Source organism: Salvelinus fontinalis, unplaced genomic scaffold (genome assembly GCF_029448725.1).
Source record: "Salvelinus fontinalis isolate EN_2023a unplaced genomic scaffold, ASM2944872v1 scaffold_0595, whole genome shotgun sequence".
Taxonomy (NCBI): Eukaryota; Metazoa; Chordata; class Actinopteri; order Salmoniformes; family Salmonidae; genus Salvelinus; species Salvelinus fontinalis.
In genome coordinates, this window is record NW_026600804.1 from 7,389 (window position 1) to 79,477 (window position 72,089).

The 72,089-nt window shown below is 44.9% G+C and overlaps 3 protein-coding genes across 4 annotated transcripts; all 3 read right to left on the bottom strand.

Annotated features, from left to right (window-relative positions):
- Positions 1-5,541: 5,541 nt before the first annotated feature.
- On the bottom strand, positions 5,542-11,709 carry LOC129846597 (beta-1,3-galactosyltransferase 1-like). 2 transcript variants are annotated; one of them, XM_055914543.1, is made up of 3 exons: positions 11,388-11,709; positions 11,103-11,198; positions 5,542-7,089 (listed from the first exon to the last, which is right to left on the bottom strand). In XM_055914543.1, exons 2-3 carry the CDS (start codon positions 11,135-11,137, stop codon positions 5,859-5,861), a joined length of 1,266 nt encoding a protein of 421 aa, XP_055770518.1. In that variant the 5' UTR covers positions 11,138-11,198; positions 11,388-11,709; the 3' UTR covers positions 5,542-5,858. The 2 variants fall into 2 exon arrangements, with proteins under 2 accessions (XP_055770518.1, XP_055770517.1); XM_055914542.1 differs by having other exon boundaries at positions 11,103-11,709.
- A 6,026-nt stretch (positions 11,710-17,735) lies between these two features.
- Positions 17,736-23,528, bottom strand: LOC129846600 (beta-1,3-galactosyltransferase 1-like). Its single transcript, XM_055914545.1, has 2 exons — positions 23,093-23,528; positions 17,736-21,814 (listed from the first exon to the last, which is right to left on the bottom strand). The coding sequence occupies exons 1-2, from the start codon at positions 23,125-23,127 to the stop codon at positions 20,551-20,553; spliced, it is 1,299 nt and encodes a 432-aa protein (XP_055770520.1). The 5' UTR covers positions 23,128-23,528; the 3' UTR covers positions 17,736-20,550.
- Positions 23,529-37,831: 14,303 nt separating this feature from the next.
- On the bottom strand, positions 37,832-58,310 carry LOC129846599 (potassium voltage-gated channel subfamily G member 4-like). Its single transcript, XM_055914544.1, has 6 exons — positions 58,047-58,310; positions 54,266-54,598; positions 53,610-53,719; positions 48,971-49,109; positions 47,826-48,048; positions 37,832-43,316 (listed from the first exon to the last, which is right to left on the bottom strand). The coding sequence occupies exons 1-6, from the start codon at positions 58,233-58,235 to the stop codon at positions 42,580-42,582; spliced, it is 1,731 nt and encodes a 576-aa protein (XP_055770519.1). The 5' UTR covers positions 58,236-58,310; the 3' UTR covers positions 37,832-42,579.
- Between the last annotated feature and the right edge of the window lie 13,779 nt (positions 58,311-72,089).

Sequence of the window (72,089 nt, forward strand, 5' to 3'; positions counted from 1 at the left end):
CTCTAGGTAAGACTATAACGTGACACTAGGTAAGACTATAACGTGACTCTAGGTAAGACTATAACGTGACTCTAGGTAAGACTATAACGTGACTCTAGGTAAGACTATAACGTGACACTAGGTAAGACTATAACGTGACTCTAGGTAAGACTATAACGTGACTCTAGGTAAGACTATAACGTGACTCTAGGTAAGACTAACGTGACTCTAGGTAAGACTATAACGTGACTCTAGGTAAGACTATAACGTGACATGATGTTCACTTTCACTGGTTGATATAATCCATTTCTGTGAACTTCAGTGGTTCAATCTGCAGTCCTCTCCCAGTGTTGTCCATCTTATAAAATCCTGTCAAGGTAAACAGTATACTGTGAGCCCTCAAACGATTCTGCTAACCATTGTTTGTACTCGTGTTTGTATATAAAAAATTATAATTCTATATACAGCTTTTATACAACGGGTGGGTCTAATCCTGAATGCTGATTGGTTAAAACCACATTCCAGCCGGGGTCTATTCCACAAGTCACCACCGGATAAATATATGATGTTAAAATGCCTTTTTACCCTGTTCCATCTTACTTCGCAATACAACGTTTCGTCAGCCCAGCCAGGCATTTTATGAAATTGATCTCTACTATGAAAAGCATCTAGACATTATCTCACGTTGCTTTTAGACTAACATTTAGTTTTCAACAGTGGAGATTTGTATAAACCTTGCTTTCTCTCTGACATTTGCAACATTGCTTCAATATTCAAAATCTCTCCAGCTGTCCCAGAGTAATGAACAGTCGGGACAAGACAGACAGGCAGCGTTTCTCAGCCACTCTAAATCATGAATCAGCTGGCATCATTTTTAAGGATATAAGAAATGTAAATTGAAAAAGTCAGAGGAAACGTTGTCCCAGAGTTTGCATTCTTTCCAGCTTCAGTTTAAGTGATTGTGTTGTTGGTTGTGTTGTTGGCTCCTCTGAACAGTGTCCTGACGAGTGAGAAATGTTTTCTATGCGAGGCGAAATTGCGCTTTTTTATCTCATTGTTATGGATGTATCAAAATAAATGTAACTCGAAAATTGCTTAAAGAAATGCAGCTACTGTTGTTATTCTGGCTGCACTGTTTGACGTGACTGTAAGTTAGCCGTAGTTGGCTAGCTAGCAAGCAAGGGATAAGGACGTTGCCAGTCAGTATGAAAATGGAACATTTAGAACGAACGACTGGGTCGCGTCCATAGATACAGAACAAAAAGACTGAACAACTGGGTCACGTCTCTGGCAACCAAACGAACGACCAGCCGGCTTGGGTAGCAACCCTAGATTTGTGTCGGGACTATATCTTGTGGAAGGATGAAATAGAATGAATAAATTCATCAGAATAATGTTTTTAATGAAAATGTCAATCGTTATTTGAATATGTTCGTAATCCATTGTATAAAAGTGATAATATATCCTCCAAACACCGGACATTAACAAATTTGCCCACCCTTGACTTTGTCTCAGGCCTAACAACACCCGTGCCAATATATCCTTGGGCATTATCATTTAAATAATCTCTGAACCCAGAGCCAAAGCAGCGCTGGTCCCCAGCTAGCTTCTCCAGAGACTAGTCTATACACTTTATAACCTCTGAACCCCAGAGCCAAAGCAGCGCTGGTCCCCCAGCTAGCTTCTCCAGAGACTAGTCTATACACTTTATAACCTCTGAACCCAGCGCTGGTCCCCAGCTAGCTTCGCCAGAGACTAGTCTATACACTTTATAACCTCTGAACCCAGCGCTGGTCCCCCAGCTAGCTTCTCCAGAGACTAGTCTATACACTTTATAACCTCTGAACCCAGCGCTGGTCCCCCAGCTAGCTTCTCAAGAAACTAGTCTATACACTTTATAACCTCTGAACCCAGCGCTGGTCCCCAGCTAGCTTCTCCAGAGACTAGTCTATACACTTTATAACCTCTGAACCCAGAGCCAAAGCAGCGCTGGTCCCCCAGCTAGCTTCTCCAGAGACTAGTCTATACACTTTATAACCTCTGAACCCAGCGCTGGTCCCCCAGCTAGCTTCTCCAGAGACTAGTCTATACGCTTTATAACCTCTGAACCCCAGAGCCAAAGCAGCGCTGGTCCCCCAGCTAGCTTCTCCAGAGACTAGTCTATACACTTTATAACCTCTGAACCCAGAGCCAAAGCAGCGCTGGTCCCCCAGCTAGCTTCTCCAGAGACTAGTCTATACACTTTATAACCTCTGAACCCAGCACTGGTCCCCCAGCTAGCTTCTCCAGAGACTAGTCTATACGCTTTATAACCTCTGAACCCAGAGCCAAACCAGCGCTGGTCCCCCAGCTAGCTTCTCCAGAGACTAGTCTATACACTTTATAACCTCTGAACCCAGAGCCAAACCAGCGCTGGTCCCCCAGCTAGCTTCTCCAGAGACTAGTCTATACACTTTATAACCTCTGAACCCAGAGCCAAAGCAGCGCTGGTCCCCCAGCTAGCTTCTCCAGAGACTAGTCTATACACTTTATAACCTCTGAACCCCAGAGCCAAAGCAGCGTTGGTCCCCCAGCTAGCTTCTCCAGAGACTAGTCTATACACTTTATAACCTCTGAACCCAGAGCCAAACCAGCGCTGGTCCCCCAGCTAGCTTCTCCAGAGACTAGTCTATACACTTTATAACCTCTGAACCCCAGAGCCAAAGCAGCGCTGGTCCCCAACTAGCTTCTCCAGAGACTAGTCTATACACTTTATAACCTCTGAACCCAGCGCTGGTCCCCAGCTAGCTTCGCCAGAGACTAGTCTATACACTTTATAACCTCTGAACCCAGCGCTGGTCCCCCAGCTAGCTTCTCCAGAGACTAGTCTATACACTTTATAACCTCTGAACCCAGCGCTGGTCCCCCAGCTAGCTTCTCAAGAAACTAGTCTATACACTTTATAACCTCTGAACCCAGCGCTGGTCCCCAGCTAGCTTCTCCAGAGACTAGTCTATACACTTTATAACCTCTGAACCCAGAGCCAAAGCAGCGCTGGTCCCCCAGCTAGCTTCTCCAGAGACTAGTCTATACACTTTATAACCTCTGAACCCAGCGCTGGTCCCCCAGCTAGCTTCTCCAGAGACTAGTCTATACGCTTTATAACCTCTGAACCCCAGAGCCAAAGCAGCGCTGGTCCCCCAGCTAGCTTCTCCAGAGACTAGTCTATACACTTTATAACCTCTGAACCCAGAGCCAAAGCAGCGCTGGTCCCCCAGCTAGCTTCTCCAGAGACTAGTCTATACACTTTATAACCTCTGAACCCAGCGCTGGTCCCCCAGCTAGCTTCTCCAGAGACTAGTCTATACGCTTTATAACCTCTGAACCCAGAGCCAAACCAGCGCTGGTCCCCCAGCTAGCTTCTCCAGAGACTAGTCTATACACTTTATAACCTCTGAACCCAGAGCCAAACCAGCGCTGGTCCCCCAGCTAGCTTCTCCAGAGACTAGTCTATACACTTTATAACCTCTGAACCCAGAGCCAAAGCAGCGCTGGTCCCCCAGCTAGCTTCTCCAGAGACTAGTCTATACACTTTATAACCTCTGAACCCCAGAGCCAAAGCAGCGTTGGTCCCCCAGCTAGCTTCTCCAGAGACTAGTCTATACACTTTATAACCTCTGAACCCAGAGCCAAACCAGCGCTGGTCCCCCAGCTAGCTTCTCCAGAGACTAGTCTATACACTTTATAACCTCTGAACCCCAGAGCCAAAGCAGCGCTGGTCCCCAACTAGCTTCTCCAGAGACTAGTCTATGCACTTTATAACCTCTGAACCCAGCGCTGGTCCCCCAGCTAGCTTCTCCAGAGACTAGTCTATACACTTTATAACCTCTGAACCCAGCGCTGGTCCCCAGCTAGCTTCGCCAGAGACTAGTCTATACACTTTATAACCTCTGAACCCAGAGCCAAACCAGCGCTGGTCCCCCAGCTAGCTTCTCCAGAGACTAGTCTATACACTTTATAACCTCTGAACCCAGAGCCAAACCAGCGCTGGTCCCCCAGCTAGCTTCTCCAGAGACTAGTCTATACACTTTATAACCTCTGAACCCAGAGCAAAACCAGCGCTGGTCCCCCAGCTAGCTTCTCAAGAAACTAGTTCATATGCCTTATAAACATAAACCATATCATCTTCTGTTCTGTTCGGTTCTGGCTAGCAGAGTAGAACACCTGGTTAGGAGAGGTGCTGGCTAGCAGAGTAGAACACCTGGTTAGGAGAGGTGCTGGCTAGCAGAGTAGAACACCTGGTTAGGAGAGGTGCTGGCTAGCAGAGTAGAACACCTGGTTAGGAGAGGTGCTGGCTAGCAGAGTAGAACACCTGGTTAGGAGAGGTGCTGGCTAGCAGAGTAGAACACCTGGTTAGGAGAGGTGCTGGCTAGCAGAGTAGAACACCTGGTTAGGAGAGGTTCTGGCTAGCAGAGTAGAACACCTGGTTAGGAGAGGTGCTGGCTAGCAGAGTAGAACACCTGGTTAGGAGAGGTGCTGGCTAGCAGAGTAGAACACCTGGTTAGGAGAGGTGCTGGCTAGCAGAGTAGAACACCTGTTTAGGGGGAGGTTCTGGCTAGCAGAGTAGAACACCTGGTTAGGGGAGATGCTGGCTAGCAGAGTAGAACACCTGGTTAGGGGAGATGCTGGCTAGCAGAGTAGAACACCTGGTTAGGGGAGATGCTGGCTAGCAGAGTAGAACACCTGGTTAGAGGAGATGCTGGCTAGCAGAGTAGAACACCTGGTTAGAGGAGATGCTGGCTAGCAGAGTAGAACACCTGGTTAGAGGAGGTGCTGGCTAACAGAGTAGAACACCTGGTTAGGAGAGGTGCTGGCTAGCAGAGTAGAACACCTGGTTAGGTGAGGTTCTGGCTAGCAGAGTAGAACACCTGGTTAGAGGAGGTGCTGGCTAGCAGAGTAGAACACCTGGTTAGGAGAGGTTCTGGCTAGCAGAGTAGAACACCTGGTTAGGAGAGGTTCTGGCTAGCAGAGTAGAACACCTGGTTAGGAGAGGTTCTGGCTAGCAGAGTAGAACACCTGGTTAGGAGAGGTGCTGGCTAGCAGAGTAGAACACCTGGTTAGGAGAGGTGCTGGCTAGCAGAGTAGAACACCTGGTTAGGAGAGGTGCTGGCTAGCAGAGTAGAACACCTGGTTAGGAGAGGTTCTGGCTAGCAGAGTAGAACACCTGGTTAGGAGAGGTGCTGGCTAGCAGAGTAGAACACCTGGTTAGGAGAGGTGCTGGCTAGCAGAGTAGAACACCTGGTTAGGAGAGGTGCTGGCTAGCAGAGTAGAACACCTGGTTAGGAGAGGTGCTGGCTAGCAGAGTAGAACACCTGGTTAGGAGAGGTGCTGGCTAGCAGAGTAGAACACCTGGTTAGGTGAGGTGCTGGCTAGCAGAGTAGAACACCTGGTTAGGTCTTATAAACATAAACCATATCATCTTGTACACCTTCTAGTGACCATACATAACTATCAGCATGGATAGATGTTGTAACAATAATGAGAACTACTCAAGTAGTAAATTACTCATTATGTACAGTTAGGCCATGAAATAAAACATTTTATTCAAGTAAAGTCAAAAAATAACACACACAATTGTACCTCTGCACATTTCTTGTGGGCACGTCTCAGTACAATAACTTGTTCTCCAGTGTAGATTTTTCTTGGGGGCAGTAACTCCCAGCACCACAAAGGATATAAGACTGGAAGTGTGTCTAATCCAAATTCAGTAACATCATCATGATCATTAAACATGTTAATCAAAGTGGAAATGCATTACAAATTCACTAGATTTACATTGTTGGCAAGAACAAAGAACGAGGAAGGGATTGGTACATCAGTTAGTTTGTTGGGGTATGTGATCAGCAGGGAGGACCAGGTTTGTGTAGATCTGTCCATGCGTTGACCTGGTCAGTGATACTGTATGTGGTTGTGGCTATCAGCCGCGAGTAGGTGCAGCGGTCATAAGCCACAGGGGAAACCTGGAAGAGGTTTCCATTGGGGGGATTAGTAGGCCGGATACCCAGGTGTCTCATACACAGTCCCAGATACACATCCTCTATGTAGATGGCTTTAACATGCCTGGACGCCTCCACCAGCTTCCTGGGGAGGTCTAAGGTGAAGACATAGCCCAGGCCCAGAGCATAAGGTGGATATACCAGTTCAGGAAACACCTTCTTTGGAAGATACCATTTGGAGTTACGGTCTCTTAGAACGGCGCCCCGTCGGGCCACTAGTCCAGTCTGGTAGTTCTGTTTTGGAGCGTGAAGCAGCATGTTGACCAAGGTGTTCACGTTGAGGAACATGTCTGAGTCGATCTTCATGGCGTAGGAGGCGTTGGGGCAGCGAGAGCTCAGCCACTCCATCATCACCATGGTCTTGATGGTCAGGTTTTTGTAGCTGTCTATGAAGTCGCTCTGCAGCAGATCCTGGTGCTCTTTGCTCTCCTGCAGCACCTTCTCCTGGAGCTGCTCTGTCTCCTCTCCACTGGGCAGTCCCAGCAGGAAGAACAGACGGACCTCTTTGCCCAGTACCTGCCTCTCACTGCCCCAAGTACTGCGGACGGCGTCACGAGCGTCCCTGTTATAGGGCGCCACTGGCACCATCAGAACCAGGAAGGGGTTCTGCTCCCGGCATTTCTCTGGCTCATCCAGGATGAAGATGTACTCTGATGGGTATTCTACATGGTACGGTCCTGGGGACACATACGGAGGAGGAGTGGACCGAACTGCCTTGACCTCTGTGATCAGATCAGTGATGGTCAGTGCAGACGTGACGGAACTAGTTTCATTATGTGTTGTGTTGAGTTTGATGGCCTGCTGAGTAGAGTGGATAAGTGAAGTCTGACGATCTGTTGAATTGGCAGATGCAGTTTCATGAGCGTCTATGGTAAAATCAGTGGAGTTTAGAGAAACTACTTCCCTACTGGTGTTGACTGAACGACCATGGTATTCCGCCCACCATCTTGGGACACACTCTGCTGACCGGTGGTTGGTGAAGAACAAGATGGCCGCCACTGTGACGAGCAGGATGAGGAAACGGCAGCGACCACCGGACCAGCAGCAGTATCTCCCACCTTCCGCCATCTCCTGACTGGGAAGAGAGAGACAGAAATGGTTAAGTCATCTATGTGCATCCTTGAGTTGTGTGAAAAATGGGTGTCTCCTCATCATTATGTTTCTGTGGCATTGATATATATTAACACAATAGTTAACTAATAGATTGCAACGTCCTGATTTGATTTCTAGCCACAGAGACTCAACAATGACACGATTTGAACTCCTGGAATGATACTTAGTTTGATGTTAAAACAAAACAGCAGAAAAGACTTCTGAACTTCATGTTATCACATAGATTTGTCTTCTCTCATTGATCGAGATAGAAGAGTGCCATTCAAATGCGATGCTTGATTTCTCAGTCATGCAAATGAGGTGCAGCCCTTTGGGGTGTTCACCCACCTGTCTCAATCAACGAGAGAAGACAAAGATATTCTAAGATTTTTTTTTTATATACTTTTTAATTCCACTTTTTATTTAACCAGGTAGTCTAGATCACCTTTATTTAACCAGGTAGTCTAGTTGAGATCAAGTTCTCATTTACAACTGCGACCTGGCCAAGATAAAGCAAAGCAGTGCAACACACACAGTACACTTGGAATAAACAAACGTTCAGTCAATAACACAATAGAAGAAATCTATATACAGGCGGTGCATATGAGGTAAGATTAGGGAGGTAAGGCAATAAATAGGCTGTAGTGGCGAATTAATTACAATTTAGCAATTAAACACTGGAGTGATAGATGTGCAGATGATGCATGTGCACTTAGAGATACTGGGGTGCAAAGGAGCAAAAAATAACAATATGGGGATGAGGTAGTTGGATGGGCTATTTACAGATGGGCTGTGTACAGGTGCAATGATCTGTGCGCTACACTGACAGCTGATGCTTAACGTTAGTGAGGGAGATATGATTCTCCAGCTTCAGTGATTTTTGCAAGTCGTTCCAGTCATTGGCAGAGAGAGAACTGGAAGGAAGAGAACTGGAAGGAAAGGCAGCCAAAGGAGAATTTGGCTTTGGGGTTGACCCGTGAAATATACCTGCTGGAGCGCGTGCTACGGGTTGGTGCTGCTATGGTGACCAGTGAGCTGAGATAAGGCGGGGCTTTACCTAGCAAAGACTTGTAGATGACCTGGAGCCAGTGGGTTTGGTGACAAATATGAAGCGAGGGCCAGCCAACGAGCACATACAGGTCGCAGTGGTGGGTAGTATATGGGGCTTTAGTGACAAAACGGATGGCACTTTCATAGACTCCATCCAATTTGCTGAGTAGAGTGTTGGAGGCTATTTTGTAAATGACATCGCCGAAGTCAAGGATCGGTAGGATAGTCAGTTTTACGAGGGTATGTTTGGCAGCATGAGTGACGGATGCTTTGTTGCGATATAGGAAGCCGAGTCTAGATTTAATTTTGGATTGGAGATGCTTAATGTGAGTCTGGAAGGAGAGTTTACAGCCTAACCAGACACCTAGGTATTTATAGTTGTCCACATATTCTAAGATGGCGGAGTATACATTGTTGGATTACTTTATGGTGGAAACATTTATTTATTTTAATAACAGCACATTTTCTCAATTTCAACTAGCCAATGGGAGTTAAGATGACACCGGTGACTTCCGAATCATAGAGCAACATTTATCACCAAGTGAAGGTTAGTGAAGAACATCCTGATTACGGAGGAACAGCAGCAGGTGCACCACCTCGGGTGCTGGACAACAGCAGGTGCACCACCTCGGGTGCTGGACAACAGCAGGTGCACCACCTCGGGTGCTGGACAACAGCAGGTGCACCACCTCGGGTGCTGGACAACAGCAGGTGCACCACCTCGGGTGCTGGACAACAGCAGGTGCACCACCTCGGGTGCTGGACAACAGCAGGTGCACCACCTCGGGTGCTGGACAACAGCAGGTGCACCACCTCGGGTGCTGGACAACAGCAGGTGCACCACCTCGGGTGCTGGACAACAGCAGGTGCACCACCTCGGGTGCTGGACAACAGCAGGTGCACCACCTCGGGTGCTGGACAACAGCAGGTGCACCACCTCGGGTGCTGGACAACAGCAGGTGCACCACCTCGGGTGCTGGACAACAGCAGGTGCACCACCTCGGGTGCTGGACAACAGCAGGTGCACCACCTCGGGTGCTGGACAACAGCAGGTGCACCACCTCGGGTGCTGGACAACAGCAGGTGCACCACCTCGGGTGCTGGACAACAGCAGGTGCACCACCTCGGGTGCTGGACAACAGCAGGTGCACCACCTCGGGTGCTGGACAACAGCAGGTGCACCACCTCGGGTGCTGGACAACAGCAGGTGCACCACCTCGGGTGCTGGACAACAGCAGGTGCACCACCTCGGGTGCTGGACAACAGCAGGTGCACCACCTCGGGTGCTGGACAACAGCAGGTGCACCACCTCGGGTGCTGGACAACAGCAGGTGCACCACCTCGGGTGCAGGACAACAGCAGGTGCACCACCTCGGGTGCTGGACAACAGCAGGTGCACCACCTCGGGTGCTGGACAACAGCAGGTGCACCACCTCGGGTGCTGGACAACAGCAGGTGCACCACCTCGGGTGCTGGACAACAGCAGGTGCACCACCTCAGGTGCTGGACAACAGCAGGTGCACCACCTCTGGTGCTGGACAACAGCAGGTGCACCACCTCAGGTGCTGGACAACAGCAGGTGCACCACCTCAGGTGCTGGACAACAGCAGGTGCACCACCTCAGGTGCTGGACAACAGCAGGTGCACCACCTCAGGTGCTGGACAACAGCAGGTGCACCACCTCAGGTGCTGGACAACAGCAGGTGCACCACCTCAGGTGCTGGACAACAGCAGGTGCACCACCTCAGGTGCTGGACAACAGCAGGTGCACCACCTCAGGTGCTGGACAACAGCAGGTGCACCACCTCAGGTGCTGGACAACAGCTGGTGCACCACCTCAGGTGCTGGACAACAGCTGGTGCACCACCTCAGGTGCTGGACAACAGCAGGTGCACCACCTCAGGTGCTGGACAACAGCAGGTGCACCACCTCAGGTGCTGGACAACAGCAGGTGCACCACCTCAGGTGCTGGACAACAGCAGGTGCACCACCTCAGGTGCTGGACAACAGCAGGTGCACCACCTCAGGTGCTGGACAACAGCAGGTGCACCACCTCAGGTGCTGGACAACAGCAGGTGCACCACCTCAGGTGCTGGACAACAGCAGGTGCACCACCTCAGGTGCTGGACAACAGCAGGTGCACCACCTCAGGTGCTGGACAACAGCAGGTGCACCACCTCAGGTGCTGGACAACAGCAGGTGCACCACCTCAGGTGCTGGACAACAGCAGGTGCACCACCTCAGGTGCTGGACAACAGCAGGTGCACCACCTCAGGTGCTGGACAACAGCAGGTGCACCACCTCAGGTGCTGGACAACAGCAGGTGCACCACCTCAGGTGCTGGACAACAGCAGGTGCACCACCTCAGGTGCTGGACAACAGCAGGTGCACCACCTCAGGTGCTGGACAACAGCAGGTGCACCACCTCAGGTGCTGGACAACAGCAGGTGCACCACCTCAGGTGCTGGACAACAGCAGGTGCACCACCTCAGGTGCTGGACAACAGCAGGTGCACCACCTCAGGTGCTGGACAACAGCAGGTGCACCACCTCAGGTGCTGGACAACAGCAGGTGCACCACCTCAGGTGCTGGACAACAGCAGGTGCACCACCTCAGGTGCTGGACAACAGCAGGTGCACCACCTCAGGTGCTGGACAACAGCAGGTGCACCACCTCAGGTGCTGGACAACAGCAGGTGCACCACCTCAGGTACTGGACAACAGCAGGTGCACCACCTCAGGTACTGGACAACAGCAGGTGCACCACCTCAGGTACTGGACAACAGCAGGTGCACCACCTCAGGCAAGCTTTAGTTCTGCCAGAGGTTCCTCTTTACAAGGCTAGTCATCACATAGATCAAACACCACACACAGAACTCCATCATTTCATTACTTTGAATACATCAAACTATAGTAAAAAACAGATTAAACATGAAAATACACCTACCTTCTTCCTCCATTCTTAGTGCCATCTTCCACCATGTTGGAAATCTATCTAGCTGGGGATGGCTTCCAGGTTCAGGTAATCCCACCTCGGTCAACTCTTGTTGTGTCACACAATAAATACATGTGGCAAATGGGGGGTTATTGTGATTTGTATACAATGTGTCAATCTCATGCTGTTAACCTGCCACTTTATGTGTGTGTGTGTGTGAACCATAGAGATAGATAGAGCACTCTAGTGAACCAAAATGTCAATTATAGCATGGGCAGCGCCATTTAAGACTTTCACCATTTTGAAGTTGTCAACTCGGTGTAATTTCCAATGGGTTGAGGAAGAATCATATAATTCCATCCAGGTCAGCAAGAGGGATCAGCAAACATTCCATAACTGCAGCTGGCAGTAAATCACCGAGCTTGGCTTTATACCTGTTCAAACAACACCCTCCAGGGGGCAGTATGCACCCTTTCAATTTGTTAACCAACTCATAGAAGTAACAGAAGAGGATAATTGACTACTTCAGTATGGAGATGGCTTCAATGGCACTGCCCATGCTCTCACAGACACCATAATGGGACAGATACAAGGTTGAGTCCTCTAACTGTCTCTATGGTTTGAGCCCAACTCATGTTCAGTTGTTTCTGAGTGGACACACCTGTGTTATACCCCTTTATAATGAGGGATGTACCTGTCACAGGTGTGACCAATTTGCATGTTTAACAAATCAAGCCTTTCTATTGGATAATTGTTGGATCATTTAAACATCGTTATATTTAAACCCCTGTGTTTTTGTGTTTCAGGTAGCCGCCCACAGGAAGTCGCCCACAGGAAGTCCTGCAGTCCAGCGGCATGGTGGATCCTTGGGTTGGTGGATCCTTGGGTTGAGCTGAACGATTTCAGGGGTGTCAAACTCATTCCACGGAGGGCCTAGTGTCTGCAGGTTTTTGGTTTTTCCTTTCAATAAAGCCCTAGACAACCAGGTGTGGGGAGTTCCTAACTAATTCGTGATGTTAATTCATCAATCAAGTACAAGGGAGGAGCGAAAACCCGCAGACACTAGGCCCTCCGTGGAATGAGTTTGACACCTGTGGATTAGATGAATGAGAAGCGTTAGTATGGACACCTTCCTGCTGGATCGACGTGTACGACATCGTGGTCCAGGTCCCACCAATATCCAGAAACTTCATACAGCCATTAAAGAGGAGTGGGACAACATTCCACAGGCCACAATCAACATCCTGATCAACTTTATGCAAAGAAGATGTCGTGCTACATGAGACAAATGGTGGTCACACCAGATACTGACTGGTTTTCTGATCCATGCCCCACTTTTCTTTAGGTATCTGTGACCTGTATTCTCAGTCATGTGACGGCCATAGATCAAGACCTAATGAATTTATTTCAATTGGCTGATTTCTTGTCTGTGCCGCTCGGGCATCACACATCCATATATTGTTATTCCATCCCTTTACTTAGATTTGTGTGTTTGGTAGTTTGTTATGGAATCGTTAGATTACGTTCTAGATATTACTGCACTGTCTGAACTAGATGCACAAGCATTTTGCTACACTCGCATTATCAGCTGCTAACCATGTGTATGTGATAGACATTTTATTAATTAATTTATTTCAATTGACTGATTTCCTTATGAAACTCAATGCAATCTTTGAAGTTGTTGCACTTGTTTGTTCAGTGTTTAGATACAGTACCAGTCAAAATCTTTACAACACCTACTCATTCCAGGGTTTTTATTTGTATTATTTTCTACATTGTAGAATAATAGTGAAGACATCAAAACTATGAAAGAACACATATGGAATCCATGTAGTAACCAAAGAAAAGTGTTAAACAAATCAAAATATGAGACTCTTCAAAGTAGACAACCTTTGCCTCGATGACAGCTTTGCACACGCTTGGCATTCTCTCAACCAGCATGAGGTGGTCACCTTGAATGTATTTAAATGAACAGGTGTCTTCAGTAGCTGAACGTGTTATTACTCCAACCTTGTGAACGGGACAAACTGACACGTTTTCGTCACAAAACAACTTCATATCGAAGGAGTACCTTTAGATTTGACGGCCCGCACAATCGCAGTTCTGCGCGACGCGACCGTTCGACCCGAAGACGTGTTTCTATGCGTGAGTTCAGCTAACCGAAGTCTCCACGACAACAGGGATTGAGGATTTCTATTGGAGAAGCAGTGTCTGCCTGTCTTCATACTCCACTGTCTATGTTTTATAGAGGAAGAGGAGCCAATTCCCCCAAAATGTGCCGTTCCAGCGCTCCCAAGTCAAGCTGTGTGTCTGTGTGTAAGTGAAGGAACTCCTTAGTCATGCTGTTATGTCTCCACTAGGTGTCTCAGGAAGAATAACATGACACGATGTTCACACCAGGCTGTCATGATAATGATGCATTTATTAAGATATCTAAAGCTATTGCAAAGCATGACATGATTACGCTATAGATAAGCTATAAATATATTCCATTGACCTTTAATAATGCGGTTGCCACCGGTTATAATACGTTTATGAAATGTTTATAGTGTGATGAATGCATCATGGGTAAGTCATAGTAAATGGTTACTTGTGTCAACTTTAGTGGTTCAATCTGCTGTCCTGGTGGAACTTGCTCTCCCAGTGTTGTCCATTTTTAAATCCTATCGAGGTAAATTATATACTCTGAGCCGTCCAATGATTCTGTTAACCATTGTATCTGGAGGCGAAAGAAACACACACCTGGTTAGGAGAGGTTCTGGCAAGCAGAGTAGAACACCTGGTTAGGAGAGGTGCTGGCTAGCAGAGTAGAACACCTGGTTAGGAGAGGTGCTGGCTAGCAGAGTAGAACACCTGGTTAGGTGAGGTGCTGGCTAGCAGAGTAGAACACCTGGTTAGGAGAGGTGCTGGCTAGCAGAGTAGAACACCTGGTTAGGAGAGGTGCTGGCTAGCAGAGTAGAACACCTGGTTAGGAGAGGTGCTGGCTAGCAGAGTAGAACACCTGGTTAGGTGAGGTGCTGGCTAGCAGAGTAGAACACCTGGTTAGGAGAGGTGCTGGCTAGCAGAGTAGAACACCTGGTTAGGAGAGGTGCTGGCTAGCAGAGTAGAACACCTGGTTAGGTGAGGTGCTGGCTAGCAGAGTAGAACACCTGGTTAGGAGAGGTGCTGGCTAGCAGAGTAGAACACCTGGTTAGGAGAGGTGCTGGCTAGCAGAGTAGAACACCTGGTTAGGAGAGGTGCTGGCTAGCAGAGTAGAACACCTGGTTAGGTGAGGTTCTGGCTAGCAGAGTAGAACACCTGGTTAGGAGAGGTTCTGGCTAGCAGAGTAGAACACCTGCTGAGGGGAGGTGCTGACTAGCAGAGTAGAACACCTGTTTAGGAGAGGTGCTGGCTAGCAGAGTAGAACACCTGGTTAGGAGAGGTGCTGGCTAACAGAGTAGAACACCTGGTTAGGGGGAGGTGCTGGCTAGCAGAGTAGAACACCTGGTTAGGAGAGGTGCTGGCTAGCAGAGTAGAACACCTGGTTAGGAGAGGTGCTGGCTAGCAGAGTAGAACACCTGGTTAGGAGAGGTGCTGGCTAGCAGAGTAGAACACCTGGTTAGGTGAGGTGCTGGCTAGCAGAGTAGAACACCTGGTTAGGAGAGGTGCTGGCTAGCAGAGTAGAACACCTGGTTAGGAGAGGTGCTGGCTAGCAGAGTAGAACACCTGGTTAGGTGAGGTGCTGGCTAGCAGAGTAGAACACCTGGTTAGGAGAGGTGCTGGCTAGCAGAGTAGAACACCTGGTTAGGAGAGGTGCTGGCTAGCAGAGTAGAACACCTGGTTAGGAGAGGTGCTGGCTAGCAGAGTAGAACACCTGGTTAGGTGAGGTTCTGGCTAGCAGAGTAGAACACCTGGTTAGGAGAGGTTCTGGCTAGCAGAGTAGAACACCTGCTGAGGGGAGGTGCTGACTAGCAGAGTAGAACACCTGTTTAGGAGAGGTGCTGGCTAGCAGAGTAGAACACCTGGTTAGGAGAGGTGCTGGCTAACAGAGTAGAACACCTGGTTAGGGGGAGGTGCTGGCTAGCAGAGTAGAACACCTGGTTAGGAGAGGTGCTGGCTAGCAGAGTAGAACACCTGGTTAGGAGAGGTGCTGGCTAGCAGAGTAGAACACCTGGTTAGAGGAGGTTCTGGCTAGCAGAGTAGAACACCTGGTTAGGAGAGGAGCTGGCTAGCAGAGTAGAACACCTGGTTAGGAGAGGTTCTGGCTAGCAGAGTAGAACACCTGGTTAGAGGAGGTGCTGGCTAGCAGAGTAGAACACCTGGTTAGGAGAGGTGCTGGCTAGCAGAGTAGAACACCTGGTTAGGAGAGGTGCTGGCTAGCAGAGTAGAACACCTGGTTAGGAGAGGTGCCGGCTAGCAGAGTAGAACACCTGGTTAGGAGAGGTGCTGGCTAGCAGAGTAGAACACCTGGTTAGGAGAGGTGCTGGCTAGCAGAGTAGAACACCTGGTTAGGAGAGGTGCTGGCTAGCAGAGTAGAACACCTGGTTAGGAGAAGTGCTGGCTAGCGGAGTAGAACACCTGGTTAGGAGAGGTGCTGGCTAGCAGATTAGAACACCTGGTTAGGAGAGGTGCTGGCTAGCAGAGTAGAACACCTGGTTAGGAGAGGTTCTGGCTAGCAGAGTAGAACACCTGGTTAGGAGAGGTGCTGGCTAGCAGAGTAGAACACCTGTTTAGGAGAGGTGCTGGCTAGCAGAGTAGAACACCTGGTTAGGAGAGGTTCTGGCTAGCAGAGTAGAACACCTGTTTAGGAGAGGTTCTGGCTAGCAGAGTAGAACACCTGTTTAGGAGAGGTTCTGGCTAGCAGAGTAGAACACCTGTTTAGGAGAGGTTCTGGCCAGCAGAGTAGAACACCTGGTTAGGAGAGGTTCTGGCCAGCGGAGTAGAACACCTGGTTAGGAGAGGTTCTGGCTAGCGGAGTAGAACACCTGGTTAGGAGAGGTGCTGGCTAGCAGAGTAGAACACCTGGTTAGAGGAGGTGCTGGCTAGCAGAGTAGAACAACTGGTTAGAGGAGGTGCTGGCTAGCAGAGTAGAACACCTGGTTAGAGGAGGTGCTGGCTAGCAGAGTAGAACACCTGGTTAGGAGAGGTGCTGGCTAGCAGAGTAGAACACCTGGTTAGGAGAGGTTCTGGCTAGCAGAGTAGAACACCTGGTTAGGAGAGGTGCTGGCTAGCAGAGTAGAACACCTGGTTAGGAGAGGTGCTGGCTAGCAGAGTAGAACACCTGGTTAGGAGAGGTTCTGGCTAGCAGAGTAGAACACCTAGTTAGGAGAGGTGCTGGCTAGCACAGTAGAACACCTGGTTAGGAGAGGTTCTGGCTAGCAGAGTAGAACACCTGGTTAGGGGAGGTGCTGGCTAGCAGAGTAGAACACCTGGTTAGGAGAGGTTCTGGCTAGCAGAGTAGAACACCTGGTTAGGTGAGGTTCTGGCTAGCAGAGTAGAACACCTGGTTAGGTGAGGTTCTGGCTAGCAGAGTAGAACACCTGGTTAGGAGAGGTGCTGGCTAGCAGAGTAGAACACCTGGTTAGGAGAGGTTCTGGCTAGCAGAGTAGAACACCTGGTTAGGAGAGGTTCTGGCTAGCAGAGTAGAACACCTGGTTAGGAGAGGTTCTGGCTAGCAGAGTAGAACACCTGGTTAGGAGAGGTGCTGGCTAGCAGAGTAGAACACCTGGTTAGGAGAGGTTCTGGCTAGCAGAGTAGAACACCTGGTTAGGAGAGGTGCTGGCTAGCAGAGTAGAACACCTGGTTAGGAGAGGTTCTGGCTAGCAGAGTAGAACACCTGGTTAGGGGAGGTGCTGGCTAGCAGAGTAGAACACCTGGTTAGGAGAGGTTCTGGCTAGCAGAGTAGAACACCTGGTTAGGTGAGGTTCTGGCTAGCAGAGTAGAACACCTGGTTAGGTGAGGTTCTGGCTAGCAGAGTAGAACACCTGGTTAGGAGAGGTGCTGGCTAGCAGAGTAGAACACCTGGTTAGGAGAGGTTCTGGCTAGCAGAGTAGAACACCTGGTTAGGAGAGGTTCTGGCTAGCAGAGTAGAACACCTGGTTAGGAGAGGTTCTGGCTAGCAGAGTAGAACACCTGGTTAGGAGAGGTGCTGGCTAGCAGAGTAGAACACCTGGTTAGGAGAGGTTCTGGCTAGCAGAGTAGAACACCTGGTTAGGTCTTATAAACATAAACCATATCATCTTGTACACCTTCTACTGACCATACATAACTATCAGCATGGATAGATGTTGTAACAATAATGAGAACTACTCAACATGTAAAACTATTCTTTATATACAGACAGTATGGCCAAAAAATAACATTATTCAATAAAATAAATACAGTTGAAAAATATAAATATCTCCTGAACACAAGATTGTACCTCCGTTCATGTGTTGAGGTCAACGTTTCAGTGAAATACCTTTTTGGTTTCCCCCTTTCCCTTTTTCTACACTGTTATATCAAGAGTGGCTGCCATCCTCCAGGATATCTACCGGGTGTGCAGGGTTTTATTCCAGCCCTGTTCTAATCACACTGTAGCCTAAACATCAGCCCTGGTCTAATCACACTGTAGTCTAACATCAGCCCTGGTCTAACCACACTGTAGTCTAAACATCAGCCCTGGTCTAATCACACTGTAGTCTAACATCAGCCCTGGTCTAATCACACTGTAGTCTAAACATCAGCCCTGGTCTAATCACACTGTAGTCTAAACATCAGCCCTGGTCTAATCACACTGTAGTCTAAACATCAGCCCTGGTCTAATCACACTGTAGGTTAAACATCAGCCCTGGTCTAATCACACTGTAGTCTAAACATCAGCCCTGGTCTAATCACACTGTAGGTTAAACATCAGCCCTGGTATAATCACACTGTAGCCTAAACATCAGCCCTGGTATAATCACACTGTAGTCTAAACATCAGCCCTGGTCTAATCACACTGTAGGTTAAACATCAGCCCTGGTCTAATTACACTGTAGGTTAAACATCAGCCCTGGTCTAACATCAGCCCTGGTCTAATCACACTGTAGGTTAAACATCAGCCCTGGTCTAATCACACTGTAGGTTAAACATCAGCCCTGGTCTAATCACACTGTAGCCTAAACATCAGCCCTGGTCTAACATCAGCCCTGGTCTAATCACACTGTAGTCTAACATCAGCCCTGGTCTAACCACACTGTAGCCTAAACATCAGCCCTGGTCTAACCACACTGTAGTCTAAACATCAGCCCTGGTCTAATCACACTGTAGTCTAAACATCAGCCCTGGTCTAACATCAGCCCTGGTCTAACATCATCCCTGGTCTAACCACACTGTAGTCTAAACATCAGCCCTGGTCTAACCACACTGTAGTCTAAACATCAGCCCTGGTCTAATCACACTGTAGTCTAACATCAGCCCTGGTCTAACCACACTGTAGCCTAAACATCAGCCCTGGTCTAACCCCACTGTAGCCTAAACATCAGCCCTGGTCTAACCACACTGTAGTCTAAACATCAGCCCTGGTCTAATCACACTGTAGTCTAAACATCAGCCCTGGTCTAACCCCACTGTAGTCTAAACATCAGCCCTGGTCTAATCACACTGTAGTCTAAACATCAGCCCTGGTCTAATCACACTGTAGCCTAAACATCAGCCCTGGTCTAATTACACTGTAGTCTAAACATCAGCCATGGTCTAACCTCACTGTAGCCTAAACATCATCCCTGGTCTAACCACACTGTAGTCTAAACATCAGCCCTGGTCTAACCTCATTATAGCCTAAACATCTGCCCTGGTCTAATCACACTGTAGCCTAAACATCATCTGTGCAACAGGCCCTTTGGGCAGATAAATATTGGTTTGTGTGATTTAACTCTCTTCTAATCCAAAATCAGTATCATCATAATCAGTATTAAAACATTTTAATCAACGTGGAAATGCATTACAAAGTCACCAGATTACATCTCTGGCAAGAACGAAGGAGGAAGTGATATGTCTTCCTCAGTGTGCCGTCTCAACTGTCTTCAACGCAGTTGGCACAAACTCTCAGGCAAACCACATTCCCTCTGACCCTGCCAAGTGCAAAATGAATGCAATGTAGCATCTCTTCCTGATAGCTGGACTAAACCACATAATAAATGCTACAACTCATACAAAGCTACTTCATTTTGGGACATTTGACTTGTGACTTTGGGGAAAGTTCCTGGTCTACTATTCTATTGCCTCTACAGCCAAAGCCTTCCCAGTACCCCTTCACTTATTTCCATCAAGAACTGATACAGATCTGCTGTCTACTTAATCGCTCTGTCACAGAGAATTTTCCTTTTAAAAAGGCTTCTAAAGTTTGTCATTTCAAACTTGACTCGCCCTCACGAAAAATGTATCAACCCCTACAACAAATTGTGTGAATTATAATACACATAATTATCCACATGTTCTGTTGCTGCAGGATTATTTTCCTGCTGTTAGAAGCAGGGTCAAATTAACCTGTTACAGATGCGCTCTGGGAAAAGGCAAACCTGATTATAAAGTGCAGTGCAGCGGCTGTGTTTAGACTTTTGACCATCACATCAGTTCTGAAATAGATGTGATTATTGGTCAAATGAACATTTAGTGTCAAAAAGATCAGAATTGGTCTGCCTGTCTAAACACAGCCAACTAGTCTCTATTACAATAAACCTGTTTAACTTGTTCTGGGTGTTTGCTGCTTCAGTGTAGTACACACATTCACCACAGACAGACCCAACCCGGTGAATCCATTTCTTAGTCCAGGTTAGACAGATAACTGCTGCTCTCAGTCTTTGTTTAAAAAAGGCTTTTGAAGGAAAAACCGGTGAGGCAAGGTGTCTGCCTTGGTTCAGAGAAAATGAACATTCTCCCAAAGGACGTAACGTGAAGAAACTGGTCCTTCAGGGTGTCAATGTTCTTCACCAAGGTATACAGTGCCTTTGGAAAGTATTCAGATACCTTGACTTTTCCCACATTTTGGTAGGTTAAAGCCTTATTCTAAAATGTATTAAATAGTTATTTCCCCTCATCAATCTACACACAATACCCCATATTGACAAAGCAAAAACAGGATTTTAGAAATTTTTGCTAATTTATTAAAAATAAAAACTGAAATATTTTATTCACGAAAGTATTCAGACCCTTTACTCAGTACTTTGTTAAAGAACCTTTGGCAGTGATTACAGCCTTGAGTCTTCTTGGGTATGATGCTACAAGCTTGGCACACCTGTATTTGGGGAGTTTCTCCTATTCTTCTTTGCAGAGTCTCTCAAGCTCTGTCAGGTTGGATGGGGAGTGTTGCTGCACAGCTGTTTTCAGATCATCCAGAAATGTTGTATATCCTTTCCCCATCACCTTGGAGACGTCGCCTTCTTAGTTTGTTTGTTAGTTAGTGGTTGAACAAACAATGAGGAAGTGATTGGTACATCAGTCAGTCTGTTACTGTATGAGATCAGCAGGGAGGACCAGGTTTGTGTAGGTCTTTCCATGCATTGACCTGGTCAGTGATACTGTTTGTGGTGGTGGCTATCAGCCGTGAGTAGGTGCAGCGGTCATAAGCCACAGGGAAAACCTGGAAGAGGTTTCCACTGGGGGGGTCAGTAGGCCGGATGGCCAGGTGTCTCATACACAGTCCCAGATACACATCCTCTATGTAGACGGCTTTAACATGCCTGGACGCCTCCACCAGCTTCCTGGGGAGGTCTAAGGTGAAGACATAGCCCAGGCCCAGAGCGTAAGGTGGATATACTGGTTCAGGAAACACCTCCATTGGAAGGTACCATTTGGAGTTACGGTCTCTTAGAACGGCGCCCCATTGGGCCACTAGTCCAGTCTGGTAGTTCTGTTTTGGAGCGTGAAGCAGCATGTTGACCAAGGTGTTCACGTTGAGGAACATGTCTGAGTCGATCTTCATGGCGTAGGAGGCGTTGGGGCAGCGAGAGCTCAGCCACTCCATCATCACCATGGTCTTGATGGTCAGGTTTTTGTAGCCGTCTATGAAGTCGCTCTGCAGCAGATCCTGGTGCTCTTTGCTCTCCTGCAGCACCTTCTCCTGGAGCTGCTCTGTCTCCTCTCCACTGGGCAGTCCCAGCAGGAAGAACAGACGGACCTCTTTGCCCAGTACCTGCCTCTCACTGCCCCAAGTACTGCGGACGGCCTCACGAGCGTCCCTGTTATAGGGCGCCACTGGCACCATCAGAACCAGGAAGGGGTTCTGCTCCCGGCATTTCTCTGGCTCATCCAGGATGAAGATGTACTCTGATGGGTATTCTACATGGTACGGTCCTGGGGACACATACGGAGGAGGAGTGGACCGAACTGCCTTGACCTCTGTGATCAGATCAGTGATGGTCATTGCAGACGTGACGGAACTAGTTTCATTATGTGTTGTGTTGAGTTTGATGGCCTGCTGAGTAGAGTGGATAAGTGAAGTCTGACGATCTGTTGAATTGGCAGATGCAGTTTCATGAGCGTCTATGGTAAAATCAGTGGAGTTTAGAGAAACTACTTCCCTACTGGTGTTGGTAGAACCAGATCTGCTTGGTGAACCACCACGGAATTCTGCCCACCATTTTGAGGCCCTGTCTAGTGTTGGGACCCACTCTACTGACCGATCGCCGAAGTAGAAGAAGACCATTGCTGTGAGGAGCAGGATGAGGAAACAGCAACGGAAACGGGACCAGCCACAGTATCTCCTGCCTTCCGACATCTCCTTTCTGGGAGGAGAGAAAGAGAGAGACAGAAATCCCATTTGATTTGTCACGTACAGTTTCCAGCAGGTATAAAAGGTGCAGTGAAATGGCTGTGTGCTTGCTGCCTCAACATAGCAGGGCATCAATCCAGATCAATAGTAATCAAGTCAAATAAAAAAATAACAAGTAGTTACAAGGTAGTACAGAGTAATACACTTATATGTACAGTATATACCTTATAATAGTGGCATATCTACATATTTATACTGTATATGCAGATATTAGTGACATATCTACATATTCATACAGTATATGCATTATATTAGTGACATTTCTACATATTCATACTGTATGTACATTATATTAGTGACATATCTACATATTCATACTGTATATACATTATATTAGTGACATATCTACATATTCATACTGTATTACATTATATTAGTGACATATCTACATATTCATACTGTATATACATTATATTAGTGACATATGTACATATTCATACTGTATATACATTATATTAGTGCCATATCTACATATTCATACATACTTTGATTAATGTGCTTGTCTGACTTGTCTAGTTAAATAAAGGTTAAATAAATAAATACACAATCTTTTAACTTAACATTTCAAGAGGAATGGAACATGAGATCAACCCTTCCTCGCATAGGACTCTGGTCAAAAGTAGTGCACTATATAGGGAATAGGTTGCCATAGGACTCTGGTCAAAAGTAGTGCACTATATAGGGAATAGGGTGCCATAGTGCAGTCAAGGCTGGTTCATAAATGTTGCTATGAAATTGTCCATGTAGCTTTATAGTAGCTTGACATTGAAAACATTTATCTTGTATTTATTTCTAGAGCAGGAATATATTGTAAATTCTAATGTTCACAATCCTAATATCCTTCTTCTCCTTCGATTCATCTGAAATAACATGTGATTCATTGCTGCACGTTACGCAGAGATTCCTTGTAAAAGAGATATTGGTCTCAGCGGGACTCAATTGTCAACAACGTTGTATTTTAACTCCTAGAAGGACAGTTAGTTTGACCTTAAAATAAAAAGCAGAACAGCTTGTTTCCTGGTCTGTACCTCCGTGTGTCCTGTACCTGAGCTGAGCACTGAGAACCAAGGATCCTCCTACATGTGAACTTAAGTTACTGTGAAAACACCTGTGTTCCGTGTGTACGACGCCGTTCTAGAGAATTCCTTCAGTATGACTGTTTTATTACTTTGAATTTGAATACGTCAAACTATAGTAAAAAAAAATAGACGAAACATGAAAACACACCTACCTTCTTCCTCCATTCTTAGTGCCATCTTCCACCATGTTGGAAATCTATCTAGCTGGGGATGGCTGCCAGGCAGGTATTCATGTTTAGGTAGTCCCTCCTCGGTCAACTCTAGTTGTGTCATACTCATGCAGGCAGGTATTCAGGTTTAGGTAGTCCCTCCTCGGTCAACTCTAGTTGTGTCATACTCATGCAGGCAGGTATTCAGGTTTAGGTAGTCCCTCCTCGGTCAACTCTAGTTGTGTCATACTCATGCAGGCAGGTATTCAGGTTTAGGTAGTCCCTCCTCGGTCAACTCTAGTTGTGTCATACTCATGCAGGCAGGTAGATTTAGGTCGTCCAAACCTCAGTCAATTCATGTTGTACCATACAACAACTACATGTAATGGTAGAAGGCAGCCGTGGTCAAAGGTTGCTTCTGCTCCACCAGTATTTCCAGTTTGTTAACTCTCCTGCGGCTAAATGATAAGTAAAAGCGTTCCCTGGGGTAAAGTGAATGTGCAACTAGTTAGGGTGTGGCTTAACTGGCTCCCTACTCCCTATAGAGGACAATGCTCTCTACTCCCTATAGAGGACAAGGCTCCCTACTCCCTATATAGAGGACAAGGCTCCCTACTCCCTATATAGAGGACAAGGCTCCCTACACCCTATATAGAGGACAAGGCTCCCTACTCTCTATAGAGGACAAGGCTCCCTACTCCCTATAGAGGACAAGGCTCCCTACTCCCTATAGAGGACAAGGCTCCCTACTCCCTATAGAGGACAAGGCTCCCTACTCCCTATATAGAGGACAAGGCTCCCTACACCCTATATAGAGGACAAGGCTCCCTACTCTCTATAGAGGACAAGGCTCCCTACTCCCTATAGAGGACAAGGCTCCCTACTCCCTATATAGAGGACAAGGCTCCCTACTCTCTATAGAGGACAAGGCTCCCTACTCCCTATATAGAGGACAAGGCTCCCTACTCTCTATAGAGGACAAGGCCCCCTACTCTCTATAGAGGACAAGGCTCCCTACTCCCTATATAGAGGACAAGGCTCCCTACTCCCTATAGAGGACAAGGCTCCCTACTCCCTATATAGAGGACAAGGCTCCCTACTCCCTATAGAGGACAAGGCTCCCTACTCCCTATAGAGAACAAGGCTCCCTACTCCCTATAGAGAACAAGGCTCCCTACTCCCTATATAGAGGACAAGGCACCCTACACCCTTGGTCTTTTACCAAATAGGGCTATCTTCTGTATACCACCCCTACCTTGTCACAACACAACTGATTGGCTCAAACGCATTAAGAAGGAAAGAAATTCCACAAATTAACTTTTAACAAGGCACACCTGTTAATTGAAATGCATTCCAGGTGACTACCTCATGAAGCTGGTTGAGAGAATGCCAAGAGTGTGCAAAGCTGTCATCAAGGCAAAGGGTGGCTACTTTGAAGAATCTAAAATTTATTTGGATTTGTTTCACACTTTTTTGGTTACTACAGGATTCCATATGTGTTATTTCATAGTGTTGATGTCTTCACTATTATTTTACAATGTAGAAAATAGTAAATATAAATAAAAACCCTTGAATGAGTAGGTGGGTCCAAACGTTTGACTGGTCCTGTATATAAAGATATATTTTGATGATACTGGCATACTCTTTTCAGATTGATCATGTATTCTCTCAGCACTTCTCAGAATATTCCATGTCTGAGGTGTGTATGTTTCACATGTTAACCAGTGGGACGTCAGACACACACAAAAAATGTTTTCCAGGAAGTAGTTTGATGGGTTAGTTTTGTTTATTCCATTCTACTAGAACCCAAGCTGTCCGTCTCTATAGCTTCCTACTGTGTTGTAACAATGGTATTGTCTCTAGAGCTCTCCACTATTGTCGTGGGGATATGCAAATCCTTCTAGGTAACCATGGTGCTCTGGTCTCTACCTGCTGGAAGGCCACACCTTCATCTCATTTGTCACTGTAACAGGAGACCTTGTCTCATACTTCCTCCTATAGGTGTGTGTGTGTGTGTGTGTGTGTGTGTGTGTGTGTGTGTGTGTGTGTGTGTGTGTGTGTGTGTGTGTGTGTGTGTGTGTGTGTGTGTGTGTGTGTGTGTGTGTGTGTGTGTGTGTGTGTGTGTGTGTGTGTGTGTGTGTGTGTGTGTGTGTGTGAAGCCATTGCGCAAAAGATAAGCAGAGCTCATGTTGGAAAGTGTTGCTAAGTTGCTAGCAAACAACTCAAGTGCAGCCCTGTTTCTAGAAGGATTCAAACTATTCTATACCCTCATAGGCAGCACTTTATAATATATACATTGTATTACATGGTAATTTCTGGTAACTATTTTAAGTACCAGAGAAATGACCCATTACTTTGTAAAGAGAGAGAGAGTAACATACTAACATACTATTAATCAGGCAGGAGCAGAGCAGATGCCCCTTTACCCTTCCAGTCCATGAGTACTCTGCTGGCAGGCTGCCCTCTAAGGTGGTGGTGGAGGCAGACAGAACATGAGTACTCTGCTGGCAGGCTGCCCTCTAAGGTGGTGGTGGAGGCAGACAGAACATGAGTACTCTGCTGGCAGACTGCCCTCTGAGGTGGTGGTGGAGGCAGACAGAACATGAGTACTCTGCTGGCAGGCTGCCCTCTGAGGTGGTGGTGGAGGCAGACAGTCCATGAGCACTCTGCTGGCAGGCTGCCCTCTGAGGTGGTGGTGGAGGCAGACAGTCCATGAGTACTCTGCTGGCAGACTGCCCTCTAAGGTGATGGTGGAGGGCAGACAGAACATGAGTACTCTGCTGGCAGACTGCCCTCTAAGGTGATGGTGGAGGGCAGACAGAACATGAGTACTCTGCTGGCAGGCTGCCCTCTGAGGTGGTGGTGGAGGCAGACAGTCCATGAGCACTCTGCTGGCAGGCTGCCCTCTAAGGTGGTGGTGGAGGCAGACAGTCCATGAGCACTCTGCTGGCAGGCTGCCCTCTAAGGTGGTGGTGGAGGGCAGACAGAACATGAGTACTCTGCTGGCAGGCTGCCCTCTAAGGTGATGGAGAAGGGCAGACAGTCCATGAGTACTCTGCTGGCAGGCTGCCCTCTAAGGTGATGGAGGAGGGCAGACAGTCCATGAGTACTCTGCTGGCAGGCTGCCCTCTAAGGTGATGGTGGAGGGAAGACAGAACATGAGTACTCTGCTGGCAGGCTGCCCTCTAAGGTGATAGTGGAGGCAGACAGAACATGAGCACTCTGCTGGCAGGCTGCCCTCTAAGGTGATGGTGGAGGGCAGACAGACCATGAGCACTCTGCTGGCAGGCTGCCCTCTAAGGTGATAGTGGAGGCAGACAGAACATGAGCACTCTGCTGGCAGGCTGCCCTCTAAGGTGATGGAGGAGGGCAGACAGTCCATGAGCACTCTGCTGGCAGGCTGCCCTCTAAGGTGATGGAGGGGGGAGACAGTCCATGAGCACTCTGCTGGCAGGCTGCCCTCTAAGGTGATGGTGGAGGGCAGACAGTCCATGAGTACTCTGCTGGCAGACTGCCCTCTAAGGTGATGGTGGAGGGCAGACAGATCATGAGCACTCTGCTGGCAGGCTGCCCTCTAAGGTGATGGTGGAGGGCAGACAGTCCATGAGTACTCTGCTGGCAGGCTGCCCTCTAAGGTGATGGTGGAGGGCAGACAGAACATGCTTTCTGTCCATTCCTGCAACCTCTGCTACAAGTAGTCAGTGTGATGTTGCCTGCTCTGGACTCCAGAGAAGTGACATGATATCAGGGGTGCAGCCATGGGTGTGCCTGTGAGGGCATCACTGCATGATATATCACCAGTTGATATTGGCTGCTAACATGAATGACTCTCAGCTCCAAATACAGGTTTAAAACACAGTTTATTTCTGTAGCCTATCTTGCGTTTTGAATATGCGTCACTGTTTATGGCTGTAATGACAGGCTCCTAATGACAGGTTCCCCAGATCTGTAATGACAGGTTCCCCAGATCTGTAATGACAGGTTCCCCAGATCTGTAATGACAGGTTCCCCAGATCTGTAATGACAGGCTCCTAATGACAGGTTCCCCAGATCTGTAATGACAGGTTCCCCAGATCTGTGCCTCGACACAATCTTGTCTCGGAGCTCTACGGACAATTCCTTTGACCTCATGGCTTGGTTTTTGCTCTGACATGCACTGTCAAATGTGGGACCTTATATAGACAGGTGTGTGCCTTTTCAAATCATGTCCAATCAAATGAATTTACCACAGGTGGACTCCAATCAAGTTGTAGAAACATCTCAAGGATGATCATTGGAAACAGGATGCACCTGAGCTCAATTTTGAGTCTCATAGCAAAGGGTCTGAATACTTATGTAAATAAGGTATTTCTGTTTTTTATTTGTAATAAATGTGTGAACATTTCTAAAAACCTGTTTTTACTTTGTCATTATGGGGTATTGTGTGTAGATTGATGAGGAACATTTCTTATTCAATCTGTTTTAGAATAAGGCTGTAACGTAACAAAATATATATATTTTAAACTGGTTGTTAAAAGAACACAATTGAGAAGACATCACTATGTTGTGTTTTGGTGATGATTATATTTTACAGTAAACTTATATTTTGGATACAAAGTTGTGGTGAAAGATGTCTACAAACAAAATGAATGCACAATAAAAGGTTTTGAATGTAAGACTGTGTCACGCCCTGATCTGTTTCACCTGTCTTTGTGCTTGTCTCCACCCCCTCCAGGTGTCACCCATCTTCCCCATTATCCCCTGTGTATTTATACCTGTGTTCTTTGTTTGTCTGTTGCCAGTTTGTTTTGTCTGTAGAACCTACCAGTGTTTTGTTTCCCTGCTCCCGCCAGTTCCTTGCTCCTGTTTTCTAGTTTCCTGGTTCTGACCGTTCTGCCTGCCCTGAGCTTGCCTGTTGTACTGTACCATTGCCCAACTACTCTGGATTACCGACCTCTGTCTGACCTGACCCTGAGCCCACCTGCACCTTACACCCTCTCTGGATTATTGACCTCTGACCTGTCATTTGCCTGCACCTGGGTCATACCATAAAACATGACTGGCTGCGATCAGATGTAGGATCTTCATTTTGAGCCACTTTGCTACAGCAGGAAAATAATCCTGCAGCAACAGAAAATGTGAATTATGTGTATTATAATTCATGTGTATTTTTGTAGGGGTTGATAAAAAAAATGTGTGAGGGCAAATCAAGTTTGATCTTAAAAAGTGAAAATTACAAACTTTAGAAGCCTTTTTAAAACTCAAATACACTGTCAGTTCTTAGCAATAAAAGAGTGATCAAATTAAGATCCTACATCTGTACAAGTGTTACTAGTTTTGAGTTTTGTACTAAAACGTTTTTAAAATTCACCACATACTTGTGAAATAGCACCAAAGGAGAGAAAAAAACAACTGTAGTTTGTATTTATGTTATTTATTCAGGTTAACTAAAGGGGAAAAGGAAGTTGAGTGTTTAAAGAAATAGGTTGCAACTTGAAATACAGGTTTATTCACTGCTTGACTTGGGATGAAAGAAGTGCAGCAGCTGTTTTTTCCCAAGTTAGTACATTAGAAACATCTCAAGGGTGATCAATGGAAACAGGATGCAGGAGCTCTATTTTGAGTCTCATAGCAAAGGGTCTGAGTAATTATTTTTAAAACATTTGAAAAAATGTCTAGACCTTTTTCACTCAGTCAACTCAGAAAATGTGTGTCAGTCTGTTTCTTGTTCACCGAAATACACAAATGACATTATGCTGTAGAGATCTGATTAATCATTGGTAAGGGTTGTTAATAATCCCTTTGGCCCGGCAGTCTAGGGGGGGATGGTAACGAGACACGTAACATTTCCCATGCCATGTATAATAGTGAAAACATAAGAGTGAGAACAAATAACCACAGACATCTAAACTACCGTCAAACACTCACGGTTTATTTGTAAACACACGGTAAAGGGGGTCGGGAAAAGGGGCTGAGCTGGACCCAAGGAAAGAAATAATAAGCATTCAAAAACACCCCTAAGCTAGACACCTGCTTCAACAACAGCTAACTAACTAACCAAAAACACCCCTAAGCTAGACTACCTGCTTCAACAACAGCTAACTAACCAAAAATACAGAGGGTGGTCCGCCCAGTTCTAACTAGTGTATTTAGACAAAGTTTACCTACAGGTAGTGTATGCCCATGGGCAACTTGTCTTGGTACCCCCTTTTCCCACCATCAAACAAACAGTCAAACACCATAACAAAACCAATACTCACAGGATAACAGACAACGTGACATGTCGTTGCAAAAACAAAAGAGAGATCTCTGCATAGAAAGAGGGAGAGATCCCGACTCAGAGAGAACTGAATGGGTTTTTAAACCAAGGGAAAGGGGATGTGATTGGGTAATGGAAGGAGGAGATGTGTCTTCTGATTGATGACTGATTGGGGAATGATGATTGACACCTGTGAGGGGAGAAGGAGAGAAAAGAAATACACACACAGGATACACACTCCCAGGATACCTGTATCCATAACACTCCCAGGATACCTGTATCCGTAACACTCCCGGGATACCTGTATCCGTAACACTCCCGGGATACCTGTATCCGTAACACTCCCGGGATACCTGTATCCGTTACACTCCCGGGATACCTGTATCCGTTACACTCCCAGGATACCTGTATCCGTTACACTCCCAGGATACCTGTATCCGTTACACTCCCAGGATACCTGTATCCGTAACACTCCCGGGATACCTGTATCCGTAACACTCCCAGGATACCTGTATCCGTAACACTCCCAGGATACCTGTATCCGTAACACTCCCGGGATACCTGTATCCGTAACACTCCCGGGATACCTGTATCCGTAACACTCCCGGGATACCTGTATCCGTAACACTCCCGGGATACCTGTATCCGTTACACTCCCAGGATACCTGTATCCGTTACACTCCCAGGATACCTGTATCCGTAACACTCCCAGGATACCTGTATCCGTAACACTCCCGGGATACCTGTATCCGTAACACTCCCAGGATACCTGTATCCGTAACACTCCCACCCTTAAAAGAGCAACCCTAGGGGGGATTGCGAACACAGTATTTACAAAACATACCAAGAATCATCATATTTACACACGAGACAAAGCATCTGCTAATACGTTATCAGAACCCTTTTTGTGGCGGATCTCCATGTTATAATTCTGCACAATAAGCGCCCAACGCATAAGGCGCTGGTACAGGTTGTACATCCGGTGGAGAAACACTAAGGGATTATGATCAGTATATACGATCACTGGTAGGGCACTGGAACCAATATATACTTCAAAGTATTGCAGAGATAACAACAAAGCTAGAGCTTCTTGTTCTATGGTCGCATAGTTTGTTTGACATTTGTTAAATTTACGTGAAAAATAACAAACGGGATGATCCACTCCACTCTTGTCCTGCTGCAGTAGAACAGCACCAGCACCTCTGGCACTAGCATCTTCACTAGCAGCAAGTACAGGGGTATTACACAAGAGGGCTTTAGCACATTCAAAAGCTATCTTACAATCAGGGGACCACACAAATGATCTAGCCGGAATGAGCAAATCGGTCAATGGAGCAACTACCGCAGATACATTTTTACAGAAACTACGGTAGTAGCCAACCATCCCTAAAAAGCGGCGTAGCTCTCGTCTGGTGGTAGGTGCGGGGAATGCAGTTATAGCCAATACCTTGGCATCAACAGGGCGCACCTGTCCATGGCCGACCTCTTTGCCGAGATAGTTAACTTCTACTTGCACACGATCCCGGATCCGGGAGCACCCCCATCAGTAAAAAAGCTGACTAGCATAGCCTAGCATAGCGTCACAAGTAAATACTAGCATCTAAATATCATTCAATCACAAGTCCAAGATACCAGATGAAAGATACACATCTTGTGAATCCAGCCATCATTTCTGATTTTTAAAATGTTTTACAGGAAAGACACAATATGTAAATCTATTAGCTAACCACGATAGCAAAAGACAACTTTTTTTTCCCACCATTTTTTTCCTGCATAGGTAGCTATCACAATTTCGACCAAATAAAGATATAAATAGCCACTAACCAAGAAACAACTTCATCAGATGACAGTCTGATAACATATTTATTATATAGCATATGTTTTGTTAGAAAAATGTGCATATTTCAGGTATAAATCATAGTTTATCATTGCAGCCACCATCACAACTCTCACCAAAGCAACTAGAATAACTACAGAGACCAACGTGAATTACCTAAATACTCATCATAAAACATTTCTAAAAAATACACAGCGTACAGCAAATGAAAGACAAAGATCTTGTGAATCCAGCCAAAATTTCAGATTATTTAAGTGTTTTACAGCGAAAACACAATATAGCATTATATTAGCTTACTACAATAGCCAACCACACAACAGCATTGATTCAGGCCAACAATAGCGATAACGAATAAACCAGCAAAAGATATTAATTTTTTCACTAACCTTCTCAAACTTCTTCAGATGACAGTCCTATAACATCATATTACACAATACATATAGAGTTTGTTCGAAAATGTGCATATTTAGCGGCACAAATCGTGGTTATACAATGAGAATAGTAGCCAAGCTGCCAACAATATGTCGGGAGAAATCTTGGGAGAGGCACCTAATCTAATCAGTAACTAATCCTAAACTCGACTAAAAAATACAGGTTGGACAGCAATTGAAAGATACATTAGTTCTTAATGCAACCGCTGTGTTAGAGTTTTAAAATTAACGTTACTACAACATACAGCATGCGTTAAAGCGAGACCGCACCGAAATTAATGGCGGAATATGAGTTTAACATTTTTCAACAGAACAACGAATTAACATCATAAATAGTTCTTACTTTTTGATGAGCTCCCATCAGAATCTTGGGCAGGTTGTCCTTTTCCCAAAATAATCGTTGCTCGGTTGTAGATTGTCGCCTTCAACGTTGGAATTAGCAGTAAACATTAGCCATGTGGGCCAGACGTGCCCAAGTCCCTAGAACGCAGCACAAATAAATACCCAAAAATCGCAATATACTGATATAAACTGATATAACTCGGTTTAAAATAACAACATTATGATGTCTTTAACACCTATATCGAATAAAAACAGGGCCGGATATATCTAAGGGCTATAACGGGAGCTTTCTAGAACGACATCCTGAGGTCCTTTTTGCGTCATGGCGAAGAGAAGAAAGGGAGCACCCCACGTTGCCAGCCCATTTATAAGCCCTCAGATATGCCCAGCAACTCCATTTCAATTCTCACTATTCGCTGACATCCAGGGGAAGGCGTATGCAGTGCATCTCAACCAATAGAAGACAGGCAAATTAATAAACCGACCTCAGAACAGCCTGCAGAATTCAGCATTCTCACATCCTCATAGGAAAATTGCTCCAACTCGAGTTCTGTTTTACTCACATATATAATTCAAACGGTTTTAGAAACTAGAGAGTGTTTTCTATCCAATAGTAATAATAATATGCATATTGTACAAGCAAGAATTGAGTACGAGGCAGTTTAATTTGGGAACAAAATTATTACAAAGTGCAAACAGCACCCCCTATTGAGAAAAGGTTCAGTGGCCTTCCCAAACTCCCACTTTGCCAAGTTCAGGGTTAGAGAAGCAGCTGCCAAACGTTCACATACTACCCTTAGAGAGTTAACATGATCTGACCACTCAGACGAATAGATTACTAGATCATCAAGGTAGGCACTACAATTGGGAACGCCAGCTAATACGGCTGTCACGTTCTGACCATAGTTCTGACCATTTTCTTTGTTTTAGTGTGGTCAGGGCGTGAGTTGGGTGGGTATGATCTATGTTTTCTGTTTCTATGTGGGGTTTCTCGTTTGGCCTGATATGGTTCTCAATCAGAGGCAGGTGTTAGTAATTGTCTCTGATTGGGAACCATATTTAGGTAGCCTGTGTTCTATTGTGTTTTGTGGGTGGTTGTTTTCAGTCTTTGTGTGTCTGCACCAGATAGAACTGTTTCAGTTTTCACTTTGTTGTTTTTGTATTTTGAGTTGTTCACTTCATTAAATAAGATGAACAATTACCACGCTGCGCATTGGTCCTCTGATCCTTCAAACTTCTCCTCCTCAGACGAGGAGGAAGACGACAGCCGTTACAACGGCGTTAACCAGTCGTTGGAAAGTAGCTGCTGCATTCCGCATTCCAAAAGCCATGACAGAGTACTGTAGGAAGTTGTCTGGGGTCACAAAGGCAGAAATCTCAGAAGCACGTTGTCAGGTTTTGGCCAAGACTGTTCGGGTTTTGGTCACTAGATGTCCCCATTGCACCTTTTTTGTACCTTTTGTTTTTCTTGCTCTAATTATTGTTTGCACCTGTAGGTCATTCCCTTGTTAGTATTTAAACCCTGTGTGTTCCTCAGTTCCTTGCTCAGTGTTTGTAAGTTAGCACCCAGCCCCAGCCCAAGCCTTGTTTTATACAGATATTTCTCTTGTTGGATTTTCCAGAGGTTCTCTGGTTTAGTTCTTGTGTATTATTTGAGTAGTCTTTTGAGGTTTGTTTTTCCCTGCTGTTTTTTACCACTTTGTGGAGTTTCTTTTGTATTTTGGAGGATTTCCATTTTGTGCCTCTTGGCTTTATTTTTGGACATTGTGGATTTAGTTTCTTTGCCTGAAGATTTTGTTCTTTTATAAAACCACCTTCTCTAGTACTGCTGTGTCTGCCTCATCTTCTGGGTTCTGACGATTATTAGTGACTGTTTCTCGCACCGAGTCCTGACACACGTGAGGTTAACGGAACCTGCCAGTGACCTTTTAAGAGGTCCAACTTAGTTTCATACTTAGCAGCTCCAATAGTGTCGATACAGTCATCCAGTCTGGGTAACGGGAACGAATCTGGCATTGTGACAGAATTAACCTTTCGATAATCCGTACATAACCTGGACGTACCATCAGATTTAGGAACCAGAATGCAAGGAGAACTCCAAGGGCTTAAACTTGGCGTAGCCAGGTCATTCTCCAACAAATCTCACCCCTCATTATCTTCCTCTTGGAAGCGTTGACACGATATGGGTGTTGCTTGATAGGGGCAGCATTTCCAACATTAATGTCGTGTTCCAACACGTTTGTGCGAGTAGGGACGTCATTAAAGAGACATGGGAAACTGTGTAGTAGCCTCACAATATCGTCGGCCTGTCCGTCAGTTAAATTAACCTGTCACGCCCTGGCCTTAGTATTCTTTGTTTTCTTTATTATTTTAGTTAGGTCAGGGTGTGACATGGGGAATGTTTGTGTTTTTGTCTAGTCTTGGGTGGTTATATGGTCAAGGGGGTGTTGGGTTTAGTGTATGGGGTTGTGTTTAGTGAATGTGTCTAGGTATGTCTATGGTTGCCTGAGTGGTTCTCAATCGGAGACAGCTGTCTTTCATTTGTCTCTGATTGGGAGCCATATTTAAGGCAGCCATAGGCATTATGCGTTTGTGGGTAATTGTCTATGTAGAACGTTTGTAGTTTTTGTATTGCACTTACGTTTGTAGCTTCACGGTCGTTTGTTGTTTTGTTTAGTTTTGTTATAAGTGTTCGTTTCGTGTTTCACTCTTCTCTAAATAAAGAGAATGTATTTTTCACACGCTGCGTTTTGGTCCTCTCTCTCACCGCAAGACGATCGTGACAGAGCCTGACCTGACTGGAGAGACAGCAGCATTTCTGAGTTGGGCAATCTAATGCACTGCTGCTGATTATTTGCTCAACTCTAATCCATCTCCATCAACATCATTAATATGACAGCCCACTATCATAGCAGTAGAAGCAGAGGAGAAAGCAGTACCTTCCTCTGTTTTTGAACTATCTAACTGGGTGATGGGTCGGGTGTGGTATGCTTTCATCACGTTAATGTGGCACACACGAGATTGGCGTTTTCTATCAGGAGTTTGAAGCACATAGTCAGTTTCACTTAATTTCTTTTCAATGAAATAAGGACCAGAGAAACGAGCTGACAGTGAAGATCCTGGAACAGGCATAACACCAGTACTTGGTCACCTGGCTGTAGTGGACGAGAAACAGCCTCTTTATCATAGTGTCTTTTCATACTCCTCTGTGATGAAGACAGAGCTTCCTTTGCAAGACCACAGGCTTGGTGTAGGCGCTCACGGAAGCGACTAACGTAGTCCAACACATTCCCATCTCTCGAAATACACACACAGGATACACACACAGGATACCTGTATCCGTAACAGGGTTCATACACATTTTTCAAGACTTCTCCATGACTTTTAACCACATTTCATGACACAATCATACATCTTCCTTCTGTATTGTAATTGTGTTTGTATTTTACAGTATTGTATTGTACGTATGTATTGTACTGGTCCTGTACGTGGCTCAGTTAGTAAGGACATGGCACCAGAAACACCAGAGTTCAAATCAAATATTATTTGTCACATGCTTAATAAACAACAGGGGAAGACTAACAGTGAAATACTTGAGTGTTTAAAGAAACAGTGAAGAGGTGACTCCGGGATGCTGGCCTTCTAGGCAGAGTTCCTCTGTCCAGTCTCAACGTCAACAGTGAAGAGGTGACTCCGGGATGCTGGCCTTCTAGGCAGAGTCTCTCTGTCCAGTCTCAACATCAACAGTGAAGAGGCGACTCCGGGATGCTGGCCTTCTAGGCAGAGTTCCTCTGTCCAGTCTCAACGTCAACAGTGAAGAGGTGACTCCGGGATGCTGGCCTTCTAGGCAGAGTCTCTCTGTCCAGTCTCAACAGTGAAGAGGCGACTCCGGGATGCTGGCCTTCTAGGCAGAGTTCCTCTGTCCAGTCTCAACGTAAACAGTGAAGAGGTGACTCCAGGATGCTGGCCTTCTAGGCAGAGTTCCTCTGTCCAGTCTCAACGTCAACAGTGAAGAGGCGACTGCGGGTATTATTTATTGGATTTGCCGGGTGAGGACTTGTGAGGCGTCTGCTTCTCAAACTAGACACTCTAATGTATTTGTCCTCTTGCTCAGTTGTGCACCGGGGCCTCTCACTCCTCTTTCTATTCTGGTTAGAGCCAGTTTGTGCTGCTCTGTGAAAGGAGTAGTACATAGTGTTGTACGAGATCTTCAGTTACTTGGCAATTTCTCGCATGGAATAGCCTTAATTTCTCAGAACAAGAATAGACTGACGAGTTTCAGAAACAAGGTCTTTGTTTCAGGCCATTTTGAGCCTTTAATCGAACCCACAAATGCTGACGCTCCAGATACTCAACGAGTCTAAAGAAGGACAGTTTTATTGCTTCTTTAATCAGAACAACAGTTTTCGGCTGTGCTAAAATAATTGCAAAAGGGTTTTCTAATGATCAATTAGCCTTTTTAAATTATAAACTTGGATTAGCTAACACAACGTGCCATTGGAACACAGGAGTGATAAATCTTCCATTTACAGCTACAATAGTCATTTCCAACATTAACAATGTCTACACTGTATTTCTGATCAATTTGATGTTATTTTAATGAACAAAAAAATGTGTTTTTCTTTCAAAGACATTTCTAAGTGACCCCAGACTTTTGAACGGGTAGTGTGCATATAGGTAAGGGTAAAGTAACAAGGCAACAGGATAGATAATAAACAGTAACAGCAGCGTATGTGATGAGTCAAAAGAGTGCAAAAAGGGTCAACGCAGATAGATTAATAGTTAAACAATAGCTACCCGGACAAACTGTTTACCAGTCTTATGGCTTGGGGCTAGAAGTTGTTCAGGATCGCTTCCGGACTTGGTGCATCGGTACCGCTTGTCATGCGGTAGCAGAGAGAACAGTCTATGACTTGGTGCATCGGTACCGCTTGTCATGCGGTAGCAGAGAGAACAGTCTATGACTTGGTGCATCGGTACTGCTTGTCATGCGGTAGCAGAGAGAACAGTCTATGACTTGGTGCATCGGTACCGCTTGTCATGCGGTAGCAGAGAGAACAGTTTATGACTTGGGTGGCTGGAGTCGTTAACAATTTTAAGGGCCTTCTTGTCATGCCCTGACCGTAGAGATCTTTTTATTCTCTATGTTTGGTTGGTCAGGGTGTGACTCGGGTGGGAAACTCTATGTTCTTTATTTCTATGTTTTGGCCGGGTATGGTTCTCAATCAGGGACAGCTGTCTATCGTTGTCTCTGATTGGGAATCATACTTAGGCAGCCTGTTTTGCCACCTTAGTTTTGTGGGATGTTGTTTTTTGTTAGCTCGGTATTTAGCTAGTCTGTGGGTTCAATTCCCACTGGGGTCACATACCAGAATGTGTGGCCTGTCTGTGATGTAAATGGCATATATTACAGTACTGTACTGGCCAATGCAATTTCAGAAAAGCAGTGTGAACCCCATTTTGTGTACACATTTACTGCATAGGGGATGCATTTCTTTCTTGTTTTGGACTTTCTGGATTATTTGAGTATTGGTATTGTATGGATATTGTATTACTGCAGTGTAGGAGCTAGAAACACAAGCATTTCGCTGCACCTGCTGTAACATCTGCTCATCTGTGTACGTGACCAATAAACTTAGATTTTATTTTGTTACATACAGTATATCCGATTTTTTATTTATTTACTGTGAAGTAAAATCATAATAATCATCGTCATAGTAGAACATTGAAGTAAATATCGTACTTTTTAAGTTTATACTTTACAGACATACATTTTCATTATGTAGTTCTCATGATCTGTAGTAGACAAAACGGTCAAATCTACAGGTTTACCAAACATTTGTGATCATCCATTAAGAGCAGTCGGATTAAGTAATAGTAAAATGTCTTTTAACAAAAGAGGAGGGAACCATATCAACAGTAATGTGAGCATTGCATTGCGAAAGACAATTACTTTATACGAGCATTGTATTGCAATATGAAACATGCATTTCTAGAAAACACTGATTAAGTTCAGTGAAAAAAAGTGACTGTATGATTTGTCTTTTTGATGATCTGTTTTGAGTTTTGTACTAACATGCTGGCCAGAGCATTGATTTTGCCCCCCCCACACCAGACGAGATCAGGACTTGCACGTTGAAATGTCAAAACGAGCTCTGAACCAATTATATTAATTTGGGGAGAGGTCGAAAAGCATTAAACATTTATGGCAATTCAGCTAGCTAGCTTGCTGTTGCTAGCTAATTTATCCTGGGATGTAAACATTGGGTTGTTATTTTACCTGAAATGCACAAGGTCCTCTACTCTGACAATTAATCCACACATAAAAGGGTAAACAGAGTTTGTTTCTAGTGATCTCTCCTCCTTCAGGCTTCTTCTTCTTTGGTCTTTATATGGCGGTTGGCAACCAACTCTAAGGTGCATTACCACAACGAAAAGGACTGGAGTATGGACGTCAGTTCATCTTTCAATCACCCACGTGGGTATATACTCCTAAAATACAATGAGGAGATGGGAGAGCCCGGACTTCAGTGCATTAATTAAGCGTCACAAGTAGAACCAAGTTCAATTTTAGCGCCTGGCTACGCAGTCGCTCATTGGCGCACGCGAGCAGCATGTGTGCAATGATTGAGAACATGTATGTGTACATTTATTTTGTGACGTGAGCGGTGTGGTCAACATGTCAGAGTTGTGAAAATGTACCACACACTTGTGAAAATTGCATCAAGGAGATAAAAAAAACAGTGATATATATATATATATATATACAACCCATTTTTTCATGTTGTACCAAGTAGATTTTTCACTATGTTTAATTGGGTTGCATTCAAGTAAATACATTTCCTTTTAACCCCTTTACACTCGTGGGAATTTTCCTATATGGATAGCGCTAAATTGAAATGGTTCCCACAGAAGAAATAGGGAAACTCACGGTAGAAACTAAAAGGGAACAGTAGAGATTATGGGGAAATGATTAGACTAAAAGGTGGGGACACAACAGTTAATCTGACACAAGACTGAATCCAAATATTACACTTGATTTTATGTACATTTTACATTTACTGTACTTTTCGCAGCATGTGTTGACAACGAAATCTGAGAATACTCTGGATACATTCAGTAACATGACGATAAGAATATTCTTGTAAAAATGTGGGTAGGTGCAACATAAGACTAAAAAAATGACAAGGGTTTGAGTGAGAGGTCTAACTTAGTGTTTCCAAGTGGCCACACACCTCTTCAAACTGTACACAGTTCCTAAGTAATATCAATAGACTTTTATGAGTCAAAGAAGAGTTTTCATCTGTAAAGTGCTTTTTGAGGTCTCCTAGCTGTGCCGTTGAGGAAGTAGAGCAAGCCAACTTGTAGTTGTTGTCTTTGGAACTCAGCCCTGCGTCATTGCCTTTATACAATTACTGTTGTTGTTTACGCAATCACAAAACGGTTCATTATATTTGGAATCTGGGTCAGGTGGGCATCATTTCAAAGCTTGTTCTATTGCCAACATGACTAGCTAAATTATAAAATACGATGTTACAGTGTTTGGCTTCCAGTGGAGCGGTAGGTAGCCTAGTGGTTAGAGCGTTGGGCAGTAACCGAAAGTTTGCTGGATCGAATCCCCAAGGTAAAAATCTGTCGTTCTAACCCTGAACAAGGCAGTTATACCCTGTTCCTAGGCCGTCATTGAAAATAAGACATTTTTCTTAACTGACTTTGCCTAGTTCAATAAAAATACATATTTTTAAATTTTTCTAAAAATACATAATTTTGGTGGCATAGAAAGGATTCAGATGTGCATTCAGATGCGTGGTCTGCAGCAAATCTTCACAATACATCAAACAGGCTCATTGTGTTCAGGACAACCCAGGGTATAACCCCATGTCATCTGGTAACTGTACAACAAACATAGTGATCATAAACGTTGACAACTGTATATGACATGAGTTCTATGATATGGAAATGTGAAGTACACATTTTGAGTCACGGGTGTTTGGTTTACTTGAATGACGGGCGAAGCGGTATTTATTCTAATCCTCAATGGCTAATCTTAAAAAATATATAGAGTCCTCGAAATTTACAGCATTTCCCTCACTCAGACAAAACAGAAAAATGGTAAAAGTTGCCCAATTAGTAGGAGGGATGGGGGCCACTTCTTGTCGCGTGCGGTGCTCAATTTCAGAACAGCTGTCAGTCAAAAACAGATCTGTTCAGAAGAGACCCTGCGCTTTGACGTCATGTATAGCGTGTTACTGTACAGCCACTGAGCTCTGACGTCATGCATAGCATGTTACTGTACAGACCCTGAGCTCTGACATCATGTATAGCATGTTACTGTACAGCCACTGAGCTCTGACGTCATGCATAGCATGTTACTGTACAGACCCTGAGCTCTGACGTCATGTATAGCATGTTACTGTACAGCCACTGAGCTCTGACGATGTATAGCATGTTACTGTACAGACACTGAGCTCTGACATCATGTATAGCATGTTACTGTACAGACACTGAGCTCTGACATCATGTATAGCGTGTTACTGTACAGCCACTGAGCTCTGACGTCATGTATAGCATGTTACTGTACAGACACTGAGCTCTGACGTCATGTATAGCGTGTTACTGTACAGCCACTGAGCTCTGACGTCATGTGTAGCGTGTTACTGTACAGCCACTGAGCTCTGACGTCATGTATAGCGTGTTACTGTACAGCCACTGAGCTCTGACGTCATGTATAGCATGTTACTGTACAGACCCTGAGCTCTGACGTCATGTATAGCATGTTACTGTACAGCCACTGAGCTCTGACGTCATGTATAGCGTGTTACTGTACAGTCACTGAGCTCTGACGTCATGTATAGCATGTTACTGTACAGCCACTGAGCTCTGACGTCATGTATAGCGTGTTACTGTACAGTCACTGAGCTCTGACGTCATGTATAGCATGTTACTGTACAGCCACTGAGCTCTGACGTCATGTATAGCGTGTTACTGTACAGCCACTGAGCTCTGACGTCATGTGTAGCGTGTTACTGTACAGCCACTGAGCTCTGACGTCATGTATAGCGTGTTACTGTACAGCCACTGAGCTCTGACGTCATGTATAGCGTGTTACTGTACAGCCACTGAGCTCTGACGTCATCTATAGCATGTTACTGTACAGACACTGAGCTCTGACATCATGTATAGCGTGTTACTGTACAGCCACTGAGCTCTGACGTCATGTATAGCATGTTACTGTACAGCCACTGAGCTCTGACGTCATGTATAGCATGTTACTGTACAGCCACTGAGCTCTGACGTCATGTATAGCGTGTTACTTTACAGACACTGAGCTCTGACATCATGTATAGCGTGTTACTGTACAGCCACTGAGCTCTGACGTCATGTATAGCATGTTACTGTACAGCCACTGAGCTCTGACGTCATCTATAGCGTGTTACTGTACAGCCACTGAGCTCTGACGTCATGTATAGCATGTTACTGTACAGCCACTGAGCTCTGACGTCATCTATAGCGTGTTACTGTACAGACACTGAGCTCTGACGTCATGTGTAGCGTGTTACTGTACAGCCACTGAGCTCTGACGTCATGTATAGCATGTTACTGTACAGCCACTGCATTCCCATTTAGGCGCTTATCAGTTTCCAAATCTGCCATTTTGAATTCATATACAGGTACGAGTGTAAAGGGCTACTCGACATATTTAGTTGGTTCCATAACATGAAATAATGACTCCAAACACTCTCTTTATATAAGACTTTCACATTTACTGGTTACCGTAACCAGTATATATATATAATATCGTAACCAAATGGTGTCCATCTCGTCAACGGGAACTCTTCCAGGCTCTTTAGTGTCACAGTACTTACGCAGATATCATTTCAGCTTCAGTGATGGCAGTGAACATATAAACGTTTAAAAACAGAACACATTACCTAGAATGACATTCATTCTCACGGGTGGCCAAAATTAACAAACTGAAAACCATGCCCCCCCATTAGGCCATGGCTACAACTTCTCTGATAGGCTGCCACCGCTACATTGCACCCACCACTATGCAATAAGAATATCGATTTCATTCAATTAAAAAAATCCCGGGCCGAGTGGAGCAGTGGTCTAAGGCTGACTGGGCTGTGCCGCAACCGGCCGTGGCCAGGAGTACCATAGGACAGCGCACAATTGGCCCAGCGTCGTCCGGGTTAGGGGAGAGTTTGGCCGGTGGGGCTTTACTTGGCTCATAGCGCTCTTGCGACTCCTTGTGGTGGGCCGGGTGCCTGCAGGCTGACCCTGGACGTCAGTTGAACGGTGTTTCCTCTAACACATTGGTGTGGCTGCATTCTGGGTTAAACGGGCGGGTGTTAAGAATCGTGGTTTGGCGGGTCATGTTTCGGAGGAAGCATGACTCCACCTTCGCCTCTCCCGAGCCCGTTGGGGATTTGCAGCGATGAGACAATATTGAAAAAATAAGAAAACTGATCTCTCAAATGTGTTATTTGATTTCAGACAAATAGCATAGAACAAGTTGAACGAACCAAAGCCTAATTTTCTATTATACCAATCAGAAAAAGCAATTCAGACGAACAACAGTGTCATCCCACTTTTTACAGTGTCGGAGTAAGCATCAGGTCTGGTATCCTTCTTCAGATCAGAATGCTGCAGCCGGGAGCGTAGCCTGCTGCCCCTCTGTCATCTCTCTGTTCCCCCCAGCCGGGAGCGTAGCCTGCTGCCCCTCTGTCATCCCTCCGTTCCCTCCTCCAAGGGACTGGCACAGAGACTCCACAAAGTCTTGGCGTCTGGGCCAGTAGCTGTCCGTTTCCGCGACAGCTTCCGCCTTCACCTCTACTTCCGCCTCCCTCTCCGCCTCCCTTTCCCTCCTGTTCTCCAGGTTGTCGGCGGCCAGAGCGGCCCCCGTCTCCTCCTTCCACAGCCTCTCGTGCTCCAGCTTCAGCTCCTGGTAGCTCCTGGAGAACATGTGGAAGATGGAAGTAGCAGGAAACGCCATGATGAGAATTCCACTCAGGATGCTGCTCAGCGCAACCACCTGACCCGGGATGCTCCTCGGCACCATGTCCCCGTAGCCCACGGTCGTCATGGAGATGATGGCCCACCAATAGGAAGCTGGGATGCTGCTGAAGCTGTGCTGGGGCGCGGTGGCGGCGTTGGGCGCCAGCTCGCTCTCGGCCAGGTGCACCATGGGAGAGAAGAGGGCCATGCCGACGGTGATGAAGAGCAGGAGGAGGCTGAACTCTTGGGTGCTGCGCTGCATGGTCAGGCCCAGGGTCTGGAGGCCCAGGGAGTGGCGCGCCAGCCGCATCACGTACAGGATACGTAATGCACGCATCAGACGCAGGACCAGACCCAGCTTGTCCAGGTACCCCCTACCTGGGGAACAGAGGTGAAAGTACACAATGTTGCTTAATATGGTAGGTTGTTGATATCCAGGAACAGGTTGAATAGTTAATGCAATATACAGTAGTTTCTATTTCAGGGCTTGCCAACCATTCTCCTGGACAGATCCCTTCCTACAGGATCTGAACACACCTGATTCTACTGATCACCTTCTCCTGGACAGATCCCCTCCTACAGGATCTAACACACCTGATTCTAGTGATCACCTTCTCCTGGACATATCCCTTCCTACAGGATCTAACACACCTGACTCTACTGATCACCTTCTCCTGGACAGATCCCCTCCTACAGGATCTAACACACCTGATTCTAGTGATCACCTTCTCCTGGACAGATCCCTTCCTACAGGATCTAACACACCTGACTCTACTGATCACCTTCTCCTGGACAGATCCCTTCCTACAGGATCTAAAAATTGTATTTACTTCGCCACCATGGCCTTTTCTTTGCCTTTACCTCCCTTATCTCACCTCATTTGCTCACATTGTATATAGACTTCTACTGTGTTATTGACTGTATGTTTTGTTTACTCCATGTGTAACAACTGTGTTGTATGTGTCGAATTGTTATGCTTTGTCTTGGCCAGGTCACAGTTGCAAATTAGAACTTGTTCTCAACTAGCCTACCTGGTTAAATAAAGGTGAAATAAAAAAATAACACTGTTGTGCTACACTAGCCTAGCTAGCTATAGCTAACCCCATTATATCACCGTTGTGCCACACTAGCCTAGCTATAGCTAACACCATTCTAACACTGTTGTGCTACACTAACCTAGCTATAGCTAACACCATTCTAACACTGTTGTGCTACACTAGCCTAGCTATAGCTAACACCATTCTAACACTGTTGTGCCACACTAACCTAGCTATAGCTAACCCCATTATAACACTGTTGTGCCACACTAACCTAGCTATAGCTAACCCCATTATAACACTGTTGTGCCACACTAACCTAGCTATAGCTAACCCCATTATAACACTGTTGTGCCACACTAACCTAGCTATAGCTAACCCCATTATAACACTGTTGTGCTACACTAACCTAGCTATAGCTAACACCATTATAACACTGTTGTGCTACACTAACCTAGCTAGCTATAGCTAACCCCATTATAACACTGTTGTGCCACACTAACCTAGCTATAGCTAACACCATTCTAACACTGTTGTGCTACACTAACCTAGCTAGCTATAGCTAACCCCATTATAACACTGTTGTGCTACACTAACCTAGCTAGCTATAGCTAACCCCATTATAACACTGTTGTGCCACACTAACCTAGCTATAGCTAACACCATTCTAACACTGTTGTGCTACACTAACCTAGCTAGCTATAGCTAACCCCATTATAACACTGTTGTGCTACACTAACCTAGCTATAGCTAACCCCATTATAACACTGTTGTGCCACACTAACCTAGCTATAGCTAACACCATTCTAACACTGTTGTGCTACACTAACCTAGCTAGCTATAGCTAACCCCATTATAACACTGTTGTGCTACACTAACCTAGCTAGCTATAGCTAACCCCATTATAACACTGTTGTGCCACACTAACCTAGCTATAGCTAACACCATTCTAACACTGTTGTGCTACACTAACCTAGCTAGCTATAGCTAACCCCATTATAACACTGTTGTGCCACACTAACCTAGCTATAGCTAACCCCATTATAACACTGTTGTGCTACACTAGCCTAGCTAGCTATAGCTAACCCCATTATAACACTGTTGTGCTACACTAACCTAGCTATAGCTAACCCCATTATAACACTGTTGTGCCACACTAACCTAGCTATAGCTAACCCCATTATAACACTGTTGTGCCACACTAAACTAGCTAGCTATAGCTAACCCCATTATAACACTGTTGTGCTACACTAACCTAGCTATAGCTAACACCATTATAACACTGTTGTGCTACACTAGCCTAGCTATAGCTAACCCCATTATAACACTGTTGTGCTACACTAACCTAGCTATAGCTAACCCCATTATAACACTGTTGTGCTACACTAACCTAGCTATAGCTAACCCCATTATAACACTGTTGTGCTACACTAACCTAGCTATAGCTAACCCCATTATAACACTGTTGTGCTACACTAACCTAGCTAGCTATAGCTAACCCCATTATAACACTGTTGTGCCACACTAACCTAGCTATAGCTAACCCCATTATAACACTGTTGTGCTACACTAGCCTAGCTAGCTATAGCTAACCCCATTATAACACTGTTGCGCCACACTAACCTAGCTATAGCTAACCCCATTATAACACTGTTGTGCTACACTAGCCTAGCTAGCTATAGCTAACCCCATTATAACACTGTTGTGCCACACTAACCTAGCTATAGCTAACCCCATTATAACACTGTTGTGCTACACTAACCTAGCTATAGCTAACCCCATTATAACACTGTTGTGCCACACTAACCTAGCTATAGCTAACCCCATTATAACACTGTTGTGCCACACTAACCTAGCTATAGCTAACCCCATTATAACACTGTTGTGCTACACTAGCCTAGCTAGCTATAGCTAACCCCATTATAACACTGTTGTGCCACACTAACCTAGCTAGCTAAAGCTAACCCCATTATAACACTGTTGTGCCACACTAACCTAGCTATAGCTAACCCCATTATAACACTGTTGTGCCACACTAACCTAGCTATAGCTAACCCCATTATAACACTGTTGTGCCACACTAACCTAGCTAGCTATAGCTAACCCCATTATAACACTGTTGTGCTACACTAGCCTAGCTAGCTATAGCTAACCCCATTATAACACTGTTGTGCCACACTAACCTAGCTATAGCTAACCCCATTATAACACTGTTGTGCTACACTAACCTAGCTAGCTATAGCTAACCCCATTATAACACTGTTGTGCTACACTAACCTAGCTAGCTATAGCTAACCCCATTATAACACTGTTGTGCTACACTAACGAAGCTAGCTATAGCTAACCCCATTATAACACTGTTGTGCTACACTAACCTAGCTAGCTATAGCTAACCCCATTATAACACTGTTGTGCTACACTAACCTAGCTAGCTATAGCTAACCCCATTATAACACCGTTGTGCTACACTAGCCTAGCTATAGCTAACACCATTATAACACTGTTGTGCCACACTAACCTAGCTAGCTATAGCTAACCCCATTATAACACCGTTGTGCTACACTAACCTAGCTATAGCTAACACCATTATAACACTGGTGCGCTACACTAGCCTAGCTATAGCTAACCCCATTATAACACTGTCCCCCAGGGCTCTGTTCTAGGCCCTCTCCTATTCTCGCTATACACCAAGTCACTTGGCTCTGTCATAACCTCACATGGTCTCTCCTATCATTGCTATGCAGACGACACACAATTAATCTTCTCCTTTCCCCCTTCTGATGACCAGGTGGCGAATCGCATCTCTGCATGTCTGGCAGACATATCAGTGTGGATGACGGATCACCACCTCAAGCTGAACCTCGGCAAGACGGAGCTGCTCTTCCTCCCGGGGAAGGACTGCCCGTTCCATGATCTCGCCATCACGGTTGACAACTCCATTGTGTCCTCCTCCCAGAGCGCTAAGAACCTTGGCGTGATCCTGGACAACACCCTGTCGTTCTCAACTAACATCAAGGCGGTGGCCCGTTCCTGTAGGTTCATGCTCTACAACATCCGCAGAGTACGACCCTGCCTCACACAGGAAGCGGCGCAGGTCCTAATCCAGGCACTTGTCATCTCCCGTCTGGATTACTGCAACTCGCTGTTGGCTGGGCTCCCTGCCTGTGCCATTAAACCCCTACAACTCATCCAGAACGCCGCAGCCCGTCTGGTGTTCAACCTTCCCAAGTTCTCTCACGTCACCCCGCTCCTCCGCTCTCTCCACTGGCTTCCAGTTGAAGCTCGCATCCGCTACAAGACCATGGTGCTTGCCTACGGAGCTGTGAGGGGAACGGCACCTCAGTACCTTCAGGCTCTGATCAGGCCCTACACCCAAACAAGGGCACTGCGTTCATCCACCTCTGGCCTGCTCGCCTCCCTACCACTGAGGAAGTACAGTTCCCGCTCAGCCCAGTCAAAACTGTTCGCTGCTCTGGCACCCCAATGGTGGAACAAACTCCCTCACGACGCCAGGACAGCGGAGTCAATCACCACCTTCCGGAGACACCTGAAACCCCACCTCTTTAAGGAATACCTAGGATAGGATAAAGCAATCCTTCTGCCCCCCCCCCCTTAAAAGATTTAGATGCACTATTGTAAAGTGGCTGTTCCACTGGATGTCATAAGGTGAATGCACCAATTTGTAAGTCGCTCTGGATAAGAGCGTCTGCTAAATGACTTAAATGTAAATGTAACACTGTTGTCCAGATTATCCTACTATAATTCTCATTGAGTGTAATTAATAAAGTGAATTCATACAAAACAATTGTTCACCCCCCCAAAAATATGATAATGAATATGTTTGTTCCACCTGCCCCTGCACTGCCATCCTCCAGAGTCGTGTTGTTTTCCACCACCACCAGAGAGATGTAGTAGGGTAGGATGGCCACGGCATCAATGATGTTCAGGGGCCCGCGGGCAAATTCTAGTTTGGATGGAGCATGGAGGAACCGCAGCAGGAACTCCAAGGAGAACCACGCTACGCAGACCGTCTCCACAACAAACATGTTACGACACTTCTGGGAACACTCGCCCTGGAGACGAAGAGGGAGAGGGGAGAGAGGGAGAGCGGGAGAGGGGAGAGAGAAGAGAGAGAGAGAGAGAGACAGAGAGAGAGAGAGAGAGAGAGAGAGAGACAGACAGACAGACAGACAGACAGACAGACAGACAGACAGACAGGGAGAGTGTCAGAGAGAGACAGAGACAGAGACAGAGTGACAGAGTGACAGAGTGACAGAGAGAGACAGAGTGACACAGAGAGACAGAGAGACAGAGAGACCATTGTAAATACAACCCATATTTATGCTTACTTATTTTAACTGTGCTTTAACCATTTGTACATTGTTACAACACTGTATATATTTAATATGACACTCATAATGTCTTTATTGTTTTGAAACTTCTGTATGTGTAATGTTTACTGTTAATTCGTTTTGTTTGTTTCACTTTTGTGTATTGTCTACCTCATTTGCTTTGGCAATGTTAACACATGTTTCCCATGCCAATAAAGCCCCTTGAATTGAATTGAATTGAATTGAGACAGAGAGACAGAGACAGAGAGACAGAGAGACAGAGAGACAGAGAGACAGAGAGACAGAGAGACAGAGAGACAGAGAGACAGAGAGACAGAGAGACAGAGAGACAGAGAGACAGAGCGAGAATAGGGAGAGAGAGAGAATAGGGAGAGAGAGTGAGAGAGAGAGAGACAGACAGAGAGAAGAAAGATAAATAAATTATTAAGATGAAGAGTGGTTGTAATAGCATTTAGATATGGGGAAAAGACATGGAGACTGAAACAAACTACAATTGCCGAGAAATGTACCCTTTTTTCCCCCAACAAAGCTTGGTTTAAGAAGGACATTGCATATTTTAGTAGGTTCCTTGCACCCGGAAGACTTGTATTAGCTCCCCCAAGCTAAGCCCTGGGCTTTAGCTCAGTGGTTATGTTCCACTTACGTTGCTCTCCTCTTGGCGTAGATCCGGCATGGTGCTGATACAGAGGCTGATGACTGTCACAGCTACCATGATCACAGAGAAGCAGGCAAACATCTTCCCTGCCAAGCCAGAGTGGGGGTTCTCCACCACCTCTCTCAACCTGTGAGTTAGAAAAAAATCATATTTTTTTACCCTTTTTGTTGGAGATCTTGTTTACAGATCCTGTTGTCTTACAAATTCATGAAGACATAACGTAAAGTTATGAGTATAACTACTGTTCTCTTAAGGAAGGACACAGCTATTGGGATCGTGCTCGCCAGATCAGTGCATTGACTGATAGGGAACTGTGTTACGTCTTCTCAGTTTGTCTCCTGAACAAACAACAAGAGAAAGAAAGCCCTCTGTCCCTCGTCAGTCTTTGAGCATGTGACCACTGTTATACAGAGCATGTGACCACTGTTATACAGACCATGTGACCACTGTTATACAGACCATGTGACCACTGTTATACAGACCGTGTGACCACTGTTATACAGAGCGTGTGACCACTGTTATACAGACCATGTGACCACTCTTATACAGACCATGTGACCACTGTTATACATACCATGTGACCACTGTTATACAGACCATGTGACCACTGTTATACAGAGTGTGTGACCACTGTTATACAGACCATGTGACCACTGTTATACAGACCATGTGACCACTGTTATACAGAGTGTGTGACCACTTGTCACGCCCTGGCCTTAGTATTCTTTGTTTTCTTTATTATTTTAGTTAGGTCAGGGTGTGACATGGGGAATGTTTGTGTTTTGTTGGTTTTGGGTGTTTCTATGGTAAAGGGGTTATTGGGTGTAGTATATGGGTTTGTGTTGAGTTCAGATGTCTAGCGTTGTCTATGTATGTTTAGTTATCTAGGAGAGTCTATGGTTACCTGAATGAGTTCCCAATTAGAGACAGCTGATTTCGGTTGTCTCTGATTGGGAGCCTTATTTAGGGTAGCCATAGGCTTTCATTCTATGTGAGTAGTTGTCTATGTGATACGTTTGTAGCCAGTGTGTGCACATCGTTGTTTAGCTTCACGATCGTTTTCTTGTTTTGTTTAGTGTTTAAGTGTTTTTGTTTCGTGTGCCTTCTTTGTTAATAAAAAGGAGATGGCTTATTTTCCTAAAGCTGCGTTTTGGTCCGTCAAACCACCACACGATCGTGACAGAACTACTCACCAATACAGGACCAAGCGGCATGGAAAGCGGCAACAGGACCCACCTACACAGGATTCGTGGACATGGGAGGAGATACTGGATGGTAAGGGGCCGTGGGCACAACCGGGAGAATATCGCCTTCCTCGTGAAGAGCTGGAGGCAGCTAAAGCCGAGAGGAGGCTATATGAGGAGGCAGCACGGAGACAAGGCTGGAAGCCCGTGAGTACAACCCAAAAATTTCTTGGGGGGGGCCTTAAAGGGAGTGTGGCGAAGTCAGGTAGGAAACCTGCGCCTACTCCCTGTACTTACCGTGGAGAGCGAGAGTACGGGCAGACACCGTGTTACGCAGTAGAGCGCACGGTGTCTCCTGTACGCGTGCATAGCCCGGTTCGGTACATTTCAGCTCCACGTATCGGCCGGGCTAGACTGAGCGTTGAGCCGTATGTCATGAAGCCGGCCCAACGCATCTGGTCACCAGTGCGTCTCCTCGGGCCGGCGTACATGGCACCAGCCTTACGCATGGTGTCCCCGGTTCGCCTACATAGGCCGGTGCGGGTTATTCCACCTCCCCGCACTGGTCAGGCGACGGGGAGCATACAACCAGGTAGGGTTGGGCAGGCTCGGCGTTCAAGGGAGCCAGTACGCCTGCACGGTCCGGTATTTCCGGCGCCACCTCCCCGCCCCAACCCAGTACCACCAGTGCCTCCTCCACGCACTAGCTATATGGTGCGTGTCTCCAGCCCTTTACCACCAGTGCCTAAACCACGCACCAAGCCTCCTGTGTGTCCCCAGAGTCCTGTGCGTCCTGTTGCTGCTCCCCGCACTAGCCCTGAGATGCGTGTCCTCAGCCCGGTGCCACCAGTCCCGGCACCACGCACTAGGCCTACAGTGCGCCTCAGCCGGCAGGAGTCTGCCGTCTGCACAGCGATGACTGAACTGCCCGTCTGCCAAGCGCCATCTGAGCCATCCGTCTCCCCAGCGCCATCTGAGCCATCCGTCTCCCCAGCGCCATCTGAGCCATCCGTCTCCCCAGCGCCATCTGAGCCATCCGTCTGCCATGAGCCTGCAAAGCCGCCCGTCTGCCATGAGCCTGCAAAGCCGCCCGTCTGCCATGAGCCTACTGAGCCGTCCGCCAGACAGGAGTCGCTAGAGCCGCCAGCCAGACAGGAGCCGCTAGAGCCGTCCGTCAGACAGGATCTGCCAGAGCCGCCAACCAGACAGGATCAGCCAGAGCCGCCAATCAGACAGGAGCAGCCAGATCAGTCAGCCAGCCATGAGCAGCCAGATCAGTCAGCCAGCCATGAGCAGCCAGATCCGTCAGCTAGCCATGAGCAGCCAGATCCGTCAGCTAGCCATGAGCAGCCAGATCCGTCAGCCAGCCATGAGCAGCCAGATCCGTCAGCTAGCCATGAGCAGCCAGATCCGTCAGCTAGCCATGAGCAGCCAGATCCGTCAGCTAGCCATGAGCAGCCAGATCCGTCAGCTAGCCATGAGCAGCCAGATCCGTCAGCTAGCCATGAGCAGCCAGATCCGTCAGCTAGCCATGAGCAGCCAGATCCGTCAGCTAGCCATGAGCAGCCAGATCCGTCAGCCAGCCATGAGCAGCCAGATCCGTCAGCCAGCCATGGGCCGTCCCTCAGTCCGGAGCTGCAGTCCCTCAGTCCGGAGCTGCAGTCCCTCAGCCTGGTGCTGCCCCTTATCCTGGTGCTGTCCCTTACCCTGGTACTGCCCCTTAGTTCGGAGCTGCCCCTGACCCTGGTACTGCCCCTTACCCTGGTACTGCCCCTTAGTCCGGAGCTGCCCCTTAGTCCGGAACTGCCCCTTAATGCAGTGGGGTTAATGTGGAGGGGGGTCTTTTGGAGGAAGCTAAGGAGGCGGTTAGGGACTGTGGTGACGTGGGGACCACGACCAGAGCCGGAGCCGCCACCGTGGATGGAAGCCCACCCAGACCCTCCCCTAGACTGGTTTATGGTGCGCCCGGAGTTCGCACCTTAAGGGGGGGGTTATGTCACGCCCTGGCCTTAGTATTCTTTGTTTTCTTTATTATTTTAGTTAGGTCAGGGTGTGACATGGGGAATGTTTGTGTTTTGTTGGTTTTGGGTGTTTCTATGGTAAAGGGGTTATTGGGTGTAGTATATGGGTTTGTGTTGAGTTCAGATGTCTAGCGTTGTCTATGTATGTTTAGTTATCTAGGAGAGTCTATGGTTACCTGAATGAGTTCCCAATTAGAGACAGCTGATTTCGGTTGTCTCTGATTGGGAGCCTTATTTAGGGTAGCCATAGGCTTTCATTCTATGTGAGTAGTTGTCTATGTGATACGTTTGTAGCCAGTGTGTGCACATCGTTGTTTAGCTTCACGATCGTTTTCTTGTTTTGTTTAGTGTTTAAGTGTTTTTGTTTCGTGTGCCTTCTTCGTTAATAAAAAGGAGATGGCTTATTTTCCTAAAGCTGCGTTTTGGTCCGTCAATCCACCACACGATCGTGACACCACTGTTATACAGAGCGTGTGACCACTGTTATACAGAGCATGTGACCACTGTTATACAGAGCATGTGACCACTGTTATACAGACCGTGTGACCACTGTTATACAGAGCGTGTGACCACTGTTATACAGACCATGTGACCACTGTTATACAAAGCATGTGACCACTGTTATACAGAACATGTGACCACTGTTATACAGACCATGTGACCACTGTTATACAGACCATGTGACCACTGTTATACAGAGTGTGTGACCACTGTTATACAGACCATGTGACCACTGTTATACAGACCGTGTGACCACTGTTATACAGAGCGTGTGACCACTGTTATACAGAGCATGTGACCACTGTTATACAGACCATGTGACCACTGTTATACAGACCATGTGACCACTGTTATACAGAGTGTGTGACCACTGTTATACAGACCGTGTGACCACTGTTATACAGACCATGTGACCACTGTTATACAAAGCATGTGACCACTGTTATACAGAACATGTGCCCACTGTTATACAGACCATGTGACCACTGTTATACAGACTGTGTGACCACTGTTATACAGACCATGTGACCACTGTTATACAGACCATGTGACCACTGTTATACAGACCATGTGACCACTGTTATACAGACCATGTGACCACTGTTATACAGAGCATGTGACCACTGTTATACAGAGCATGTGACCACTGTTATACAGAGCATGTGACCACTGTTATACAGACCGTGTGACCACTGTTATACAAAGCATGTGACCACTGTTATACAGAGCATGTGACCACTGTTATACAGAGCATGTGACCACGGTTATACAGACCATGCGACCACTGTTATACATGTACTTGGGTGAAGATGCTGATCCTGGGTCAGTTTGTCATTTTCCCCAGTAATGGTTAAAGTTAGGATTGGAGGAGGGGAAGCTGATCCGAGATCTGTACCTCGTGTTTAACCCTGCTGTTTCTACCTGCTCATCAGCCTGCGGTAGCCCGTCTCCGTCTCAGCCAACAAGGGGAGCCTCTGTAGCTTCATCCTCCTCTGTCTCCACTCCTCCTCCTTACGCTCACGCTCCGCCACCTCAATCAAAATCACAGTCGAGATCACAGTCAAGATCACAATCAAAATAACAATCAAGATCACAATCGAGATCTCAATCACGAGCACAATCAAAATCACAATCAAGATCGCAATCGAAATCACAATCAAGATCACAATCAAGATCACAATCAAAATCGCAATCAAGATCGCAATCGAAATCGCAATCGAAATCGCAATCAAGATCACAATCAAAATCGCAATCAAAATCACAATCAAGATCACAATCAAGATCACAATCAAAATCACAATCAAAATCGCAATCAAAATCGCAATCAAAATCACAATCAAAATCACAATCAAAATCGCAATCAAAATCTCAATCACGAGCACAATCAAAATCGCAATCAAGATCGCAATCAAGATCACAATCAAAATCACAATCAAGCCTTAGTTATAAAGGCAACTTCACATAAATGTCCCAATAAATGGAGCCTTCTTCTAGACCAGGTTCCCCTTGAAAAACAGTCAGATAAATGTGAAATAAACGCTAAATAAACAAACAAACACTTTACAGAAACAATGTACCTCCTCGACACGTGTCAACATGCGCCGGCGGCAGCAGCGTTCCATGTGGGCGGGGTCGACCCCCCAGTAGTCCAGCTCATCGTGCAGTGACACGGCACACAGCTCCCGCAGGAGGCGGAGCTTCCCGGCCGCCAGGAAGTTCAAGACGACCCGGAACGCTGTGGGGCTCCGGTCGAAAAAGTACTCCCTCTGGGTCTCATCGTAGTCGTCACAGAGCCTGGCGATGTCCTCGGGGCTGGAGCAGAGACGCAGCCGCCCAAGCCGGGTGAGAGGGAACTGCTCCAGGGTGGTCCAGGGGAACGTGTAGCGGTTACCACCCACGTTGATCAAGGCCTGGATAACAGAGTACAGAAAATATATCCGGTTTTATCGATTAAGTTAGTGTTAGGAATTTTATGAATAATGACTAAAACAATGTCTACATTTTGGTAAAACTATAACTAATTGAACTCTGCACTGTGTTATTATTATTTCTGATTAATAATATTAATTCATAAGGAAGGGATTATGTGGTATGAACAAGGAGGAATTAAAACATAATAAACACCATTCCAACTTAGTCAGAGAGATTTGTGCTGTGGGTTATAAAGTAAGCAAAAAGGGTTGTTAAACTATGGTTGAACTGACACAACTTAGCCCTGAGATGTTTAGATAAGGCAGTGAGTAACTTTTTAGGTCTTCCATTATCTTGAGTTGTCTGCTAAAGTGGTAATAAATTATAGTGAGCCTTCAGGAGAATAACTGATATTGTGTGTCACGTGTGTGCGCTGGTGAGTTGGAATGAACTTTCGAACCTGTTTTATCTTGGTTAAGAGGAGGAGATTTATTCTGTAACCAATGACGTCATATTTTGTATATAAACTGTTGTTTATGGTTAAATGGGAGCGTGCTCCGAGAATAAATACTATTATCTAATTTTAATAAATTAATAAATTATCATATTTTTATGTGCCCTGTCTATTTTATGTTAATAAGTATCTTACAAATACTTAGAAATAGACAGATTGATTTTAATTAATGAGTACATAGAGGAATTATTTAATTCCCTTGACAGTTAGTCAATATGAGCTTCATAACTATTGAATACATGTTATTACATTCATGTTTCTATATGTCAAAAATGACTGAGTTGCTTTGGATAAAGGCATCTTCTAAATGTAATATAATATAATGTTATTATTATATTATTATTATTATATTGTATTACTATTATATTATTATTACTATATTATTATATTATTATTACTATATTATTATAATTGTATTATTACTATTATTCTTATTATATTACTATTATTAGTATTATATTATTATTGTTATTATTATTACTATTATTATTATTATTACTATGTTATTATATTATTATATTATTATTATTACTATATTATTATAATTGTATTATTACTATTATTCTTATTATATTACTATTATTAGTATTATATTATTATTGTTATTATTATTACTATTATTATTATTATTACTATGTTATTATATTATTATATTATTATTATTATATTACTAGTATTATTATTATTAAATTATTATTACATTATTATATTACTACTATCATTATATTATTATATTACTATTATTATCACTATATTATTATATTACTATTATTATTGTATTATATTATTACTATAATTACTATTATTATTGTATTATATTATTATATTACTATTATTATTGTATTATATTACTACTATTATTACTATTATTATCATTATATTATTATATTACTATTATTATCATTATATTATTATATTACTATTATTATCATTATATTATTATATTACTACTATTATTGTCATTATATTATTATATTACTACTATTATTATCATTATATTATTATATTACTATTATTATTATATTATTATTATTATTATATTATTATTATTATCATTATATTATTATATTATTATTATTATTATATTATTATTATTATTATTGTATCATATTATTATATTACTATTATTATCATTATATTATTATATTACTACTATTATTGTATTATATTATTATATTACTATTATTATCATTATATTATTATATTACTATTATTATCATTATATTATTATATTACTATTATTATTATATTATATTATTATATTACTATTATTATCATTATATTATTATACTACTACTATTATTGTATTATATTATTATATTACTATTATTATATTATATTATTATATTACTACTATTATTGTATTATATTATTATATTACTATTATTATTGTATTATATTATTATATTACTATTATTATCATTATATTATTATATTACTATTATTATTGTATTATATTATTATATTACTATTATTATCATTATATTATTATATTACTATTATTATCATTATATTATTATATTACTATTATTATTATATTATATTTTTACTATTATTATTTTAATATTACTATTATATTACTATTATTATTATATTATTATTATTATTATTATTATTACTGGTAGTATTATTATACTACTAGTATTATTATAATATTATTATTACTATTATTATTATATTATTACTAGTAGTATTATTATATTACTATTATTATTATTCAAATATTGTTATTATAATTGTATTATTACTATTATTATATTATTAGTATTATTAGTGTTATTATTAGTATATTATTATAGTATTAGTACTGTTAATATTATTGATATCATTGGTATTGTTATTTGTTATATTACTATTACTATTAGTAGTAGTAGTAGAATTAGTAGAAGCAGAAATAGTAGCAGTAGTAGCAGTGGTAGTAGTAGTAGTAGTAGTAATAGTGGTAGCAGTGATAGTAGTAGTAGCAGTGGTAGTAGCAGTAGAAGTAGCAGTGGTAGTAGTAGTAGTAGGAATAGTAGTAGTAGTAGTTGTAGTAGTAGTAGTAGCAGTGGTAGTAGTAGAAGCAGTAATAGCAGTAGTGGTAGTATTAGTAGTAGGAATAGTAGTAGTAGTAGTAGCAGTAGTACTAATAGTAGTAGTAGTAGCTGTAGTAGTAGTAGTAGTAGCAGTAGTACTAATAGTAGTAGTAGTAGTAGTAGTAGTAGTAGTAGTAGTAGTAGTAGTAGTAGTAGTAGTAGTAGTAGCAGTAGTACTAATAGTAGTAGTAGTAGTAGTAGTAGTAGTAGTAGTAGTAGTAGTAGTAGTAGTAGTAGCAGTAGTACTAATAGTAGTAGTAGTAGCAGTAGTACTACTAGTAGTAGTAGCTGTAGTAGTAGTAGTAGTAGTAGTAGTAGCAGTAGTACTAATAGTAGTAGTAGTAGTAGCAGTAGTACTAATAGTAGTAGTAGTAGCAGTAGTACTACTAGTAGTAGCAGTAGCTGTAGTAGTAGTAGTAGTAGTAGTAGTAGTATTAGTAGTAGTAGTAGTAGTAGTAGTAGTAGTAGTAGTAGTAGTAGCACTAGTACTAATAGTAGTAGTAGTAGTAGTAGTAGTAGTAGTACTAATAATAGTAGTAGTAGCAGTAGTACTAGTAGTAGTAGTAGTAGTAGCTGTAGTAGTAGTAGTAGCAGTAGTACTAATAGTAGTAGTAGTAGTAGTAGTAGTAGCAGTAGTACTACTAGTAGTAGTAGTAGCTGTAGTAGTAGTAGTAGTAGTATCAGTAGTACTAATAGTAGTAGTAGTAGTAGTAGTAGTAGTAGCAGTAGTACTACTAGTAGTAGTAGTAGCTGTAGTAGTAGTAGTAGTATCAGTAGTACTAATAGTAGTAGTAGTAGTAGTAGTAGTAGTAGCAGTAGTACTACTAGTAGTAGTAGTAGCTGTAGTAGTAGTAGTACCTGCAGGGTGTGGTCGATAGATGGCCAGGCCCCGTCGGGGTTGTTGCGGTGCAGCTGGGCGCGCTGATAGTACACTCCCTTGACTGTCTCTGTCTCTGGGATCTCTGTGAAGAAGCGGTCCAGGCTGCTGTTGTCGCTGCTGACCGAGTAGTTGGTGAAGTCATGGTTAGCGTTGCTGATGATGGGCATGGTGGCATTGGGACGGTGTGTGTGGTCAGGTGGTCAGGAAGAGTGCCACGGACCTGGGCCACGGACCTGGGAAGACAGGAACCAAGGCTGTTGGATGAATAACTTAGCTTGACACCTGAAGACGTGTACTAGCTCTCGAAAAAACCTTTCACTTTAAAGATATTGCAAAATACTGGTAACTTTTACAAAAGACCCAAGTTTTCCAGAAACCCCGGTTTGAAGACTCCCGGAATCAGGAGGGAATAAGCAGCACATCTGGAATCAGGAGGGAATAAGCAGCACATCTGGAATCAGGAGGGAATAAGCAGGACATCTGGAATCAGGAGGGAATTAGCAGGACATCTGGAATCAGGAGGGAATAAGCAGCACATCTGGAATCAGGAGGGAATAAGCAGCACATCTGGAATCAGGAGGGAATAAGCAGGACATCTGGAATCAGGAGGGAATAAGCAGCACATCTGGAATCAGGAGGGAATAAGCAGCACATCTGGAATCAGGAGGGAATAAGCAGGACATCTGGAATCAGGAGGGAATAAGCAGCACATCTGGAATCAGGAGGGAATAAGCAGCACATCTGGAATCAGGAGGGAATAAGCAGGACATCTGGAATCAGGAGGGAATTAGCAGGACATCTGGAATCAGGAGGGAATAAGCAGGACATCTGGAATCAGGAGGGAATAAGCAGCACATCTGGAATCAGGAGGGAATAAGCAGGACATCTGGAATCAGGAGGGAATTAGCAGCACATCTGGAATCAGGAGGGAATAAGCAGCACATCTGGAATCAGGATGGAATAAGCAGGACATCTGGAATCAGGAGGGAATAAGCAGGACATCTGGAATCAGGAGGGAATAAGCAGCGCATCTGGAATCAGGAGGGAATAAGCAGCACATCTGGAATCAGGATGGAATAAGCAGGACATCTGGAATCAGGAGGGAATAAGCAGCACATCTGGAATCCTCCAACTAGGATTTCGGGAAAACCTGGGAATTTTGGTTACACATCCTGAAATTGTGCAACCCTATGTATATAGGACAGGGTTGGGTTGGTTCCTTTACTGTAATCTGTTAAAACTCACTAGTTACCTGTCCAAAATTGTTGTCAATAATGTAAATTTTGGATTACCCAAACTCAGTAACATAATTGGATTGCTTTCAGTTACTTTTGGATTACTTTCCCCTTAAGAGGCAATAGAAGAAGACAAAAATGATCCATCAAATGCATTTGGTGTGTCATCATAGTGGTCTCTGATTGGTGGTCATCATTTCATGTGTCATCATAGTGGTCTCTGATTGGTGGTCATCATTTGGTGTGTCATCATAGTGGTCTCTGATTGGTGGTCATCATTTGGTGTGTCATCATAGTGGTCTCTGATTGGTGGTCATCATTTGGTGTGTCATCCTAGTGGTTTATGACTTGTGGTCAGACTCGCTCAGTTAGAACAAACTTAAATGTCCGCCTTTTTTCAATGCTGAATTGAATGTCATTGAGAAAACAGAAAGGTGTCATGATGTAATTTATTTAGCTAACATCCTTTCTGAATTTAAACATAATCCAAGAAGTAATAATCTAGTTTTTCAAAAGTGTCTTTAATCTGATTACAATATTTTTGCTGGTAATGTAACTGATTACAGTTACCATTTTTGTAATCAGATTACATGTAACCGACCCATTAGTCCCCAACCCTGATATAGGCCTATGATAGGCTCTACATTTATTCACAATTGTCTGGTAAATATTAGTCTTTAGACATCCAATTTAACAGTTATTGCATAGGCCTGGCCCAAGAATACTCCTGCCAGTTGGAAAAGCTATCATTATGAATCTATTGTGACTACTGCACTACACCATGGTCCCTGCCCGAATGGAACCCTTTATAGTGTACTATTACTTTGGTCCATCAGCCCCATACCTTGCACTGTGTAGAGAATAGGTTGCCATTTGGGATGCATTGCCTATCATGTCTTGTTCCAAATCAATTCCAAACGCCCAAAATACTTTAGCCTGATTTACATTTGAGATCTAAAATGTGATAAATGTGATAGATGTCTGCCATCTTGAGTCTGCCAGTAAACCATTTGACAAACGTGTGAATAAAATATGAGGCTGAAATAAAATATGAATATGGATATATATGATGACGTAGAAATAAATCCATTGTAGATATATTTATAGGGCTATATATATATATACATATAACAATAATTTGTGAATAGCTTTATAGGGAAAACAAATGATTTCACTTGTTTTTTTGTGTGTTTTTTAACATCTATTTGGCCTTCATAGCAACAACAACAAAAAAATGTAATGCATATATGCATGGCAAAATAATTACTTCACAAAGACAGAACGTTACTTACCGTCGCTGACAACTTGTTTTATCCTCTCTTACTTTATGGTGAATTGACTTCCATCATAGGCGATTTATTTCGCGTCAACATCCTTCAAATTGACCGGCCATATGTGCGCTCCGCTGCACGCAGACATCTTTACTAACTATGGTAGGCCTATTCATAAACGGACCGGCAGCGAAAACAAAGTACGAAACGAAATGGGAGTGATGTCTGTCCATGTTTAGGCTACCCCGAGAGCTCTTGTCTTGTTCCAAAAACCACCCACTGGGCACACACTGGTTGAATCAACGTTGTTTCACGTGGAATATACTTTGAATTGACGTCTGTGCCCAGTGGGAATTGCTCGTCTCCCCGCAACACAGGTCCGTCCCTACAGAGTAGGTACAGCGCCTTCACTTTCGGGAACTAATCTGGAGTGGTTTTCCCCTATCCGTATTAATTCCACATCATCTACATTGGTTCAGCAGGTGGTTGGGGACAGGCGGCAACTGGAAGCCCATTGACAGATTTGAGAATAAAAGCGATTATCTAACGGTTCTGTCCTCCGAAAACCTCTCTCCCCTCTCCTCTCTCCCTTTCTTGCTATGACTCTTTATCTCTCTCCCTCTCTCTCTCTTTGTGTGTGTGTGTGTGTGTGTGTGAACTATTTTTTCCCATTTAGTGTACTGCATGACCGCTTGTTTACAATTGGACACATACTGTAAAGCCTTTATCTAACGTTTTTATAGCCTGCAGATTTAGAATTCCAAACACAGAGAGGATTAGTGCAGGACAGAGAAAGATGAGGTCCCCAGCCTCCATTTAATTTATGTCAGCAGACTTCTGCCTTGAACAGATGAACTTCACACACATGCACAAACACATGCACGCAGCCACACACAATCTCTCTCCCACACACACAGCTTTGTTTTTGTGAAATTTTAGGACTTTTTGGAGTGTAAAAATGTTTGACCAACAGAAATTATATTTTCCCCTAACCCTAACCTTAACCACAAAAACCCCTAACCATAAATCTAACCCTAACCATAAATCTAACCATAACCTTAACCCCAAAACCCCAAAATAACCCTTAAACTTAAAATAACATTTGAACAAATTCAGGACCTGAAAAAAAAGTGATTGTTTTCCTTCCTTTTCAGGACATTGAGGTGAATTGTTAGGACATTGGGGTGAATTGTTAGGACATTGAGGGGAATTGTTAGGACATTGGGGTGAATTGTTAGGACATTGAGGGGAATTGTTAGGACATTGGGGTGAATTGTTAGGACAATGAGGTGAATTGTTAGGACATTGGGGTGAATTGTTAGGACATTGAGGGGAATTGTTAGGACATTGGGGTGAATTGTTAGGACATTGGGGTGAATTGTTAGGACATTGAGGGGAATTGTTAGGACATAGGACATTGGGGTGAATTGTTAGGACATTGGGGTGAATTGTTAGGACATTGAGGGGAATTGTTAGGACATTGGGGTGAATTGTTAGGACATTGAGGGGAATTGTTAGGACATTGGGGTGAATTGTTAGGACATTGGGGTGAATTGTTAGGACATTGAGGGGAATTGTTAGGACATAGGACATTGGGGTGAATTGTTAGGACATTGGGGTGAATTGTTAGGACATTGAGGGGAATTGTTAGGACATTGGGGTGAATTGTTAGGACATAGGACATTGGGGTGAATTGTTAGGACATTGGGGTGAATTGTTAGGACATTGGGGTGAATTGTTAGGACATAGGACATTGGGGTGAATTGTTAGGACATTGAGGTGAATTGTTAGGACATTGAGGTGAATTGTTAGGACATTGAGGTGAATTGTTAGGACATTGGGGTGAATTGTTAGGACATTGAGGTGAATTGTTAGGACATTGGGGTGAATTGTTAGGACATAGGACATTGGGGTGAATTGTTAGGACATTGGGGTGAATTGTTAGGACATTGAGGTGAATTGTTAGGACATTGAGGTGAATTGTTAGGATATTGAGGTGAATTGTTAGGATATTGAGGTGAATTGTTAGGACATTGAGGTGAATTGTTAGGACATTGGGGTGAATTGTTAGGATATTGAGGTGAATTGTTAGGATATTGAGGTGAATTGTTAGGACATTGAGGTGAATTGTTAGGACATTGAGGTGAATTGTTAGGACATTGAGGTGAATTGTTAGGACATTGAGGTGAATTGTTAGGACATTGGGGTGAATTGTTAGGACATTGGGGTGAATTGTTAGGACATTGAGGTGAATTGTTAGGACATTGAGGTGAATTGTTAGGATATTGAGGTGAATTGTTAGGATATTGAGGTCCTGATGATGTAGGTGAACAAGTATACTTACTGCTAATCTAACCACAGGAGAGGACATCTGACACACACACACGCACGCACGCACGCACTCACGCGCGCGCGCACGCACGCACACACACACACACACACACACACACACACCTTATCTCTCCCTCCTATTGCGTAATGCCACTGTATGCCAGCGATGCAGACGGGAGATGGTATTGCATTGTAGTAACACAACAGATAAGAATTGTCAAGGTCCGCAATGCACACCCTTTGAAATAACAGGACGGTTGGCTAGTATTGCGGACAACCTCACAGACAAATACAGCTACTCTGTGACAAACAGTCTATTTTTTAAATGTATTTTTTTAACCTTTAGTTAACTAGGCAAGTCAGTTAAGAACAAATTCTTATTTACAATGACGGCCTAGGAACAGTGGGTTAAGTCTAGGTTTCGGTCAGTAGTGTGGATAATGACGTGGCGGAGAGGTGTTGGAGTGGCGTCCATCTGATGAGATGTTAAATGCAGATCCTAATTCTCTGTTGTTACTATCCCAGACAGGCCATGATACTCATCACTGCAGGACAGGGACAGGGACAGGCCATGATACTCATCACTGCAGGACAAGGACAGTAACAGGCCGTGACACTCAACACCCCAGGACAGGGACAGTGACAGGCCAAGACACTCATCACCCCAGGACAGGGACAGTGACAGGCCAAGACACTCATCACCCCAGGACAGGGACAGGGACAGTGACAGGCCATGACACTCATCACCCCAGGACAGGGACAGTGACAGGCCAAGACACTCATCACCCCAGGACAGGGACAGTGACAGGCCAAGACACTCATCACCCCAGGACAGGGACAGGGACAGTGACAGGCCATGACACTCATCACCCCAGGACAGGGACAGGCTGTGACACTCATCACCCCAGGACAGGGACAGTGACAGGCCCTGACACTCATCACCCCAGGACAGGGACAGTGACAGGCCCTGACACTCAACACCCCAGGACAGGGACAGTGACAGGCCCTGACACTCAACACCCCAGGACAGGGACAGTGACAGGCCCTGACACTCAACACCCCAGGACAGGGACAGGGACAGGCCGTGACACTCAACACCCCAGGACAGGGACAGTGACAGGCCATGACACTCAACACCCCAGGACAGGGACAGGGACAGGCCGTGACACTCAACACCCCAGGACAGGGACAGTGACAGGCCCTGACACTCAACACCCCAGGACAGGGACAGGGACAGGCCGTGACACTCAACACCCCAGGACAGGGACAGGGCGTTACACTCATCACCCCAGGACAGGGACAGGGACAGTGACAGGTCCTGACACTCAACACCCCAGGACAGTGACAGGCCGTTACACTCATCACCCCAGGACAGGGACAGTGACAAGCCGTGACACTCATCACCCCAGGACAGGGACAGTGACAGGCCGTGACACTCATCACCCCAGGACAGGGACAGTGACAGGCCGTGACACTCAACACCCCAGGACAGGGACAGTAACAGGCCCTGACACTCATCTGCAACGTGACCCTAATGAACTACTTTCCAGTGCATGCATTATAACATTGGCTGAAATAGTACTCACAGACAACTTCTTCATGTTTCTACATGTTTTCCTTATTCAGATGAGGGGTACTGCTATGGGATCCCTCATGACTCCCAACTATGCTCATTTGTATGTGGGTTACATGGAAAAACAGTCTATTTTCAGTCCTCTCAAACATGTTTTCTTGCCGAACATCATTATTTGGAAATGGTACGTTGAGGACATTTTGGTTCTGTGGAGGAGTGATGCAAAACAGCTCCAGGCGTTCCATGCTTTTCTCAACTGCTGTTCTGAACATCTGAGATTCACTATGCAATCTGATACACGTCAAATCAGTTTTCTTGATCTTCTGATCTTGTGTGAAGATAATGTTCTATACACTGATCTTTACAGGAAACCTACTGATCCTAACAGTTTGTTGTGGGCTGATAGTTGTCACCCACTTCCCTTGAAAAACAGTTTGCCCAACAGCCAATTCTGACGATTCAAAAGAATTAGTAAAAAACAACTGAATTTCCACAGAAATATAGCTGAGACGCAAAGAAAGGGGACACAGGACAGGCCAAAACACTCAACACCCCAGGACAGGGGATAGTGACAGGCCAAGATACTCAACACCCCAGGACATGGGACAGTGACAGGCCAAGATACTCAACACCCCAGGACAGGGACAGTGACAGGCCGTGACACTCAACACCCCAGGACAGGGACAGTGACAGGCCAAGATACTCAACACCCCAGGACATGGGATAGTGACAGACCAAGACACTCAACACCCCAGGACATGGGATAGTGACAGGCCAAGATACTCAACACCCCAGGACATGGGATAGTGACAGGCCAAGATACTCAACACCCCAGGACAGAGGATAGTGACAGGCCAAAACACTCAACACCCCAGGACAGGGGATAGTGACAGGCCATGACACTCAACACCCCAGGACAGCGGACAGTGACAGGCCAAGATACTCAACACCCCAGGACAGGGGACAGTGACAGGCCAAGATACTCAACACCCCAGGACATGGGATAGTGACAGGCCAAGATACTCAACACCCCAGGACAGGGACAGGGACAGGGACTATAGAAATACAGAGGGGTAGATAGACATTGAAGTGAGGTCCTGGCTCTCTGTTCAGCTGCCAGGACCATGATCACACTCCTCAGTAGCTGCTGGCTGGTAATCCTAGTTGTCCTGGCTGGTAATCCTAGTTGTCCTGGCTGGTAATCCTAGTTGTCCTGGCTGGTAATCCTAGTTGTCCTGGCTGGTAATCCTAGTTGTCCTGGCTGGTAATCCTAGTTCTCCTGGCTGGTAATCCTAGTTGTCCTGGCTGGTAATCCTAGTTGTCCTGGCTGGTAATCCTAGTTGTCCTGGCTGGTAATCCTAGTTGTCCTGGCTGGTAATCCTAGTTGTCCTGGTTGGTAATCCTAGTTGTCCTGGCTGGTAATCCTAGTTGTCCTGGCTGGTAATCCTAGTTGTCCTGGCTGGTAATCCTAGTTGTCCTGGCTGGTCATCCTAGTTGTCCTGGCTGGTAATCCTAGTTGTCCTGGCTGGTAATCCTAGTTGTCCTGGCTGGTAATCCTAGTTGTCCTGGCTGGTAATCCTAGTTGTCCTGGCTGGTAATCCTAGTTGTCCAGGCTGGTAATCCTAGTTGTCCTGGCTGGTAATCCTTGTTGTCCTGGCTGGTAATCCTAGTTGTCCTGGCTGGTAATCCTAGTTGTCCTGGCTGGTAATCCTTGTTGTCCTGGCTGGTAATCCTAGTTGTCCTGGCTGGTAATCCTAGTTGTCCTGGCTCAATTCCAAGCCTCACCCTTCACGTCTGTCTGTCACCACCATAAACCATCACACACCTATTGTAGTGTCACAACCACCTTATCACCAAGACTCCATTTTCACATCCTCACTCCTTCCACTGTCAACAGCTCTCCATTATGCTATCCAGGGGTGAGAGCAAGGCGGTATGGTCCGGTACATTGTCCCTTGTAAAATAAATAGTGGGGGTAAGCCATACCTGTAAAACGTGAGCAATCACAATGAATACGTCCAATAAACTATAGGCTACCACACAAGTATTTAACATGACTGAATGTCAGCCGCATGAAAAATGTGTGAATTGACTGGAAACCGGGTGGAATATGCTTCAAAATGCATTGTGGTTTGAGGAGAACACATTTTGTCAAGGCAGAGATGAGTGGCCGAGACCGAGGCGCACGTGGACAACAGTGGATGTATGAACTCAGGCTACAAGTGGAAGGTTTAATGACAATCACATAATGTTATTACACTGTGTCTAGGTGTAGTAGAACAGGTGTCTCTTACCATTCATCACATTGGGACGGCACAGTGCACTTCTGGGGTTTGGATGCTGAAATGATTTTGTGAGTGAACGAAGGTGCACTCTAAAAATAAAATATTCCTGATGTATCCTTTAGGGTTTCTTCAAATTGAAACTGTGGGGGAACCCCTATAACTGTGGGGGAACCCCTATAACTGTGGAGGACCCCTATAACTGTGGGGGAACCCCTATAACTGTGGGGGAACCCCTATAACTGTGAAGGAACCCCTATAACTGTGGGGGAACCCCTATAACTGTGGAGGAACCCCTATAACTGTGGAGGAACCCCTATAACTGTGGGGGAACCCCTATAACTGTGGAGGAACCCCTATAACTGTGGGGGAACCCCTATAACTGTGGAGGAACCACTATAACTGTGGAGAAACCCCTATAACTGTGAGGGAACCCCTATAACTGTGGGGGAACCCCTATAACTGTGGAGGAACCCCTATAACTGTGGAGGAACCCCTATAACTGTGGGTGAACCCCTATAACTGTGGGGGAACCGCTATAACGGTGCAGGAACCCCTATAACTGTGGGGGAACCCTTATAACTGTGGAGGAACCCCTATAACTGTGGAGGAACCCCTATAACTGTGGGGGAACCCCTATAACTGTGGAGGAACCCCTATAACTGTGGAGGAACCCCTATAACTGTGGGGGAACCCCTATAACTGTGGGGGAACCCCTATAACTGTGGAGGAACCCCTATAACTGTGGGGGGAACCCCTATAACTGTGGAGGAACCCCTATAACTGTGGGGGAACCCCTATAACTGTGGAGGAACCCCTATAACTGTGGAGGAAGCCCTATAACTGTGGGGGAACCCCTATAACTGTGGGGGAACCCCTATAACTGTGGAGGAACCGCTATAACTGTGCAGGAACCCCTATAACTGTGGGGGAACCCTTATAACTGTGGAGGAACCCCTATAACTGTGGAGGAACCCCTATAACTGCGGGGGAACCCCTATAACTGTGGGGGAACCCCTATAACTGTGGTGGAACCCCTATAACTGTGGGGAACCCCTATAACTGTGGGGGAACCCCTATAACTGTGGTGGAACCCCTATAAGGGTTCTTCTTTAATAAAACAGTTCTTCAAACCACCCCTTTTAATGGCTCCTCTAATAACTTTTTGAAGAACCTTTTGGGGTTAATTTTTAACTACACCCTCCCTATAATTATTATTAAGATTTGCATAACATTATTAATATGCATAACAATAACAACAATAACAACAATATTTCAGTTCTCAGTGTTTATTAGGATTTTAGTGGCAAGCAGAATTAAGAAATCCAAATATGAGGTGAACTCCGAGTAGAATCTCAAGTCCAATGGGTTTATCCTCTGGTGTGTTGATGTTAATGTGTTGATGTTCTCCGTATCCACAGCCAGAATGATTTTACAGTGCCTGGTGATCGAACAGGTTTCCTGTTATATTCATCAGAGGTGTAGAGAGGGTGAAGTCTGTGGATCCAAAAAATGTTTTAATTATACAGATGTTTAACAAAACATGCACACGACCGTATTCATTCCTTGGTTTTTGTAGTAAATGTGAATGAAAAAAAAACTGTTTTGATAATGCTTTTCATTCACATACCTTTTTTTTTCATTGAAGAGTTAAGGGAGGATGATAAAGGCTAAGGGAGGATGATAAAGGCTAAGGGAGGATGGAAAAGGCTAAGGAAGGATGATAAAGGCTAAGGGAGAATGATAAAGGCTAAGGGAGGATGATAAAGGCTAGGGGAGAATGATAAAGGCTAAGGGAGGATGATAAAGGCTAAGGGAGGATGATAAAGGCTACGGGAGTATGGTAATGGCAAAGGGAGGATGATAAAGGCTAAGGAAGGATGATAAAGGCTAAGGGAGTATGATAATGGCAAAGGGAGGATGATAAAGGCTATGGGAGGATGATAAAGGCTAAGGGAGGATGATAGCTAAGGGAGAATGATAAAGTCTAAGGAAGGATGATAAAGGCTAAGGGAGGATGATAAAGGCTAAGGGAGGATGATAAAGGCTAAGGAAGTATGATAAAGGCTAAGGAAGGATGATAAAGGCTAAGGGAGGATAGTAAAGACTAAGGGAGGATGATAAAGGCTAAGGGAGGATGATAAAGGCTAAGGGAGGATAGTAAAGGCTAAGGGAGGATGATAAAGGCTAAGGGAGGATAATAAAGGCTAAGGGAGGATGATAAAGGCTAAGGGAGGATGATAAAGGCTAAGGGAGGATGATAAAGGCTAAGGAAGGATGATAAAGGCTAAGGAATGATGATAAAGGCTAAGGGAGGATGATAAAGGCTAAGGGGGATGATAAAGGCTAAGGGAGGATGATAAAGGCTAAGGGAGGATGATAATGGCTAAGGGAGAATGATACAGGCTAAGGAAGGATGATACAGGCTAAGGGAGGATGATAAAGGCTAAGGGAGGATGGTAAAGCCTAAGGGAGGATGGTAAATGTGATCTGCATGACATACCAATACCAATTGGCATACCTTTGTATGTCTCCTGTCTTTATTGTCACGTGTGCTCCAACTCCGGCCTCTAGGTCACCAGGCTGCTGGTCATGGCGCACACCTGCCACCATCGTTACGCGCACCAGCGTGTCATCAGACTCACCTAGATTCCATCACCTCCCTGATTACCTTCCCTATATATGTCACTCCCTTTGGTTCCTTCCCCAGGCGTTATTGTTTCTCTTCCTGTGTCAGTTCTGTGCGTTGTTTGTGTTTCTTATTTTGTATAATGTTGTGTTCATTTATTAAAACACTCACTTCCTGAACTTGCTTCCCGACTCTCAGCGCACATCCTTACATGTACAGTATACCTGCAGACACAGTGAGCAGTTCAGTCATCTGCACCCAAGCTAGACTTCAACATATTCTTACCTCTTTCTTTATTGATATTGTTGGTTCCATTTTTCTGTGCTTTGTTTTTTTACTTAAACAAATAAGGAACACAAAAAATGTGCATTTACAAATAATAACAATTTTAATCACATTTACATAATTTAGCAGGCGCTCTTATCCAGAGCGACTTACAGTAGAGTGCATACATTTTACATACTGAGACAAGGATATATCCCTCCCTAACCCGGACTACTCTATGCCAATTGTGCATCGCCCCACGGACCTCCCGGTTGCGGCAGGCTGCGACAGAGCGTGAACCCAGCCCAGCCTGGGCGCGAACCCAGAGACTCTGGTGGCGCAGCTAGCACTGCGATGCAGTGCCCTTGACCACTGCGCCACCCGGGAGATCAAAATACAGCTGTAGACAGGAGTCAAAGATCAAACATCACACATACAACTGATGTCTCTCCTGAGTTCTGCAAAATAGGAAAAGTCCAAGTTGCTTTTATCATGCTTGTAGTCAACCACCTGTGATGTCATTACCTTCTACACATGAGACCAAGCCCATGCCTACACAGCTATACAAACAAGAGTTTCAGTGTTATCTAAAGGCTCAGCTCCCCTAGTTGATTTACAGTGGTATGTCTGACTAGTCTCTTATCTCTTTCACTCCCCTGCAGAGTTCTGTCTCTACATCTCTTTAATCTTTCAGGCTCTTCTCACAGACACCCTGAACTCACACATCTTCTCAGACCGTTTAAAAAAATAAGAAGTAGAGACTAGAAAAGTACTGTGGAACAATATTAAGCCTTATAATGCATATTTTTTGTTCATCTGTAGTCTAGGACCCTATAAATGTAGTGGGGGATGATGCTATCAGGGCAATGTTCTGGCATTCTACAGCTAAATGGTTTCAATCAGCCAGGTTACTGACATGGTTTCATCAGCCAGGTTACTGACATGGTTTCAATCAGCCAGGTTACTGACATGGTTTCATCAGCCAGGTTACTGACATGGTTTCATCAGCCAGGTTACTGACATGGTTTCATCAACCAGGTTACTGACATGGTTTCATCAGCCAGGTTACTGACATGGTTGCAATCAGCCAGGTTACTGACATGGTTTCATCAGCCAGGTTACTGACATGGTTTCATCAGCCAGGTTACTGACATGGTTTCATCAGCCAGGTTACTGACATGGTTTCATCAGCCAGGTTACTGACATGGTTTCATCAGGTGTGGTGTGTAGGCAAGAGAAGAGAATACACACACCCTCAGAGAGAGAGATCAAAATAGAGACAGACACAGACAGACAGACAGACAGACAGACAGACAGACAGACAGACAGACTAAGGGAGGGAGGGAGGGGGAGGAGTGTGATGACAGTGATTATTAATGAGCTGTGATCCCTAGGATGATGAATATCAAGGATTACTGTTAATCCAGCCACAGGAGAGGACATCTGACTCACACACACACACGCTCGCTCGCACGCACGCACACACACACACACACACACTCACGCACGCACGCACGCACGCACACGCACGCACGCACGCACGCACGCACACGCACACACAGGCACACAGATACATCCAGAAAGAGGAAGCAGAGAATGTGTGACTCGCTGCAGAATGCTGTGGTAGCCAAGTGTGCCTTGAAATCTAAATAAATCACTGACAGTGTCACCAGCAAAGCACCCCCACACCATCACACCACCTCCTCCCCCATGCTTTATGGTGGGAACCATTTCATTTAACAGGTGTCCCATCATTTGTGGAATTTCTTTCCTTCTTAATGCGTTTGAGCCAATCAGTTGTGTTGTGACAAGGTAGGGGTGGTATACAGAAGATAGCCCTATTTGGTAAAAGACTGGAGGTATGTTGGGTCATTGTCCTGTTGAAAAACAAATGGTAGTCCCACCAAATGCAAACCAGATGGGATGGCGTATCGCTGCAGAATGCTGTGGCAGCCATGCTGGTTAAGTGTGCTTTGAATTCTAAATAGATATCTGACAGTGTCACCAGCAAAGAACCCCCACACCATCACACCTCCTCCTCCATGCTTCACGGTGGGAACCACACATGCGGACATCATCCGTTCACCTACTCAGCGTCTCACAAAGACACGGCGGTTGGAACCCAAAATTCTCAAATTTGAACTCATCAGACCAAAGGACAGATTTCCACCAGTCTAATGTCCATTGCTCGTGTTTCTTGGCCCAAGCAAGTCTCTTCTTCTTATTGGTGTCCTTTAGTAGTGGTTTCTTTGCAGCAATTCAACCATGAAGGCCTGATTCAAACAGTCTGCTCTGAACAGTTGATGTTGAGATGTGTCTGTTACTTGAACTCTGTGAAGAATTTATTTGGGCTGCAATTTCTGAGGATGGTAACTCTAATGAACTTATCCTCTGCTGCAGAGGTAACTCTGGGTTTTCCTTTCCTGTGGCGGTCCT

Coding starts and splice junctions, on each gene's coding strand:
- LOC129846599 (XM_055914544.1), bottom strand. CDS start 58,235: ATGCCCATCATCAGCAACGCTAACCATGACTTCACCAACTACTCGGTC. Junction 49,110..53,609: donor TACCGCAGGCTGATGAGCAG/GTAGAAACAGCA, acceptor TCTAACTCACAG/GTTGAGAGAGGTGGTGGAGA. Junction 48,049..48,970: donor TACGCCAAGAGGAGAGCAAC/GTAAGTGGAACA, acceptor CTTCGTCTCCAG/GGCGAGTGTTCCCAGAAGTG.
- LOC129846597 (XM_055914543.1), bottom strand. CDS start 11,137: ATGGTGGAAGATGGCACTAAGAATGGAGGAAGAAG. Junction 7,090..11,102: donor ACTAAGAATGGAGGAAGAAG/GTAGGTGTATTT, acceptor CTCTCTTCCCAG/TCAGGAGATGGCGGAAGGTG.
- LOC129846600 (XM_055914545.1), bottom strand. CDS start 23,127: ATGGTGGAAGATGGCACTAAGAATGGAGGAAGAAG. Junction 21,815..23,092: donor ACTAAGAATGGAGGAAGAAG/GTAGGTGTGTTT, acceptor CTCTCCTCCCAG/AAAGGAGATGTCGGAAGGCA.